This window comes from Rhea pennata, chromosome 7, assembly GCF_028389875.1.
Source record: "Rhea pennata isolate bPtePen1 chromosome 7, bPtePen1.pri, whole genome shotgun sequence".
In the NCBI taxonomy this organism is placed as follows: Eukaryota; Metazoa; Chordata; class Aves; order Rheiformes; family Rheidae; genus Rhea; species Rhea pennata.
In genome coordinates, this window is record NC_084669.1 from 21,728,345 (window position 1) to 21,800,433 (window position 72,089).

Sequence of the window (72,089 nt, forward strand, 5' to 3'; positions counted from 1 at the left end):
GATCATTCTTCTATCTTCGTGTACAGCCTTTTGTGTACTAAGGTGCATACATGAGTTTTTATCTAAAATACTCTATTTTTTCTCCTTCTTTTCTCATTTTTATTATTATTTTTTTTTACCACCAAGTAAAAAGATTGCGTTGGTAGGGGGGTTATTTTGTTCCTCCCTTCTTTCTTTATAACTTGAAGACACTTTCCTAGGTTCAGAGGGGGAAAGCAAGGGGAAAAATAAGAAGTCTTTTTTGTTCTGCTTTTTCAAACTCCCTCACTTAAAGAATATTTGTAGTGTGACTAAAAGAAATAAGAAAAGTTAAATAGGAAGCAGCCAGTGGAGGACAGACAGCATTTACTGCAACATAATCAGCACTCGGCATGAATCAGAGAAACATCGTCTGGTACTTTCCCATAAGCTCTGGTTTGTGAACTAGATAACTTTTCAATATTTCTAATCTCAAACTGAAAAAAAAAAACTTCAAAAGTTGATAAAACAAGGAAGGAAAACTGAAGAGGAGCCTTTCCTCATTGAAAAGTGTTTCATATGGCAATTTTTTATCCATTCAGAGCAGAAACACTTGGAAATTGGAGTGACAGTGGTAACCTTTCACTTCTATTTGCTAATGGGGAAGTTTCTCTAAATTTTGCAGCAGCTATCTTTTCCTGTAGAATGCTATGTAGCCAAAACATTCCTGCCTGGCTTCCACAGAAACACTGGGTCCATGTGGACAAGCATTTTGAACATAGCATGCTCCCTGCAGGCAGGTATGGAGCAGCTCCCATAAGAAGGGATGGCAGCCGACCTTCCTGCTCCTGCTCACCTCTGAGGAAAGGCCTTTAACTGATCCATGTCCCTGAAGAGTGGCGGAGCCGCTTTTTGTCAGGAGGGGTACCTGCTAGCCCTGTGCAGACCTCTGAAGGCATCGCTGCTTTTACAGAGGCTCTGGTTTCAGCTTTGGCCACTTCATGCCGAGTGATGGAGAGGTGAGGGCGAGAAGCAGAGGCATGGCAGACAGAGGAGAAAAATAAAGAAAGGAGAGCAAGTGGAAGAAAAGAACAACTGGAGGGCAAGAGTGAAAAAGAAGAAAAGAACAAAGGAAGGAAGGAATGCGGCAGTCAAGAGTGAAAAAGTGAGGTTTTATGTGCAAATACAGCTGAGATGGAGGGCTTTAGTTCTTTTCCACTTGGGCCTGAAGTCTAGTGTTTTGAAAAAGGTCAGTGCAGCTGATAACTATTTGCACTTCTATGAATGTACAAGGCAATAGCTCAGACTATCACCTGGATTAAACCTTCTCCTTTTGCTGATGGTTTTATTCTAACTGAAGCTGAGGGATTCTGGTAGACACCGTTGCTTCTAGCCAATTAAGTCAGATCAGCTATTTTGACTAGTGAATGCTGCGAATTGCCATGAGAAATGTGATAAAAACAGTACTTTCTCTTGATAGTGTTGAAATTATTATCTTCCTGTGAAAATCCTTTTGCCTCACCCTATACCATCTTTCTCACAAAAACAAGAAAACACAAAGAAAATGAGTAAATTTTTGAGGATTTAGAAATTTACAGCAGACAAATTCACTTTTTATGAAAGACCTCAACAATAATTTTAAGAAAACTATTGGGTTTCCTTTGCAAATCTCACCAAGTACCAAATAGATGGAGTTGTGGGGAAAGGTGGATAGCTGAATGAGTTTTTAAGTGACTTTTCAAAGGGCTGTGGGAAGTGGTTGGGCAGACTTGGGTATGTGGTAGACGTGTGTGGGCAGAGAGATGGATAGGTGTGTGATATGCTTGTGGAGGAATGGCTGAACACACAGGTGACAGAAATACGCACTTGTGTGACTGGCCTGACAGGCAGGAAGAATGCTTTAGAAGTTCAGGAGACCTCTGGTTCAGCTCGTTGTTCTCTCGTCACCTTTCAGGTGGCCTTGGGTAAATCACTCACTCCTTTTGCACTTCAGTTACTTTTTTATATGCTAGAGATAAGAGTGCTGCAATGTCTCACTGGAAACTGTGGGGAGTTAATCCTTCAGAGGCTGTGAAATGCTCATATTCTGCAGTAGCAGGGATCAAGCAAGTACCTCAGAGAGAATACAGCCACTTCTGGTGATCAGGACATTGCTGAAATTCCCTGCAGCAACATTAATTCCCCTCAAAGTCTGCTATCTCACCAGTCATTCTGGTGATCCTCAACAGAGACAAGTCTCAAAACAGCTCTCTGCAATGTGCAGGAGCATCTTTATGCTTTGTAAGCTTCAGCCCTGCTATTGCCCCTCTTTCTTCTGTTCTGTAAAAATGATTCAAAACACTTAGTGAGATAACTGGTCAAATGATTTGAATTCAGATTAAGAGAGAGGAGTCCAAAGATAGAGTAGCTCCGAATTGCTTTATCTGAGGGGAGTATACAGACAAGCTTTCCACACCTGTGTCAGAACGAAAGTGTCTCTGCAGAGAACCAGTGGGATGAATAGCAAACCATCTGCACCTTCACTCACTAATGGTCCAAATGACGCTGGGAGAATTCAGCATGTCTTTTAGTCTACGGAGATTGATAAACGTTTTCAATTTCAGTCTACCGACAAAGTGCAGGTTTAGCTGTATCTCTCAGTGGCATCTGGACGATGAGCAGAGCCATAAAAACGGGGCATTTGAATGATCTTGCAAGAACATCCTGCTGGTTCAGCAAAGCTCCAAGGAATTTTCTCAAGCGACACCACTCCCAGTTGGAGTATATTTACGTTATTGTGAAAAAGACTTCTGCTCCCGATGATTACTGTAGTTGATTCTAAAACAAGGTAACACAGAACCAGTCAGATAATGCAGCATTAAGCATGTTATAAACACCAAAGACAGAGTAGATCAAAAATCTATTGGTGCTGGGCATGGCCCAGGGCCCCCTGAAATTGGTGGGGACTGTTCTCACTGAGTTTCATTTGTCTGATGAGTCTGTCTGGCATTACTGGTGCTGGACCTTTGATGGCCAGAATGTATCAGCAGGGGCTTCCATTTGGGTTGGGCAATGTGCTAGGTGCTCACCTTTGTGGCTTGCGAGGCTGACACTTCCCAACAGAGGGGATGTTCATCCTATGAACACTGGTCATCCAACACCTGCAGTTATGCACAATCCACGCATACTCTGGCTGGCTCTTTCCAGCTTTGTCAGAATACATGAAGACACCGATTTCTAGGCCCAGTCTGAATGTGTATGCCCCCATTTCGATCTGGTTGCCTCCCCCCTTCTTTCCTCAGTGGGTCCTTCCAAAATCCCTCCCCAATTCTGAATCCAAAAGAATAATGGCTTTATGTAGCTTGTAAAATTCTATTATCTCTGTATTCAAAACTCAACAACTGGGAAATGGTGGTAATAAGCGTGTTATTAAGCGTGTAAATACACTTTAACTTCAGACCTCCAAAGGAAGTCTCTTGCTGTCTTCCTCTCTTTCCCCTCCATGTTTTTGCCGTGCGGTTGGGTTTCATGGAAGTATGTATTTTTTCTCCTCTCCCTGGCTGGTGTGCTGTCCCACCTGACTCTGTTAAAGATGCTGCTCCCCTCCACTGAGCCTGCCATGGAGTCTCCTGGAGTACTTGGAGTCTTTGAGAGATGATGGGTATGTGGTGAGCATAGGGGGTTTGGGGAAGGGGGGAGGAGGGCTTGGGTGGGGAGGGGAGGAAAACATTAAAAAAAAGAAAGAAGCCAAGTGCATTCTTTCTGCAACACTCAGGAAAAAGAATGTTTCACAGGGGATTGGAAAGGCGAAATTTTTTCACATCCAAATGGATTGCAATTTCCCTCCATTTAGCACCTGAAGGTAATTAGCTCGAAGAGACTGTCGGCTGAGAAACACGTTCATGGAACATTAACTCTCATACATTCTCCAGTTGCAGGGAATTAATAGGAAAGATTAAAGTTTAAAGAGAGCAAAATGCCATTACCTCGCAAGCCACCTCTCTCAGCGGCAGTAACTAGCCCTCACTAACCTAAAAGCACCATTGGAGTCCCTGGCTCCTGCTTCAGGCAACGGCAGATGAGAAGGGCCCCGGTGCTGCCCCTTGCTGCCCATCGTGGGCTACGGCGACCCGTCTGCGGGGAGGACCAGGCTGTACTTGCAGCTCAAGCAGAGACACGTGGGTCCACTGCTGTTCAAGCGTGCACATGCATGTCACCTTGCGATCAACACACATGTGCAAACATGTCCCCACACATATGGCTGCTCAGGTGCCAGACAGTGTATTTCCAGGGAGACACAAGCAGCGGGTATCTTTTCACAGCGGAGATGCGGACGGACGTGCGAGGCAGCAATTCACAGCATGCTCCCCCCCAGTGCCGCATACTGGCACGTGGGGTGCATGGAGAGGGGCCCCATGCACCCCTGCTCTCCACGGTAGCCCCGGCGTCCGCCACTTCGCATTAGCCCAGCACACCGGGGCCCACGCGGAAATGCCAACAGCGTGCTGGGTTGACGCGAAGTCCAAAATGCCACACTGCAACACAAAAAAGGCCTCACAGCTGAACCGACTCTGTAAATGATACCAAATCTCTCCTGACGGAGGGCTTATGCCTCCTTCTCAGATAAAAGACAGAAAAAGCATTAAAGGATGGGGACCCAATTTGGGGGCTTGGGGGGGGGGGTAAAGTTTATATAAGCTTCTGCACTTTAAAGATTTCCATGTTGCTTTAGCATTTCAGGGAGAGAGCACAAGAGAGAGAGAGAGAGCGGGAGAGAGAGAGAGCGAGAGCGAGATGAAATTGAGACATGGAAGAATTTATTGCCCAGAAAATTCCATTCTGCTATCTGATTCGAAAAGTCCAGTCCCCCCAGCTTCGGAAAATCTATTTTCCACATTTTAATACCCTGCAGAACAGTCCTCATAACTCATCCGAGTGTGTTAAGCACAGTTTTATTAGATCTGAAACAAATTTTGGTGGGGAGATACTATAGGTCATTAACCATGGAGTAATTTTATCCTTGTTTCCCTAATGATGCCATAATGGCGAGCGAATTTCTTAACTAAAGACCAAAGAACATTTTGAAGGTCAGTTTCATCTGTGAGCTCCTTCAAGCGCTTCTCGGAGAAGATTGGAAAACTCGCCGATTTTTTGAAGAGTCATTAATAATGTGAAAGCTGAAAGAGCTCTCTCCCATTTGCGTTCCTGCTTTTTACCTTTTAATTTTATATCGCTTTAGTCCCTTTCTTTTTCTCTCTCACTCTCTCTCTCTTTTTAACTCTCTTCTGGAGTGGCCCCTCGTGCAGCTGAAAAATGAAATGGCCCGTTCATGAGGGTATCCCAAGCTGAGATGAGATGGGGCAAAGATCCAGGAGGGGGAAAGGGTCAGACCGGCAGCAGGCGCCCGCCGCCGGGGCTGGGCACCCGTTGCGCTAAATGGCACGGGAGCGTCCTCCCGGCAGCCCCGGGTGCCGGCTGTGCCAAGGGGGGAATCTGCTCCCCTGAGGCTGGTGTAAATCTGGAGTGGGGCCACTGGAGCCTGTGGTACTGCATCCGGGTAAAAGCCAGGAGAGGAATCATGCTGGTGCCCCTCCTTTCCTAACCGTGCGCATGTGATTTTAGCCTCTCTGAAAGAGCTCTTGCCTGCATCACGGAGGCCTGCGTGTGCACAAAGTGAGCGGCGTGCTAGATATGAATGTGCATGCATGTGCATGTGTATGCTGTAAGGTACATGTGATGGTGGCCACAAGACAGTTACAGAGGTGATGTGAAACACTGAGAAATGCCTGTGTGTGAATTTACATTTGTATGCATATATGTCACGAATGGCCATATATTGTATTAAAAAAATAACGAAATGCTATATAAAGCATATGTAGCCAGATATCTGCCTACATCCGTATGCCGGGATGGTGGGTGTTTTAGGGGGGTGAGAGGGCATTGGGTAGGGATGATCGTGTGCAGTATTTACTTTGCCTTGACCACTGTGCTCAAGTTTAGAGTGTGTATGTATGTTCTACGCATGCACATGGGGGGCTCTTCGACTGGATGCTGATTTATAACCCTCTGCATCCGTGTGCATAGCGAATAGATAGCAAGCTTGTACGTGTTTTGTGTGGACTGTGTCTGTACGTACGCGTGTGTGGCATTTTTTCTGGCTATGCCACAGAGGTCAGCAGGCAGGCGGACTCTTCCAGCACGTGTGTGGTGCACTGGAGCCTCAGTGGCATGTGTGTGCATGTGTGCAGGGGGCGCGTGCCCCAGAGGAGGGCTTATCTGCGTGCTCATCAGAAAGCGCCTGGCAGAGAGCAGGCCTCTGTGCTTATGTGTTTTCCTCTCCCTGGGTGTGCATGCTTCAGGCGCTTGCATGTGTTGCATTTGCAAGATGCCATGGGCCAGATCCTCAGCTAGCATAAGCCGGCACTGGAGTCCACACGGCAATCTGCACTGGCTGCGACTCCAGCCCAGCCCCAGGCTGCAGGTGGGTGGGGATGGGGGTGTGGATTGAGGAGCTGTCCCAGACCATGGGAATAGGCAACTTCCAACCAGGAATGAGACCCTCTCCCATCCCCTCTGCCCCCTTTCACAAGCCCGTTGTTCACATTGGAGGTGAGAACGATGTGGGGACGAGGTGTGCATGTCTGTTTGGGGAGGGAGCGCTTCAAGGGGGAGGGGGGCAGTGTGGTGACACACTCTGCTCCCAGATGTGATACCAGCGATAATTTCAATTTTATGCCTTTGTTATGGCTTTAATCACTTTCTTTATGCGTTTTGTTCCAGCGATCAGGGAGAGACACCTGATAGGCAAAAAGGATATCAGGGGAACAATTTTTATTTGGAATGTGGTGAGAAGTCTAATTAGAATTTGAATTCTGCTGAGCCTTGAAATGGTCGGTACTTTATCCTGATCGCCTTAGATATTGTTTCGAGTCAATCATCTGTCATAGTGCGGCACGCTGGAGAGAAAGGCTCTCCATCCAGCCTGGTCTTTCTGCCAGGCTGGGGGCTGCTGGTGGGGAAAGGGAGGGTGACAGGAGGGAGGGCAGTGGACTTTGCTTTGCCAAATAGGCTCCTCGGGAGCAAATGCAAAGGGAGAAAACCATTGGCACGGAGGTTTCCCTTGACGTGTGCTCAAAGCCTTGCCATGGGGCACTGCCTGCTGGCCTCTTTCTTACAGTTGCAGGGCTGACCCCTTCAAACAGTGAGGAGAGGGAGAGGAGGAGCGTGGATGAAGAGCAGTGTCCCACTGCTGTTACCTTGGAGAGGAGCATCCCTCTAAGATACCCATGTGACAGAGAGACTCAAGTCAGCAAAGAGGGGGAGGTTGGTGCCACTGTCCTTGCTGTGACGACTAGAGGGTCAGACAGACAGCTAGAGGTAGATGGACGGATGGATGGAGGGACAGACGGATGGACAGGTGTGGATGAGAATGGCCCTCCAGATGGGTTTGTATGGGACAGAGGTAGAGATAATTGGATCCAGTGAGGTACAGGGGTGCATGGGGCTTTTAAGAAAGGTGGAAGTAGGGCTGGACATGTTTCTGGCTGGGACGTAGCGGGAATAATTTGAGGGTAATAAACACAGCCAGGACCAGATTTCTGTTCAGGCTGTCTGCAGACTTAGGCTAATGTTACTTCATTTGTATGACCAGAGACTTGGGAACATGAGAACAAGGCACTCAGTAGCTTTCAAAATCCAAGCATTTCTCTTTTCAGCTTTAAATTCTGTTCTTACCAGTTTAATAAAATACAAACCCAATACAAGCCCTAGTTTTTCAAAGCTAAATGCCACTCCAAAGCTCCGTAGGATACCTGCCTTCCGTCTCCAGTCCACACTGCCTCCCCCTGGTGAGACATCAGCCTCCAGTCCTGAGCAAGCCGCTACAGCACAGCGTTTGAACTGAGCTGTGCAGTGGTGTGATCCATGCTGCTGAGGAAAAGGAGGCACACAGGCAGGACTGCAGCATGATCTGTATGCCAGGAGAGATGAGCTGAACTGGAGAGAAACATGAAAAATAGAATCATTCCAAGATTCCTAAACTTATTGAATTTGATGGTAAAGTCTTTATTCTGTGCTGTCCCTATGCCTTGAAATAGTGCCTCATTTTGAATGAAACATACATGTCTGTAACATGAAAGATATGGGGTTGATTTGGCTTTTGAAGAAAAGACAGTTGAATATTTTGCCTTGTTGAGAGAAGCAGAAAGCAACTTGGGACTGGGGGCTAATTAAATAACTTGCAGACATCTGCAAAAATCTGCAGCTAGGAAAGCCATTTGAGTATTTATTTTTAAAGCGTCAGCATCAGATTTCAGAGATGACATACAGACAGGTGTAGGCAGCTCATGCCTTTCCAAGTTACTGTTCCAGGCTGTCTGCAGACTCAAGCAGACATTACTGTACTTGTTTATGTTTGGTTCCTCTCTTTAAGAATTCATTAGGGCAATATCTTCTTTCTTTCTTCTTTTCTTCTTCTTCTTCTTCTTCCTAATCTTTTTTTTCTCTTTTTCTTTTTCTTTTTTTTTTTTATTTCAGCATTATGATGTGCTGCCGTTGCAAGTATATTTGAAGACTTTGGCCCTAAAACTACAATTAAGGTAAAGCAGCAGTTTCCTAAATGAAATTCCTAAATGAAAACTCAATCCTACAACACAGGCTGGACAGTCCAAACACTAAAGCTACATTTTCATGTTAGGAAGAGAATTGCTGGCCCCCCAAATATCTTTGTTCTTAGTCTGCCCGGTCATTGGATCGTACTGAGCACCATGGGGCTGAAGTGCCATCAGCTAAGACCACAGTAGGTGACTGTGCCCTGTAGATCCAGGCTGCTCCTGGATCTACAAATTTGATGTACACCACTGCTTGCATTGCTCCTGGGGACGTAAGTGTTTGTGTGTGTGTGCAGGGCAGCAGGTGAGTTCGGCTCCTTGCCCAGCTCAAGGTTAAGGGAATCAAGAATAAAATTAATCATGTTGTGTATTCTGGTGGCTGAACTGAAACAAGAGTCTCCCAGTTCCTCATACACGCTGGGGTCCTCATCCTTCATATCAGAACTGGTGGGGGAAAGAGGAAGCCAAGACCCTTAAGGCCATGCAGAACTCTGCAGGCTCAGGGGAGATTTGTAGGGAGGCTGGATCTGGGACAGCCTGCAGGACAGGGGTCTCTGCTGCAATGCTGAGAGGCAGAGTATCAATTCAGGAATGGTTCGAGCAGGCTGCAGAACACTGAGGAAGAGGAATTCAGTTTAGCTTATGCTCCAAAACTGTTGTGCAAGTGGAAAAAACACTTTGCTGTGGAAACATTAAAACTTTCCAGAGATCTCAAGGGAAACTGGTAGCCTGTTCTGCAAGAATTACAGATAGAAAGGTACCTTAGTGCATCATCAGGGCATTTTTCAAGTTTTCAAGTTAAAAAAAAAAAAAAATCTTTTGGGCCACAGTCATTCTGCAAGTCCCTTCTACCTCATGGACCACATTACTGCCCTCTCAGTGCTTATGCTAGTTGCTGATCTAGGCTGCAGGAATACATCTTATTATTGCTGACTTCATGGAAACTGCCTTGAACACCTTCCCTCCCACCGAAGCTTTGGATATCATTGAACTCTGGCCTAGGGGAATACTTCAGTGTGCTGAAGGGATCCTTATGCATCATACACCTTTTTAAAGCTTTTTTCATGACCAAATGTCAGCTGATGGTTGTTGAATAGACCTGTGATTTCTGTAGCCTGCTTTATAGTCCACATAGCAACAGGGAAAGGCCAAGAACTGGAACAAATGAAGGCCACGTGCAGAGGGCTGCTGCAAGCACTGCTGGGCCAGTGGGAAAGGGTTCCCCTGTGTGGAAGGATACAAGCAAAATTCAAAGCTGTTCCTGGAAGGATTAAAGTTTTCTGTTAACCTGTAATTCCTGAAACTGCTCAATAACTGGCATCCAGTTAGCAGGGGTCAGGGAGAAGCATTCCCATATCAACATATATTCAGGAATTCTGTGTTTGCTTCTGAGGTGGCTGGTGTGACCACAGTCCCAGACAGCCTGTTAACCAGCCCCGGGGTACCACAGAGGTGATGCTTCCCCTGAATCTCACCTACTGAGATGGTGTCCAGCACCACAGCCTCTGGTACCTCCCAACCTTGGAATGTCTCTACCTTCAAAATCTATTCCTGTAAGAGCTTAGGGCTCTTATCCTCACTGTTCAGCAGGGGAAACTGAGGCAGAGAGCAAGACAACAATTTTCACAAAGACACAGAGGCTGTTTGTAACCAAGCAGGGACTGAACACTGGTTTCTTGCACCCTGCCAGTGCTCAGGTGCTGGCCTACTGTTTCTCAGCCTGTGTCCCACAGAGTGATGGTGAGTGAAAGGGCATGAGAAAGTATGAGAAACGTCTTCTAAACATATGGAAAAATTATGCATAACCCCCCCACACCTCATTACCAAAGACTACCCCTCTGCCAGGTATACAAATAAGGAAGCCCTTGAGAAGAGAGGGAAGCAGATGTGACGAGCCTTCTGAGCTCAGCCTCAGTTTTATTTCACCCAAGATGGAAACCACCATGTCAAGCCTGTGCAGGGCTTTCATTTCACAACTGAGAGCTGAAGAGCTGCTTATATTGAAGAGACATTTTTAATGCAAAACTAGTCCAAATATTGCCTAATTTAAATCTCAGTTGACCTTTCCTATTCTTTCATTGCAATAGTTTGAAAGATCAGTCCTTCTTTCTCTTCCCTGGCAGTGTGCTTAGGACAGAGAAATTCCAAACAGCTCAGTCAGTACTATCACTGCTGTTATTACTGTTATTATTATTACTTTCTGCCTCCCAGCACCTCAAAGAACAAAGGCCTCGTTGTGCTGGGCACTGTACAAATGCACAGGGAGAGTCAGTTCTTGTGCAAACCAGACAAAGACACAGTGACATGCCTGAGTTTTCACAGCAACTCAGAGCCAGAGCCTCTGAGCGTCAGAGCCAGAAAGAAACTGAACATCCAGGTTGCTCTTGCTAACCCAGCAACGGCCAATGTATGGCTTCAAGCACTTTAAGTAGGGTTTTCAAGCCATGGCCACATCATGGGACTGGCTGTGAGCCTGTGCAAACCAAAGACTGCTGGCTAATCCTACACCATCAGTAATAGGAAGGAATGATTTTATTGGTTCTTCTTGGGATCCTGCTGCAGTCTCAGCCCACCTCCAGCTGTGGCATCCATGTGAAATGCTCCCAGAGTTCCCATCCTTCCATCTTTCTTGTGGCTTTGGCCAAGCAGAGATTTTGGTGTGTTTCCTGCTGGCTCAGGAAGTTTGGGTAACCCTGCAAAATCTGTTTCCATCAACCGGAGCCAAGAGTTTGTCTTCAAACAGTATTTATCTGATCTTCTCACTCTTCCTTTCCCTTTGTTCCTGTGTCTCTTCCTTGATACAAGTGAATTGTTGAATTTTTCACAGCTCTAGTCTCCACCTCATTTTTTTTCTGTCCTTATTTTTTCCGCAGAAATTGTTTTCTTCTCACAACTCCTGAACACTTAAGTCCATGTTCCCACCTAATTTGCTACCTCTGACTGGGGTAGGTTGTGGCAAAATGATCATAGCCTTTTCAGAAGGCAAAGCTGAGATGAAGAACTGCATCCAGCTGCCCTCCAAGGTAGAGGGTGAAGTTTGCCACCTCCCAGGACCTTTGTCAGTCCCACCAGCCCAGCAGAGGGGGCCTGATCCCTGGGCTCAGTCAATAGCAAGAGAGCTTCTTACAGGAGATTGTCATAGAACTGTCTTCTAGGAGGAAAACTGAGATAAAAGCAGCTGGATTGTATCACTTGCAGGTTCTTTGGGGGCTGTGGCATGAATCCACACTTCAACACTACTGCTGGCTGCTGGGCAGTTTGGGCCCAGAGGAAGGCTCAGGGAACTGAGAGCCAGCATGTTCCTCTTCCCCTTCCCTGCAAGTGGCAGCCTCATATCTGTGGCTCAGCCCCTGCCTTCCTTGCTGCTCAGCAATCATCCCCAGGGCCCCAGAATCTTTTCCCTAATAAGCCCATTTCCTTTGGCTTGGTCCTGGGAGGACACAGAGCTCACAGGCTCTGAGGTGTCTCTATCATTGGCTGTCAGGTGAGGCCCTTCCTAAATACTCCAGCAAGCCTTTCTTTATTTATTTTTAAAATTCCCCAGAGCCTAGGAAGGGCGTTTGAACAAATTGGAGCTGACAGACATTAACTTGGAAAAAAGCCCATTGCGCCATGATAAACTCCACTTAAAGGGAAGCAAAAGTGCAGGGCAAGGAAGGAACAAACGATGAAAGATTTGTCACTGTTGCCATCATCTTAGGAGGTGAGACTGTCAGCTTTTGCCGCACCTTCTCCCATTATGCATTATCATATATGCCAGAGCTGCTGTTTCCACTGCAGCAGCTCCTATCGGTCATCAGCATGCTGGGCCATTGCACAAGGCCACAGGGACAACCATTCTCAGCACCAAAGAGACCATGCAGGCAAAACAAATTGATGAGGCATCTCCTCCCAGTGCAGAGGAGAGGCAACTGAAATCCAGAGACAAGGTAACTCACCTGATGTTGCACAGAGAAACACTGGCTGAGTTCAGACTAACCTCAGACCATGGGTTTCCTTCACCCAAGCTATAATCCTTGCATATGTTTTGCATCTGTCTGTATGTTCAAGTATCCATGCATCAGTGGGGAAACAAGTGTGTTTTTACACCTTTGCATACCCCAAACTGGGGAGTATGTCACAGCTCCATCGCTCTTCCCAAGTCTGCCTCCCTAAGCCTGCCCTCCTTTGTGGGTACAAAGCAGGAGGAGCCTTTGCCACCTGGAAATTGTTCCCTATGTTAAGGAAGCCACAGACCACAATGGAGTTGCCTTTCCTGCCTGCCTGTGCTGTTGGAGTTATGTGAAGGGAAGGAGAGGCTCTAGCCCTGAGATGCCAGCCCTTTCTGTGCCATGAGCCTGTGCCAGTGCGTTTATCACTGAGGTTTGTCCTTTGGGGACCTGAATGGCAGAGGTGTTCTCAGCAAGCCGCAGCCATTGACAGCTGTTCTGCAAGGGAGCTCTCAGGTGGGACCAGTACCAGTGATGCTACCTTACATTCAGCTGGCAGCTAGCAGAGCCACCCAAGGGACAGAGAAAGATGGGAGAGGGTGAAGTCAGGTGTATCCATCTTAGTCCATATGAGTGCTGATGAAACTTGTGCTCTCTCTGGAGATATTTCCTAATGACTCCCATTCAATTCACACATAGTTTCTTTATGATTTGGTTAGTGTCCTTGAAGCAAAGGCAATTGGTTTCTCCTCTCCTCTGGGCATCATGTGGGAACCAAGTACCTCCAGCCCCATGTGGACGTGCAGCAGACATCAATTTTTCTGGCAAGCCGGGACCAAAATGTGTGAACATCTTGGAAAGGAGCAGTCCTGGGCTTGTCATGCTCACCTGGCCAAGTTCAGGCCAGGACTCCCTCTACCTCACAGCCAGATGAGAAATGAATTGCTCTGACAGATCAGCAAGCTCGGAAGTGGCAAGTAGTGACTCGTATACTTTGCAAATAGGAACTGAGCTATGCTCTTCGTCTACCCACTTTGTCTTGGAGTCCTGCAAAAATCAGAAGCCTCTGTACCGTCAGAGCATTGTGGCAGCTCAGTCAAGGGTAGGGATCCAGTGCAGTGAGCCCAGACTCAGCACTGAAGGCCTTCTGCAATCAACTTAGTTGTAAGTGGTACCTGGCTATCCAGGCTGAGAAATAAAGTATGTCTTGACATGGACACTACAACAACTGTCACCACCTAGGCAAAACTGAAACCTGAATCTAACAGACAGCCCTCAAGATGAAGAGTAGCATAAAGTCAGCCTGGGAGGAGGGGTTAGGTTTAGCTCGGTTAGAGCATGATGCTAAAAATGCCAATGTCACGGGTTCGATCCCTGTATGGGCCACTCGCTTGAGAGCTGGACTAGATGATCTCCAGAGGTCCCTTCCAACATTACCAGTTCTATGATTCTGTATGCATTAATGAGCATACTTTGCTCTAAAGAGAAGACCTTATTTGGTGGCTGGGAGGAAAGTCCCTTGAATGCCCTTGAATGTACCCAGCTATGAAGAGCACCAGGAAGACCTCTGCTCCTCACCCCTGGCCCTGGGCTCAGCACAGATCTATGTTCAAAAGAGGGAAAGGAGGTTCTTCCTTGGGGTCCCACTCAGCACACAATTACATTTGAAGAGCCACTGTGAATTCACCACAAACTGAATGTGCTGTCCCTCAGTAGTATTGGCACAAACAGGATTGCCAATTTACTACGCATGAGAGATTTCCAGTCTTGGCTAGATATTACCAAGCCACACTGACCTTTGATCGAACTGTGAATGGTGCTAACCTTAACTTTCTGTGTTTGGGCTCCCTGCCCAGCTTTATGGTTAAGCTTTACAATAATGTCTTTCCTGCTGCCCAGTTTGTCCCTTGGAAACAAAGAGCAGATTTCTGCAATGCTGCAGTTAGACAAGTTTGACCTTTTCCTGTCATGTGGATGTCTGGACAAGCGAGAGAGGGCTTTGCAGAGATGGGCAATGTCCTCACACCACAGAGATAGCCAATCTAGATGCTTGCCTGCACAGTTCCACCTGCTACAACCAGTGCTCCTCCTCAACAACCCTAGCTTGCTCTCAGGCTGTGCCTACACCCATAGTTAAAGTCAATTTTATGATTGTTCTCAGTCTCATATTTGCTGACCATCCACACTGCAAACCCCGCTGCTCAACCCTGAATGACCGATTCAGCCAGCCCCTGGTGAACTCTGGCTGTGAGGCCTGGCTCACTCCATACTGACCTTTAGATCCACCTTTCTCCTCTTTGCTGTGTCTTTAGAAATCACTTGAGCATGAAAGCCCTGAGCACAGGAAGTCCACCAGGTCAGTCCTGTGTCAATACTCCCTGCTCCTGATCTCTTAGCCTTACTGCATCCCCTTTCCTCTGAATCATCCTGTTGCATTTATGCACCTCAGTCCTGCATAAAATTAAAAGTAGGTGTCCATTTCTCTTTGTTAGTCTGTGCCCTGCCTCTTGGATAATAGCACTGGTATTGTTTGTCATCACCTTTTGGGGTCAAGATCCATCTTTCACAGTATGTATGGGTGTGTATGTATGGGATGTGGAGTCCTGGTCTTGCTTAAGGCTGATGTTTCTGTTCTGTGTGTAAAATCAGTGGAAAAGAGTGGCTTTATTACTGCACCTAAAACTTAGCCATAAAACAGTCACAGTGGCAGGCAGAATTAGTCAAAGCATTGAGCAAATGTTGTTGTAGAAGTGTTTCAATTTCAATATAATTTCTATGTAGTAGGATTGCAGTGGGATTTCCTGCAGAATGTGGATGAGAATTAGAAGCTCTTTTTATAACAAATTCTTCAGTTTTTAAAGCCCATTTTTATCAGCATTATTTTTGAAGTGCTTTTTTGCCCCCACATAAAGCCTCTTCAGTCAACTTGCACTGCAGGCATGAGTTTTAAAACTGGGGTGAAATACAATAAAAAACAGAATATGCTTCTATTGATGGCAATTCTTCATGCAGATTTGGCCTTTGGGGGAAGAGGAAGGTTGTTTTGTAATCAAAAAATTCTCTTGCCAAAAAGTTGCCCTGGTAACTGAAGCTGTAGAGAGGAGATTGGATACTTCAGCTATCTGTTAAAGAGAACTTCTGCTCTGGAGAGCAAGGAATGGACCCTGGAGAGCCAGGTATGAAAAGGTGCTGGTGATGTGGGAGATGCCCATGTGGGGATGGAGAAGGGAAATAATGAGATGGAGAGGCCAAAGATAGTGAGAGTGAGTGGTCAGTGAGACCTACAGGGGCACAGGGGGGTTTGGAGCCTGATGCTGCAGTGGGAGCCAGAAAGAGGACCAGAGACAGAGAGGGTGCAGGAGGCAGTAAAACTGGCTAGTAGGGCTTGGCAGCACCAGTCACACATGGAGACTCTTCTACAACACCTTCCCCAAGAAGCAATATGTTTGTGGAGTAAAACCCCCAAGTCCTTTGTCCATTCTCCCCCTCTCTGCACCAAGGAGCAAAGACCATTTTCTCTGTGTCCCCTTCCCTCTGTCCATACCCCCTCCCACTCCACACCCCATACCAGCCCTCTGCCACCCCTCCTAGCCCCATGAGCCCCTGTCTCCCCAGGAAGGCAGGGGCTGTGTGGCTGCCTTCCCCACACTCCCTCACTTCCCTCTGGATCCCAGCAACAAGTTTAATTGGAAAAAAACAAGACTGACTTGGAGGCAAGGTAAGGAGGCAGGGAGAGCCTGTACCAGCTGACACCATGATCGATTACCTGGAACTCCACCTGACACTGAAATTAGGGTTTTTTAATGATAGGCCGACTCTCTCTGGATGTGAAATTCAAATGATCTCCAAAGCTTCCCTGCGACCATCACTCGCTGCACGCAGTGGTACACGCCACATGCAGGTACTTTGTCTCTGTCACTGCTGAAAGGACATTGTTATTACCAACAACTCTTTGTATTAACCAGTCTCCTACCTAATAGACAACACTTTACGTTCTGCACCGTTACCCAGTCAGGGATGCTGTGTGCCTGAGAGACACATGCTTCCCCCTGGCTCCTCTTGGGCAATGGAAAACCAGTGCTTCAAAGACACACCAAAATGGAGGATGTTCACACACCTTACTTCCCAAGTTCCTCTACCCACTGCCCCCCTGCTGTCCTTGTAGAGGGTGACTTTTCTTGGCACTGCCTATCTTTGGTGTAGACCTGAAGCACATACCAGGGTGGAGGTGTCTGTGCTGAGGTGCCTACCTGGGAGATAATCACCTAATTTTCCTTGTAATGAGGAAGGGGAGCTTTTCCTCTGTCAACATCTTTCCCATCCCAGTGTAAAATGGGGGGAGGCAATACTTCAGATGGGTTTCCCCACCTTTATCCTGCTCAATCTACCAACATCAAGCGCTTGCTAGGTTGGTATGCCCACATGGCCTGCAGACAGGATAAAAGAAAAGTGATCCCCTCCCATGGTTCACACTACCACTTTTGGTGCTGGTAGGGTTTGTCTCCCAAGATATTATCTCCAGCTTTCATCTACACTTTCTTGGCCACTTTTTTCCTGGGACTTGACCCATGAAAGGCAGAGAGGTAGTAGCCGGTGCAACTAGCAGAGGAGGTGGGTGATCATTCTGTAGTAGTTATCCAGGTAGACTGGCTGAACAGAAGGACCTTTTTTTTTTTTGGTCAGGGCAAGGAAGGAAAAAAAAAGGAGAGAGAAAAGAAATACTAGAAATAAATAGAGTAGAGATAGCAGGGTCTGTAAACTGCTATTCATTAAACAAGGTTTTCTATATCTCATCACTGTTCTGAATGAAGATTCAAAGACCCTCATGGAGGGAAGATTTCCCTGCATAGGTAGCTATATCACTTTAGCGGTAGTCCCCTAACAGCACTAGAAAGGCATCACTATGAAAGGGAGCCTGTGACACACATGGTCTCCTCCAGAAGACAGTGCCAAAAGGGAGGGGGCATGGGAGACAGAGAAAGGCCCTGCCCCCAAGAAAGCTCTCCGCAAATTCAGATTTCCTCCTGTGAGAGGCATTTTGAAGAGTTAGATGGGGACCCAGGCTGTTCAGATTGCTCTGAATTAAATGTCTGAGGGTCATATGGGTCTGGATGGGACTGCAGGAAGATGTAATCTAGACCTTCTGGTTTACTTCAGCAAGTGGAGCCCTGGCTAATGGCACTAGCATTTTTTGCAGTCTGACCACTGGAGCACTCATTTCTTCTGTTAATTAGGCACCAGCCCTGGTATCTGTAACAACATAATCCATGTAGTCACATTTTCCTCCTGGGTAAAGGGAATGCCTTTTGTATCTGAGATCACACAGAGATCTGATGAGGAAATGCTAAAAGAGTTGCTATGTCAGAGTTGCATATTCTATCTATGCCTCAACTTCCCCTCTCCATTTTGGGTCTCTTTCACCTATAGTGCTGAAGGAGGTCACCTCTCCCTGAGTGAAGGTCCAGCACCAAGTGCCACACAGCTGCAGCTTCAGCTGTACTCTCTGGCCATTCCCCAGGGCATGTATTCAAGCAACTCTGGCATTTCTGCCCTTTGCCACCCCCATCCAGTTTGGTGAAGCTATTGGTGCCCTCGGCAGCCTGTGCCAGTTGTACTTGGAGCTAGGTCCCTGCAGGAACTGAGAAGAATGGGGACGCATGCAGACAATGTTCCCTGCTTTCCTCCATTGCCCGGTGAGCAGCCCCTAATCTGAGGGGCGTGCCGGTATTAATGCCTTTAATAACGACAGATCAGATTGTATGAAGAATTTTAATTGATGTCTATATCCCCGGAAACATAAAAACAGCCATGCAAACGTCTTACCACTATTATTTTATCAAAGGTTTTGACGTGGCTGCTGCATAGGAGATGTCAGGGAAAAAATTCATGTCTGCAAGGCACAAACAGGCGAAGTAATGGGATATAAATCAAAAACAGTGAAAGGGGAAAGTGGTTAGTCACAAGATCATAGAGTTTTCACTACAAGGGAGAGAAGTGAATTCTTGATACAAGCAACAGAATTCATTCATTCCCTGATGCCTCCAGCCCTTTCCCCCATCCTAGTCCCCAGCACACACACACACCCCTCTTTGCCCCCAGGACACACAGTTGTGGGCAAGAGCTGGCAGTCTTGGAAGTGCCTCCTCTGGTCACAGTTGGAACAAACTGTTTCTTTTGTCCCTTCCTACCTGTATAAATGCAAGGAAACTTAGCCCAAAAGGAGGGTTATAAATGGCACCTCCTTGTCTTTGGCTGATTGAGACCATAATTAACCCTTTACAGTATCTGCTTAGCTTGCATGACTTAAGTGATCTGCCCACATACTCATAATTTCCGATATAGATGGAACAAACTGAAATTGGAAGAAGAAAGGGAATAATAGGTCTACTCCAGGCTGATGGCTAAGAAAAGGAAAGAAGTCATGAGCTCAGTTTGTCCTTCTGTTGCCCTGGCATGACTTTGGGACACTGCTATGCAAAGCCAGCAGGGGATCAGTGTCAGACCTGCTACTTCTTGATGGCTAGGTCTAACCTTTAGGTCTCATAGCTGAGGTCCTTGATAATGAATGGTTCATGGCATCATATGACTGCTTTCCCTGAACCACAACATGCAGAGCTCAGCCAGACAGTCACTTGTGAGTGGCCCATGAGTCGTATTCTCTACTTGAAAACATATCATTGCTGCTGCCAGCAGACTTCTGTGGGGTGTTGCTCTGTGGTAGGAAGATGTTCAAACTGGCCAACAGCTGCGAAGGCACATGCACTGTGTGAGAAATGACTATTTTCCAGGGCACTGCTGAGAGGAAGCTTGCAGCATGGCTTCCTTCCCAGTTGCTCAGGTTGCGAACATAAAATTCTGGAGAGTGGGGTGAGGTGGCAAGAGGGGTGGAGAGGATGAAAAGGAGGAAAAACTGGTGGATAAAAAGAAATCTGAAAAAAAAAGTAAGTGAAATATTCAAACTGGAAAGTGATATTATAGAAAACTGCAGGGAGCACGCTCGAGTGCATTCAAATTTATTCAAACTCTGCGTCTGACATTGATGAATGCAACAGCTTTTTCCACAATATGTAGAGCGCACAGGGCATTTAGGATTGCAGCATCCCTTTTACTGCAGCTGTCTCGGGGCCTATTCTGAACACTGTGGAGACCTCTATTCTGGGCCCTGGCATGCCCCCCTAAAGAAGAAACTAGAAAGCCATTTGGGAAGGAAGAGAAAAACAAACGAAAGAGAAAGATTTCAGCAAAAGATCAGGGAGAAGAGATTTCTAGACTGACCCACTATGCTGTGTGTGAGGTCTTTATCCTTGTGGTGGGACCCAGTTTCTCCTCCAGAAGTGGTGGAACATTCTTCCCAACATGCATGCATCCACAGGAGGAGAGCTGTTTGGGGATGCACGGACAAGTCATTGCACTCTGTGGGTCCTATAAAAACATTACCTTCCTTCCTGACAGCCAGCCTCAGTGCAAATCTGCTTTGCCAACAAGGACTGCAAATTCCTGTTCTCTCTAGCTTCACGAGTAAAAGTATCTTGCGGCTGTGGCCCAATATATGACCATTCACCTTTCATCTCTCTGCAGAGCACTCTTGCACCCTCTTTGCACTCATCAGAGGCAGGCTGGCACCCCAAGCAATGACTAGCACTTTCCTCTTATTTGCCCTCCCATTGCCTGGGAAGTGTAGCGGCTTCTAGGAATAAAAGGGTGCAGAAGAGCTCCACTGTTTATCCGTAGATTTCATGCTGGTAGCTTTTTGGGGAGAGGATGGCTGGAGCTGTCTTTCCCAAAGACACTCATGGAAAGAGGTGCAAACCCACTGGTGTGCCAAGTAGATGCAAAACTCGAACTTTCTCTTTCTCTGCTGCATCTGGACAGGGCACTTTAATGCATATTGATAGCAAAGCCAGAAGGATTTCCTTGGGTAGGCTGTGTGGTGCTGATGCTGGTGTCACTGCTCCCTCTCACCTTTCAGAGCCTTGCCCACCCCAATTCACAGAGAAGTGCTGACTCACTTCAGCTCTTCTTTCCAAGTACTCCTGCCCTGTGTGGTCTGCAGAAAGCCAGGAGGCAGCTGGGGCATCCTGGCACCCTTAGCCAGCTCCGTCCCCTGTGGGAAGGGTGGAATTCCCTGGTTTGTGCTCGATACCAAAGAAGTCTGTATTTGAACCTATTTTTCTCAAGGCTAGGTTTGCTTTCACCCTAGTGAAAGTGAGGGGTGAAAGTGAGGACAATTTCTAGGTTTTTAGGAAGACCTTTTGTAGCTGTTCAAGGAGGTCACAGCAAGCGACTTAGGCCAAGACTGAACAATTAGAGGAGAATAGGTTTGACTGACAAACAAGAAACAAGAAAGTCTGCAGCATCCGATCAGTGGGAGATACTTGCAGCATCTCTCTCAGCTGTGCCTTGGGAAACACCCATGCTGCCTGTCCATGTGTGTCCTGGAAAGGAGCAGGATCAAAGAGGTCACTTTCCCCTCATCTCAGCAACTGAGCTGTCTTCAGGTAGGCTTGGGAACCAGCTGCTGGCCTTGTGCCGTCTGCAAGTCTGGGAGGCAGCGTGCTCATGAGGTCCAATATGCGGTTTGGGGAGGATGTGTGTGCAGTGGCCTGACAGAGGAACCAAGAGCTTCTCTTTCTCCCTCTCTCAGTCTCTCTCTCTCTCTCTCTCTCTCTTTTTCTCTTTAGATCGTCGTCATGGTGTAAACAAACAAGCTAAACTCTATGAGATTTACAGTGCCCAGCTTCGGTGGCTTCCAGTGCGGCGCAGTGAGATATTTCTGTACAGGCAGGCTAAGCACTTTCCATTTTATACCTCAGCGGCTTTATAGCATCTTAAGGATTTCTGTGCATGCCTGGCTTCACTCAGAGGGAAAAAAATCAAGCTTGTAAATAAATACTAAATATATATGAACAAAAAAGACAGAAGGGAAGAGAGAGGGACACACACACACAGACACACACACACACACGCACTGGCAGAAGGAAGCAGAGAGGGGCTGGAGAGATAGAAAGGACTGAATGAGAGATGGAGAGAAGGGAGATAAAAAAGACAGAGCCAGCTGAGCAGTAAGCTGAGGACAGACTCTCCTCCACTACAGCCAGATGGAAAGAAAATAAGCCAGAGCTAGCAGCTCTCCAGCAATTTGGGGAATATTAATTTCCCATCGGGTCAGGTTAATGGCCATACCTGAGGTTAAACTGAAAGGGCAGGGGAACAGCTCTGCTCAATTATGGCCCCCTCAGACAAAACTCAAACACCCTCACTGGGCTGTTATCTGTGTACTTTCCCCCCTCCTCATTCTGCCTCTATTATTTGATAAATACTTGTTGGAGCCAGGTCTTTCCCGAAAAGAGCAGGCACAGAGGCTGCGCCTCTGCTCTGCGCAGCCCCCACACCAGCAGCTCTAGCCCAAGTGACACCGCTGCACGGTCCTGCCCTTGCTATAAAGGCCAAGTTTGGCATGAACTGGAGTGGCAAAATTTTCTTCCCTCCCTTACCTCACTCTTGGGAGTAATGGGGTTTTCTCTCTTCATATTCCCCTACTTCTCCTATCAGTGACAGGTGGACAGAAATATAGTTCGAAGCAGAAATCACAGCGACAATTTGTTATCTCTGGTATGAGCAACCTTTTCCTCTCTCTTGTCCCCAGTAGACTGTTACTTCACAGCGAGCTCTTAAAAAGTGAGCTGCAAAGAAAGCTTTTTTTATGCTGTGTGGGGTTTTTTAATGTTAACAAAATGTTTAATCCATAATCAGGATCTTACCTTTGCATCTTTAATACGGAAAACAAGCCTGAGGTTTGGCTGTGGGTGGACGTCCTCAGCAGAAGGGCACATTTCCCATAAGAGCCTTCCTCACCCCCTACTCTTGCCAGTCAACTCTAAGGCTCTGATAAACATGATGTTAAATCTCCTCAGTGCTTTCCAGTGAAAGATATTGGTGCATTTTCTGTCCCACTGCTAAGGATGGGGCAAGGAAAGGAAAAAGTGACTTGACAGCGGTGATGAAAGAAATCAGTGCCAGAGATGGAAGCCAAACCATCTCTTGATTTTTGCAGACCTGCTAATCTGTCATTCAGGGGGACTATACCATGCAGTGCCTGTGAAGCACAAACCGGCAGCTAGCAGGTTTAATAGAGTCATTGCAGTTATATGTGGCAAAATGGTATCCTGCATCCAGATCCAGATCTGTCATCCTCGCAACCTGTCTGAAGAGCTGAGCTGGAGAAGTCCCTGGAATAAGGCCTGTGGATCATTTTTTTTTTCTTGCAGACAAATCCAGTACGGAAATAATGTGTCTTTGCCATGGCTTTCCCTTCACCTGTCTTAAATGCATGTATTTCCCACCCTTTAATCCTGGCACACACTGACCTAATGGGACTGGGCTGACTTATTACAGCAGAAGGTTTAGACACCTTAACTTCTAACCCAGCTGCTGGCAAAATGAGCGTGCAATACAGCGCAGACTCACATAGCTCCTCAGTGCTGGCTCTTCGGCCACTGGCTCCTGCCCAGCCCCATGGGGAGCTGGGACGGGACAAAGGCAGCGTCACCCCTTGGGTCTCTGGCAATTTCTCACCATTCTCTCCATGCCCAAGACTTGCTTCCCCTTCTCAGATATTAAGTATTCAAACCTCATTTACATCCTTATTTTTCAATTTGCTGCCACAGTAGTTTAATTTATTCTATATAATTTCTTTTTCTGAGGGGACATTAATCATTGCCCTGTGCTTTTTGGCGCCTGTGGGATATGTGTGTGTGGTTTTTTTTTAAATCAATAAAATAAAGCAACCTTCCTTCCCTCTACCCACCCCCACTCTCCTTCCCACCCCCAACATGCCCCTTTGCCGGAGGAGAGAAATATCATTTCTCTCACCATTTTTTCCCTCCATTGTTTCCTCCATTTGCAGCCCAAACAGATTAACTTGTCTTTTTATTTCTGATGAAATGCTGAGTAAATAGCGTGGCTGGGAGGGGACAGCTCCTGTCTGGGGCTGTCCGCTGTGTCACTCAAAGGGTGGGTTTAGGATGACGTCCCTGCTGAACTGCTGAAGTCTTGAGCCACTGGAAGGGGAAACTTGACATAGAGAAAGAAAGGGAAAGCCAGGCCTTGGAGAGAAGGAGGCCACTTGTGGCGCAGGGGAGGCTGGTGGGCTGGGAAGGACATGAGAGCAGCTGACACGATGGCCTATGAACATGAGTCATGAAGACAGGTCCATGTTTACCCCGAAAACTCAAAAAGGAGGAATGGAGAAAATAATGGGGGAAGAAAGAAGAAGGGGAAAGTGTGCAGGAGAGAGGGAAAGAAAAGTGAAAAGGAATAAGGAAAGAGAAAATAATTGAGGAAAAAGAAGAGGACCTAAGTGCCACAGAGCTTAATGGCTTTTCCATTTGACCCAGTTGAATATTTGAACACAACAAAATAGTTTTGGCGTTGTTGTGTGTTTAGTCCTTTGGCCAGTTCTCAAGGCTCAGGCTGCTCCCCTGTGGGGTGTGCGGGGCAGTCGGGCAGCAGAGCGGGTGCGCGGGGCTGGGGGCTGCTGGGCTGCTCCCGCACCACGATCACGCAGGGCTCGGCGTCACCGGCTGCTGTGCCACAGGCTCCAGGTTTTTTGCTTGTTATAGCCTCTTTCTTTTGTTGTTATGTAATCACTGATAATGAAAGTCCAGTTCTGAGAGGATGCTTAATGTGGTATTAGTCAGTTGAAATATAAGTGTAAATTGCATGCCTGCAGCTAGAAAAAAATGGTTACAGCAGAAAACATCCCTCTTTAGTGGAGTACTATAATCAAGAGAGCTGATCAAAAAAAGAATTTTGATGGACCAGTTTTCCACTGGAAAATGCAGAATCCTCCAGATTGAACCATTTCGTGGAAATGTATAAATGTTGACTGGAATTTTTGGAAGTGATTCACATTGTCCCAATAGATTATTTGGTTTTGCCTTTCTCATTGTATTTGTAAGTCATCTTGGATTTCAACAGTATCAAAGCATAAACTTTAACATGATTTTCATGCTTCTGCATTGAATTTGTTTCAGAATTAACATTCTGTTCTTCCCTATCCTGTCCATTCCATTTTGCATTTCACTTCATGATAAAAATAAATGTAGAAATAACAGAACTTCCTTTAGGCTGGAATTTCTATTTTCTAACCATTTCTAGAGATCAGCAAAACTAGTTGACAAGGCAACATTTTTTCCAACATTATGATAAGACAGAGGATGTTAACTGGAAAATATTTATCTCAATCAAAAAGTTTCTGGTTATTGTAGAAAAGATAAAATTCTCAGCCTTTCGTAACAAAATAGGGTTGAGTCTGGGGCGTTGTGCCTGTGTAGAGGTCCATCCATGCAGTGAAGGGAACTGCTATGCAATTGTATGGCCCCAACAACATCATCTGGCAAGTTACATCCCATGACGCCGATGGAAGGAGGTGAGTGGCTGCAGCCCTCACCCTTCACCGCAGTAGGCTTTGCTAACTAAAATGCACGTATTTCTGGGAATTGTGTCTGCATTATTGGTTTGTTGTTAGCATTGGCCTCAGCCTAAGGTCACAGTATTTCAATCTCTGAAGAAATTCTGGAAGAACTGTGGTGCAGAGGGCAGAGGACTTGGCCCAGCTCTCCTGCACCCTTCTGTGTACCTAGAAGTGTGACTGCTTCTGCCTGTGTGCCTTGAACTTGTAAACTCTTTCTTAGTCTTCAGACACCCCATGTGCCACAGCATGGCTGGGCCAGCACGGCTGCAGAGTCCATCCATTTGTCCATGCAAGGACCAAGGTCCAAGGCCACAGCGTGTGCTGGAAGTGTGCTGCTGGAGTTCAGCACTTGCCTCTGTGTCGCAAGCATTGTGTGTGCATTTGGAGCTGTGCTTATGTTTCTCACAGATGCCTCAGGGAGCACTCTGTGGAGCTGAAATAATGTAAGATCTGTTCTGCTCAGGGTGTTTCACTCCCTGGCTGGTAGGAATACCACCAGAAGACCAGATCTTGCAGTATTTCAGCCCCATAAGTGGCTCCTTGAGGCAAAAAAAGACCCATGAAGAAGAAACACAAACACAAATACCAAGTTATTTGGTTTCCCAGTGTGATCTTCCATCCTCTTCTGCCGTTCATAAACTCACTAGTACCCATGCAAAAATAGAAAAAAAAATCCACTCCAGTTACAAAACAGCTATATGTGAAATGGATACTACCGAGTACAGTATCTGGATGTTATAAAAATACATTAACTTACATATACAGTACAGCACAAATGGGCTAAAATAAATATCTGCATCTTTAACAAAATTTGTCCATGACTGTGCCATAACATATGTGCAAACTGGGTCCTAAATACATGATCTCATAGACAAAATGCATCCACATGTATGTTCATCCACAGAACCATTATAAAACACATCAGTGTGTGTCATGAAATGCAACCATGAGCAGGACAAAATCAGAATGAAGTAATCCCAAAACCTAGGAGTCTTTTACACAAAAATGTTGGCATGTGCCTTACAAGACATGGTCAGGGGCATAGCAAAATGTGCAGCAATCGTGATATATAGGACATATATGTGTCAGAGATCATATGTCCACATGTGTGCTGCTGAGCGGAGGAGGGAGCAGCCAGCAGGGGTGCTGGAGGCCAAGATTTGCAAAGCTAGTTGATGCTGAGTTCAGAATTTGCAACTTTTAACAACAACAACAACAACAAAGCCTCCTGTTTTTCTCTGGAGCTGTGTGTGACAGCTCAGCTGAATTTGGTACAGTAATATTAATCAACACGGGTTTCCTTTTGTTTTCTCTAGCAACTGAATTTGTGTGGTTGTCAGGGCACTGCAGGGTCTCCATAGCTGCCATTCAAACGGCTACTTTTTGCATTCGGTAGGAGCTCAGTAAGGGTCCAGGTGAGATCGAGGCCTGGGCTGTGCCAGAGCCCCAAGGAGGAAGAAGAACAGTCGCAGCCTCAGAGTGCTTGTGACCTTCAAAGGGGAGACACGTGAGACTGCAGGAAGGCAGTGAGATTAGCCCAGGGTTAACCAGCAGCACAGCGTCAGAGGCAGGACCACGCTCTATGCCCTCCCTGGGTCTCATGCTAATCCAGCTCCTGGTGGGTTCCCAGAGCTGTGGCCCACAGGCTCGTCTGTGATCTTAAGCCGGTCCCCTCACCAGAAAGTTGACTGTACCCTTGAGAGCAGATGGTCCGGGAGGGCAAGGGGGGCCAGTATGCTAATTGCTGGGCATAGTGTAATCCCAAGTCAGAAATATTCTCAAGGTCCTTTCTTTTTCTGGAGCTTGTTTCCATTTACTCAGCCAGAGAGAGCAAAGCACAAGGGGAATTTCGGAGTGGACAGGAGTCCACACCAGTGGACAGTCAAGATTTGAGCTTATGTCTGGAAAATGGTTCTTTCACAGACATGGCTGTGAGGCTGCAAGAGAGCAAGTGCTTGTTCAGGGGATGGAAGGGACTAGACTTTCAATGAAAAGAAAAAGAATGATGGAAAGTCTTGGGAAAAATGGACACTTTTCTTTGGGAAAAAAAACACATTTTTCATCCAAAGCTCCTGTTTTAAGGGATGATTTTTTAATCATTATTATTTTTTATTTGTTGTATACTGATTTGAGATAGAAAAGCTGTTATGAGTTGTGTACCATTTTCCAGCCAGGTCCATTCTTCACTCTGCTTCACTTTCATTTGTTCTTTGTCATTTGTTCTTCTCCTCTTTGAAACATTTTAATTGCCTAATCATTTTGCAGACTCAGCAATGTGTGACGTAGCAATCTCTTTCACACGTACACAACCCTTCCTTCCCAAATATGCAACAGCAAGTGATTGAAGTGAACAACAGGCATCTAGACTAAGTCAACGTGGCAAAAAGCAGAGCACAGTGGTCAGAAAAGTCAGTAACATCCTTCCACTCGTCAGACAAGTTACAGCTCTGGCATACCCGGATTGTGGAGCTGATTCATGAGAAGGAAGCGGGGACATCTAACAGTTGGGCGTGGCTGTCCTTGGTGGCCATGGGGAGCAGGGCAACCTGTGTGGGGAGCTGGACCCCTTCTGAGCAGGGCTGAATAACATACCCTGGGCATCTTGGTGCCTCCTTACAGCTGAGATAGGTAATGTAGGAATATAGCTGCCCTTCTAGAGGATGTTAGTGGGGCTCTGATGGAGAAGCCCCATGTCCATTTGTGGTGGGGGTCTGGGCATCCTAGGATGGCATATCAGTGGGGCATAGCCTGGTTCAAGCAGTGCTGGATGCTGCAGGCAGTGATGTGAGTTTCTGCTGTCCAGAGACAACCCTGGAAATTTCCTGGAATTCCAGGGCCGGAGCCAGCCCCTGCTTTCAGGAAGGAGAATACTGCGTCTCAGTCCATAAAGTCCCCAGAATGAGAGGAAGGGGCGAGAGACACACAAAGTCAGTAGTAAAAAGAAATGAAAGTCGGCAGCTTGCCACAGCTGAGTGCAGACTCTGCAGAGCTGCCTCGTTTATTGGCGCCCAGACTGGAGGGAGGTTTATGCTCTCAAACAAGCCAAATTGGAAATGGAGCGCCAGCCTGAGCCCTCCATGAGGCTGCCATGAGAGAGCCCCTGGTGTCGGGAAGAGTGTGCCGCTACTGTGGGATCTGCTGCTTTCTCCTCCGGCCATCATCCTTTCCATCCCTCTCTCACTGCCTCCCCTTCACCTCTCAATACCTTCCCCTCCCCGTAGCTGGAGCTCTTCCCCTAATGCTGGCTTCCCCACCACAGTTCCAGCCATCAGCTAATACTGGGAAGCCCCTCTTGGTGGTGGGAATGGTCCAGCTTGCTCAAGTGCAGCCAGTCAGGGTGGTCCATGGATGAATGAAGGTGAGAGAAGGTACCCATTGCCCTTTCTTTCTACTGCTTTTCTGCTGAGCACAGGGGAGTAATTCACATTAAAGTGACAATGTGCTGTGGGCTTGTACTCAGGTTTGTGCCATCTTGCTATTAGGAGGGGGGAGGGGGAAGCATAGCAGAAATGGAAGAAACAGAGCAAACAGCAAACATGAAGGTGATTGCATAGAGAGGTGACTGATCAAACCTAGGGGCCAAGCAGAGGGTACTCACTCTCCCAGGACAGCTGGGAGAGGGGGTAACGCATGGGGTCTGTGGTATCCACCACAGAGTGAACCTTTAATGTTGTGATCAACAGCCAGCAAGTGAGCTGGTGAGATCTGGGAGTTGCATATAGCCCACAGGCACGACTCCAGAAGCAGCATGCATGTTCAGACAGCCTGCCAAACAGCTTGCCCACACAACCACACAGCCATACTAGCCATAGCAGGCAAGGCGCATAACTGGGACACATCACTGACATGACACATGCATGGTACCTGAGGGTTTTGCATACCAGGAGAGGACAGAGCATCCCCTTCCAGAGTGAGGTGCAACCCCAAAGACCATGGGGTTGGCACCTGAGCACATGGACACAGGCAGCCTGTGGCTGGAGCACACGGCGCGGGCATGGCCTGAATGCTCAGCCTCTTCCTCGTCCTATCCCTGAGTGTTACTCACCAAAGATCCTGCACAGGCATTTGGGTCCTGAGTCCACTGACATGGGAGTATTGCTTTCCTCCATGCAGGCCTTGGTGCCTGTCTTTTGACTTGTTTGTCTTCCAGTATACTCAATTTCTCTCTTTTTCTCTCTTCTTCCATCCTCACTTCATCTGTAAGGCTTTCTCTCTTCATGGGACCTGGCACATAACTTGGCATAACTAGTGTTAGGTAACAGCTGAGTGCCAGAGATGTCATGAAAGTTATTTGCCCATTAATGCAAAACTTAAAGCCATAAAGGCATGGGATGGAGAGAGGAGAAAACACAAAGCACTCGGATTGGATCTGCTATTAGGAATTTGCTCACTAATAAAATGATAACCAAATGAACATGTTAGCTGAGTATTCATTCCTCAGCAAGTTCTCCAAGCCCATGGAGAGCAGGGCCTGGAGACCCGTGCAATGCATTACAATCCTATTCAGATATGCTGAGTTAGTGCAGTGACATCAAGGAGTGTCAGTAGCAGAGCACAGCCGTGACTTCTTACAGAGGCTGGAGGTGAGAGGTTAGTCACCAAATACTCTAGGGACCTAGGCTCTCTTCTTCTCTCCAGCTTTTTTTTTCCATGTCATTTCATCTATCCAATGCCTCAGCTTGCTGCCTGCAAAAAGCCCAAAGGGATTATGACATCTGTTGTCGGATTAGAACATGGTCTTGACTATGAGGAGGTCAGGTACCATGGTGAGAGCTATTACTAAACACTGGTGTCCTCCCACATGCTGCTTTACAGTAGTGTTTTTCTGACGGGGGAAGATCCTACCAGAATCAGCTCAGTACTCATGGAGTGTCTTACGGCCAACATGCAGGAAATTTGTCAGTTCTCTATCTTTCCTCCAGTTTTGGCTGTTGAAGCAAAAACACATGATGCAGTAAAGAGGATTTTAATGACAATCTACTGGCATGCTTAATATTCCACATTGCAGACTGATCCAGCTACGTACCAGAGCCAAGGTAAAGGATCTAATTAAATCCAGCAGATACTGAGTCAGTGTCTTTGCAAATATAAGAAAGGCTCACTGAGGACAGGGGCTGTCTGCCTACCAACAACATGCAAAAAGAAAAGTCACTTTGATGGCTGAACGCTCAGCTTTAGATTTGGGGCTTGCTGTCAGTGTGTCATATAGGTCCATGATTCATAGAGCAACTGGGAGCTCTGCATAGCTTTAACAAGTATTTGTTTTCCTGAAATGTTTGTAAGTTCCTACTGTACTTGGGGAAAGGTGCAGAAAGCTTTTTGCAAAGAACTTTGCAAAAGTTCTTTCTCTATACAAATTCAAGTCTGTGAGGGGGATCTGGAGGTATGCGTCTGCTGCACTTTGTAGCTTAGTGTATTACCACATCTAGTGGATTTTCAGTCCTTAAATGGCTCTGTCATCCAGCAATCCTTTGCACACACAAAAGTGTTCAGACACCTCTCATTTTTTTCAGAAGCAGACTAGCCTGTGTGGCTCCACTGACATTACCTACTCTGCAAGGCAGGTGGCTGCAGAGAAAAAGGCTTATTTATACAATGCGTTGGAATGCCAGGAGGTGATTCTTGATAGCAAAGATTCTTGAGACCTGTGGACATGAGGACCAGTTGCTCTTTTCAGCCTCAATTGGCAGTGGAATCTAGACTGTTTCTGTTGTCAAATCAACAACACTTCTGTCAGGAGCAGACTTAGATTTCAGGATGACTGGGAAATGAGTCCAGGGGATGTGCAGGGGTTCCAGTGGTTCCAAATTCAGGGGCTGAAATAGCATTTTCAGATTAAAGAGAAAGGGTTAGGATAACAATATAGAGCACACTTCTTGCAGAAGTGGCTGGTAGAACTGAACTGGAGACCTCTGACAGTTGAGAACTTATTGGCTGTTGTTTATTTCTCAGCATTTGGGGGAACAGGATTTGGGCAACTTCGTGCAGTAAATCAGCTGGAGTCTCATTCTAATGGAAACAGGCCTGCAAGGACAGGCACAAAGTGGTAGCACTGTCTATGATTCTGCATGGGTGCACAGCCAGGTAAATGCCAGGCTGGAGAGAGAACAGATCAGGTGGAGGGCAACTTCAGGTGAATGTCTGCTGTCTTTGTAAACTTGAGTCAGAGCCAACAGCATCCAAGAAGGTAGAAAGAAAGAGTCTAGCTTGTGATTTCGGTGAATTCCCTGTGTTTTGGGGAACCCTGTCTCCCACTGTAAGACAAAGCTGAGCATCTACTTTTCACCAGATGTTTACATCGGCCTCTGCTCTCTGCATTGCAGGACGCTGTTGATCTGATGTAAATCACCATGGCCTCACTCCCTTCAGTGGATCTTACATTCTGTGCCCAGGGTGCAGCCCAGAAACCCTTACTGAGAAGCAAAGCTCCTTTCTCTCCTAATTGACTAGGTAGTAGCAACCTGGTATTTCAGGCATGCTACCTCCGTTCCCAACCACAGCTGAATTCGTGATGCAGGAAGACTTTATAAGGCCCACGAGAGATGCCGAAAGCTGACCCTTTCTGTCATTGGGAGCCAGGAACTTTCTGGTTACCTCAGAGCAAAAGGACAAAGCTTTATATCATACATCTAATAAAACAAAACACCCCCCCCCCAAAAAAAAAAAAAAAAGAAAGAAAAGAGGCCAGTGCACAGGAAGGTAATGTGTTCATTTGAATAATGGGCAAAATCAAATTAATTCTACATTAAATAGTTCTGAATAAAGGGTTTAAGTCAGCAGTTTCAAACTTGTTTTCCTTAATTACTTTCCGTGTTTAATGTCATTAAGAAGATTAAAAATTCATTAACAAGAGTAGTAAAGTGGCAAATCAGTAAAGCTATCACTCCAGGTTAAAAACTACGCTGAGGTTGACACTTTGTACACTTCCACAGGCGTTATGTGGAATGCTCCTGGGGAGCTGGAGGCGGCTAGGAGGAGACTCGCCAGCCCCCTCCCTGCCAGGCAAGGGGGAAAGTAGCCAAAGAGCCAGTCCTGGTGGGATGTGGCAACCACTTTGACCATTAACTAAGCAAGACAGAAGGCAGCACTTAACAGAAGGGCAGCGCAGACCATGGAAAGCGTGGCAGTATAACCGTCGAATATGGCAAGCATCAGAAACAGACTCAACCATGGAGAATGGCAGGTATTATAAAGCACTAAGGCGTGTTAAGGCAATCCAATTGCTTGATTGGCCGCATGTCCCGAGCCCTCTTAGTCTGAAGACTCAGAGGACACCAAGCACCAGGGATCCTCTGACCTGCACCGTGCCTATCCATGAGGATGAGGCAGGGTGGGGAAGAGAGATTTTTTTTTTCTCTCCTTTAGCTTTGAAGAATGCAAATATCCCTGGCCTGCAAGAACAGTCACATAGTTTAAAAGCAGAACAAGGCTGCTCATCCAGACAGCACGATCAAAGCACACAACTTTGTTAGCCTTTAGAAACCTGCACCTTGCTGGACTCACAAAAAGCCTTGTGGTCCTGGTTTACCCCATGCTCCCACTGCAGTGGATCCCAGGCAAGCACATGGTGAAACATCATCTCCACCCACAGAGTCTATGATGTAGCCAGGCAACGAAAGTGAAAGGAAGCCCTTGGAGGGCTTCTGAGGTTTCTATCTTGTCCAGTATGATAGTCAGCTGGTGTCACCCCTCAGCCACATTGCAAAATTGGCAATGCCAGCTTTGCAAAACAGCCTCCGGGAGTCACAGCATCAGCTGTTCTAAATGAATCTCCTTGTATCATTTTTTTTCCTGTTTCTGGAGCATTTAAAGAGACTTTACGTATCTTGGTTTTAACAGAGCTCCATTCCATTAGAGAGAAGCCTCTAGCCCCACACTTGGACTGTGGTGGCTCCACAGTCACTTATGTTGTATCTCTGCAACAGGTCGCATGCAGTGCAGAGGCCTTGGTCCTTTGGGTCTTGAGGTACAAAAGTGTGAGCCTCGAAGCTCTGGCTAGGAACAGCAGAAAGAATCAAAAAGCAACAGAGATAAAGTGACATACGGCAGAGAGCAGCATCCGTTCTGCCTTGACCTCTGGTAAAGCACACAAGTGACACGAGTGCTGTGCACATTGTTAGTGCCTGTCAGCAAGGAGCTGGGTACTTGTCTCAGGTTTTATACATGAGATTTCTCGGACCCACAGAGTACATTATCCCCACTTAGTCGGTGGAGAAATTGAGGCACAGGAAAGTGACTGACAGACTTTGTTCAAGGAGGTGGGGAAATCATGTTTCAGATGTGGGAGTAAAACCTTTACACCCTGGATTTCATGATCCTGATACTAGACCAGGCTTCAACAGGAATCCTCTTCAGCAGGGAAAAGCAGAGGAAAGACACAAAATTACAGAAAGACATAATGTTAGGTCTGATTCTCTGAGAAGTAATAGAGGCAATAGCTGGAGAAAAAAAAAAAACAGATAAATCCTTGGGAACATAAAGAGCTGAGAAAGGTGTAGTTTGCCTGAAAGTCTTGTTCTGTGGATGTGTTATTTTCTTGTCATTAGACTCACCAAAACCAGAGAAGCCCATGACTGAAAGTCCTGGGATATGCAGCAGACAGGAATCTCCTCTCTCTGCCTGAGAAGGGAGTCGCCTCTTCTGAAGGCCATGGTGAGCCTTCCCACGCCCTCACCTCCCTTCAGCTTGCTCCTGCTGAGCCATTTCCTGTTCCTTGCCCAGCTCCTCCATCCTCTCCTGCCCCTCCATTGGTGGCCTCTGTGCCGCTGCTGCCAAGGGATATTGCACACCAACAGCAGGCCAAGCCATCTGGAGCCTCCTGAGATGGGCACCATACCTCTCTGAGGAGAGCCCAACAGTGCCTGCAGCAGCAAGGAGGGACTTGAAGCTCCATGGATGGGGGCTGAGCATGAACAGTGGCACCATTTGGTCCACTCAGGGCTCCCTCCTGGCAATGCTTGCTGAGTGGACTGGCACATCAGGCTTTGCACAAGCTGAGATCAGCACAGGAGCACAGCAGCCAGTGAGCACACTCCTTGCGCAGCCTCATCTGCCATGATGCATCTCTAAATCCTGTTGCTAGCCCTGAGGCCCAGAGGCTACGTACTCCTGTGCACTGGCACTTAATCCCTTCTTGGGTACAGGAATTAATTTAGGGAAGGGAAAGATTTGTGTTTTAACTGGAAATTTAGGCATTCTCCAGGGCAACTCCACCTCCCTGTTCCTCCACCCCAGAGGCACCAGGGACTCCATATACTCCTACCTACCTGTGTGGGTATTATTCATGCTGTGGCCTGGAGATTTCCACAAGGAAGGGCCTTGGTTGTTTTCTCTGAGGGTCCTGCAGGTGCCCATCCAAGGCTGTGAGAAGGCCCAGCCAAACCTGTGTAGATTAACATCCTCTTATGAGCTCTTTTCTGGGGAACTCTCTGCCTCCACTGGCCAGAGGAGGAGGGAGAGAGAGGCACACACGTTTTCACAAGTGCTGGTCATGAAAAATCATTTCTGACAAAGAAAAGCACCACGCTCCGTGACTGCTGGTCCTCTGGAAGAAGGAACTGAATTCACTTCACCTCACCTTCAGCTGGAGGGAAAACAAGCCAGGATTTTTTTTTTTTTTTTTTTTTTTTTTTTTTGACATGAAGAGCAGAAGGTCATGCTTCTTTTAAAGAAAGAATGTGCTAGATTTACGTTATTATTTTCATAAGAGGCTCTGATCAGCCAAATCAAGAAGAGCCTGTGGATTGGTCAGTGGCTGGATTCCACCCCCGCTTTATTTCACTTTGGAGGAAACCCAGGGGTTGGATTTCTTTCTGATCAGGTTTGGAATAGAAACGTTTTTGTCTCCAGTTGCCTAATTTCCCTCTGATCAGGAGGTAAGAGTCCTGCTCTGATGAGCACTAAAACAGAAAGACATGTTTCCCCTCTATTTTTCCCTGGCTTTGATGAGGGACTCCCATCTGCAGGGCCACACGTTCATCCTGCTGCTCCCTCCCAGCCACTGCGGGGATCAAGCAAAAGCCTCCAAGCGGCCCATTCTCACCACAGCCCTTTGTTCCCGGGAAGCTACAGCAGCCCTGTTTTGGGAGCAGGTGGGAGGAGGGAAAACCCTTTTTATTTATTTTTTTTAACCCTCCCCTTTTATTCTTTTGCAAGCTTTAATTATCGAAGGACTGAATTTGAGCTGTTCCTGTCTTCTCCTTCCTTCCCATCATTTCCCGGACAGCATTTCTAACAAAGGCCTGTGGTTTGGGTTTGAGTTTTTTTTTTTCTTTTTCTTTTCCCCTCCAGAGATCTAAGGCCTGTAATGAGATACCAACACCCTCTCCTTCCTACAGCCCCCAGCCCAAACCCTCCACCACGCCAGCCCCTCCTCCTGCTGAGGCACCCCATCACCAGCCGGGTCCAGCCACAGCCCTCCAAGGAAGGCCAGCTCTCTGGGGAGAGAGCGCACCCGATATCCGTGCCTGGCCCCCGTGCTCCGTCCTGGGAGGTGAACGTGATAGAGTTACAAGGGAGAGCAGCTTGCAAACTGCCTCTGCTTTGATGAAGCTACATTTAATTATCTCCCTCTCCCAAAAGTCCTCCCCCAGTGAAAAAGATCTCCTATTGTCTAGGCTAATTTGTCTCTTTTGCTTAATTCCCTAACCTGTGTGCTAAACCCTGGGTTCACGTTACTCCATCACCAACCTCTCCTGCTCCTCTCTGCCAGGCTCCTGCTCTCCCGGTGCTGGGAAATGCAATGCAAGAGTTTCTGTATTGCCTCCTTGCACACTCTGGACCCTGGAGAAAATCCCGATTGGCCACACTGTGATCTGATGCTCTAGAGACATGCAAGGAGCTCAGTCTTGTAGTACCTGCAGCCCTCATAGCGGCAGCAGTCAAGGGGGAAAGGTGCCCCCAAACCTTCAGAGGTTTGGCTCCCGCTGCCCAGGCCTGCTTGGCCCACAGACAGTTACATCAGTTTCCACCAGTGGAGGAGGAGGACAGAGGCGAGCAGGATCTGGCCCTCAGGCCACCACTGTGTGCTGCTCTCTCAAAGTCAACCACCTGCAGTTTTGCACCTGGAGGGATTTTGTTGCTGTTGAAATCCTATTTTAGCTTCGGATTGGGAACAGAAACCTGTGAGCTGTTTTATTTGGATTTTTTCCTCGTAGCAGAGGAGCAGTGCTCCATGCCAGCTGGCTGTGCAGTCAAGGGCACTGGGCAGGAGCTGCACCCCATGCCCCACTGCGGGCTGGTCCATGAGCTGTCTTATCTCCAGCATTGCCTGTTTCAGCTGTCAGCACCAAGATGGTAGGACCCAAGGACTTGGTCCAAGCAGTGCAGACGCTAGTGCTGGGGCAGGAAGAAGCACCTCTGCTCTGACTCAGCACCCAAGGAATAACCATGCTGTTCAGTAGCCAAGTTTTCTCCTGGGCAGAAGTGACTAGCCCTGGGCTTATGTGCCCAGTGCAACCTCTTGGATGCTGCTGGCCCAGACATGTTAACTCTGCTATCTCATGCCAAAGTCTGTCCCAGACACCTTCTCTTTTTTGGTTACATTCAGTCATTTATCAAATTAGACAGCCGAGCTGCCTCTTCTGCTCTCTCAGTGCTTTTTGCCACCTCTTGTGTGGCCACACAACTCTCCCACCTCTCCCCTTCTCTAGTCTGGCACCTTCACCCTGGATGCAGGCACTTCACCCCTGGGAGCAGAAGCCTAGACAGACTTGCTGGGGGAGGGAGAGGACTGGGAGCTGGGGATCAAAGAGGGTGGTCTGGCTTAGCCAGCACAAGCCCTGGCTCTGGCCAGGCACAGGGCCAGGGCTTCTGCACCTGACACAAGTGATTTGCCTCGGCTCAACACAGTGCTGCTACGTGTTGCAGAGTGTGGGCACAGCCACAGAGGAGAGATGGGACCTCAGCAATCTGCTGGGCTTCCTTTGCTGTCCCACAGGGCTGCCTGAGGCTGCCTTGGGCCGGGGACCTGGGGATAGAGTCCCACCAAAGACTCTGGGCCTTTCCCCATACCTTTTTTCAGAAGGAGGAGGGCAGCGTAAAAAGGCACGGAGGGAGGAGCTGAAGCACAGAGAGGATGGGCTGAAGGAAAGGAGCCGAGGGGGAGGAGCGCAAAGCGGTTGCCAGATTGACTCGAGCCAGAGCCTTTTTATGGGGGGGCAAGGGGCAGGGAACATGGAGGATCAACATTGTCTTCTCCAAAGAGGAGAAGAAAAGAGAAGGAGAATGTAGAAGGAAGACAAAGAAACAGGACTTGTTGGGGGGAAGAGGGGGACGCTCAGGGAATGAAGCAGGCTGGGGTCCAACTTAATAAGAAGCGAACCAAAACAAAACCCAAACAAAAAGTGACTCAAGTTGGCTGTGGGCACCCCCTCCCCCACGCAGCCATCCCCAGAAGGCAGCGAAGCTGCGTTTTCAAACAGCCGCCTCACAATAAATTCATGGCAGCCAGGGCCGGGAAACAGGCTGCTGCAATTTAAAGGAAGCGTGGATTTGCATATTGAATTAAAATTAAGAGCTAATTATGCAAATAAATTATGACATTTGGCAGGAGAATTTGCTTCAAGATCATTTATTACGTTCTTTTTATAACAGTGCGAGCGTTTAACGGTCAAAGACAATATTTTAAAGGAAAATTAACGCAAGATTATTAACCTAAAAACAATTCCACATTAATGAGATGTATTTCTCTTCAACTTCTCACACCTGGCTGCCTATTGATGCCCAGCCAGGACTGTCTCTCAATAATTGGCATTTTTTTTGCAGGCAAATATTGAATGAGGTGGTGAACGTTGCTTTGGACAAACTCACTCAGGAAAATTCCTTCAGGGTTTTAGCTTGCTGGTCTGTAAAGGAAAGTTGTGAAGGTCAAACATGCTTCATATTGTTCTTCAGTGTGCTTGGACTGACCAAGTCCGTATGCACTTAGGAGAGGACACAGAGCTGGCTACCCCATCCGCATGAGAATAAAAACTCCCCTGCTAAAATGTGCATGATTGCTTTTTGGAAGAGATATAAGATGAAGGTCTTAGCCGTTTGTGGTCATTAAAGATCTTGTGGCATATTTTTGCAAGATTAGGGTTGTTAACCCTGGTGTCTTGGCTACCCTCCAGCTCAGGTAATTGCATTTTGCCTGCCTGCCCTGTGCTGGGACTCACAGGTAGAGCAGGCGTTGCCCTCCCTCTCCTAGGATGGGCATGCCCAGAGCTGTGCCATCATGCTAGTGGTCATGATCCCTCCTCAGGAAGGAGGGCTGCAGCAAGGCTCTGTGTTCAGCTTTGGATTGGTAAGGCTTGCTAGGACTCAGAGGGATGCAAATGGCTCTGGGGTCCAAAAGCAGCCTGTTCCCAACCACTCTATGAAGGGCCCCTGGCCCAGGTTCACCACACAGAGCTTGCAGTGAACCCAGCCTGCAGCCAGGAGTGCAGCTGTGTTTCTAGTGGCTCGGCTCTTGTTCAAATAGGAAAGAGGTCAGGCCATCTGATTCTTGGTACAAGAGTGTCTAGAAAAAGAGTTTTCCCACAGAAAACAGAAGGTGCTTGCTCTTGTACTTCCGTTTTGCCTCTCTCTGTGCTGTCACCAGAATGGATACTAGAACACTGGAAGGCTACATTTGCAGCCAGGTTGCAGGAGATGCTGAGTATTATGAGGGAGTTGTGGCCAGGAATGATTGGAGAGGAACAGACTATACCAAAATGAAGTGAGAAAGAATCTTCCTCAAAGGTGGTCCTCGCAGTTTTGCCAAGGAAAACCAGAGTAATGCAGCATTGTCCCTTCAGCCATCCTCACTTCTCCTGCTCTGCCTCCAGCCCGGGCTCTTGTCCACCACAGCCTGCATATCTCTAGGGCAGGACAGGAGGTCAGGACTTGCGTTGGCTTGGTTCTGGGTGTTCCTTTTGCTGCATTTCTTTACCTCTGCATCTTCCTCACAGAGCCATCTGCCTTTTTTATAACTAGGATTTCCTGAATTTCTCCACATCACTGTCATACTTTGAAAGGATTTTATCCAGAGCTCAATGGGTATTTCACTTCTGAGGCAGTTGGAACTTTGTCTTTCATGATTCTTCCATCTCCTTTCTCAAGGGATTTTCTCCCTCTCAGTTTCAAGGTGGAGAGGACATTCCCTGCTAAATCAGTCCTGGCGCGCAGTGCACAATGGTGTATAGAGCCAACCATAAGTAACAAATCGAGTTGCAATAAATGAAGGGTTTGGAGCCAGACAAAATGTGTGACATTCGAAGTTCTCAGCTCTCCTCCCTCAGAAAGGCAATCTGTGACTTCTGGACCCTCCTTAATGACCCAAAGCCGGATGGAAAATAATATTAATAATAATAAAAGAAACAAAGAAGGGGCTGGTGCATTTTTTAAATAAAGAAATTTCCCTCATCTTGCGGTTAATTTAAAAGGTTTATTTCTTGAAATGAATCCTCTTCATCAAATCTCCGATCCTTGAAAATCAGTGCAACCTGCCTCTGTGGATAATGAATTGATTTGTAATGTAAATTATATAAAACACCCTCCCCGCCAGCATTTGTGTGTGAGTGTGTTTAATCTAAAGCGTTTAAGTCTGAAAATGAGCTTCTCCATCAAAAGTCTCGATTCCATTTACATTTCTTGCATACGAGTCAATTTGTGCCTGACCCAGTCTATAAATCACTGCCAAGGAGTGCTGTGTCTGTACCTCTCCTCTTTCCCCCACCCCTCCTCCCATCCTCGCACATGCTATATTCAAAAAGGCATTTTCGGATACTGCCTATAAACAGCTCCCTGTTCTCCAGTCAAGCATCCTCTTGCAGCGGAGGGACCCTGGGCTCTGGCAGAGGAGCAATTGCAGCACAGGCAGTTAGTGGGCAGGCAGGAGCTCTCTCTTGGCTTCTCCAGGCTGCTTGGGAAGGGTCCCTGGGAATGGTGTCCTTTCTGTTGGTGGCTCTCGTCCAACACATGATTCCTTGACTAGTGAAGGAGCCCTCAGCTTAGGAGCAGCAAAGGCTGAGACCGGGTCTTTTACTGGTATAAATCAACAAGGTCTTGTAAAATCCATGAAGTGGAAATGATTTACACCACAGGAGGCTTTGGCCTGGTCTTTCATTCCCCAGTTCTCTGTTCATGCTAACTCAGGTGAGCTGAGATGACTTGGGTCATGCCTTCTCAGTTTGTCTCCTAGATGCTGAAACCAGTAGGAGTTAGCAACTATGTCCAGGGATTAGGGACTCCCCTTGCTGGTCAGGCCTATGTATGGCAAGTGCCTGAAGCCTTTGGGGAGAGCAGGGAAATGAAAAGGGTGGTTTCTTCACACAGAAGGTCTGGTGACCCATCTGGGTACTGGCTATTCCCCAAATTAGATATGCTTTGGTACAGATGCATCTGAAGCCCAGCAGGCCAGGAGGCTAATCACTGTCTCTGCTCTCCTTAGTGAAACATCGGCAGTGGCTGAGCAACATGGAGCTTTTCAGAGTGGTGTTTCGTGGCTAAATATAGGATATGAATGAGATTATCAGCCCATCATGCGAACTGGCGGGGAATTTTGTGACACACTTTTTTTTCTTTCTCTCTTTTTTTTTTCATTCAGGAAAGACACAATGTAAACAGATTTCTAATGCTAAGCAAAAAAATGAAATCAAGTTTGGGACCATCTCATCCATCCAAAAATGAAAAATTCCAGGACACTGGTGGTGAAACAATTTATCCTTCTATTTGTAGTACAATAGCAATAATGAGACAGTTGAATTCAAAAAAAAAAATATCTTGTAATTAGTCAAAACATACTGCTGAGTGGGCCTGAACTGTATTTTCTGGGTTTGTTTTAATTTTGGGGGGGGGCTGGTTGGATAAATGGGTTTCTCATGGCTAAGTTACAAAAAACATTCAAGACTCAAAATGGAAAATATTTTTCATTTCTAAAAATTTATTCATTCTAGGAAACAGTTTGCCACCCAGATTGTACTCATTCCCTCTACCAGTACTAATTTTGTTTTAGAATACAAATTAAGAAACTCCAAAACAGGGGCCAGAATCATGTCTTATTGGCAGATTGAGAATATATGCTATGGTAGAGCAAGATTCTTACTGAGTTTGACAGAGATTTACTTCGACAGCGTTGCAGACTTCTTATGCAGATGAACACTAGTGTGGTTCACTCATTACCAGGCCAGTTTCACCCTTTGTCATTCCACAGTGAGACCAAGAAATGCAACTGGAATTAGAAATTTCAGAGTTACATCAGTTCAAAACAATAGGACAAATGTTAGAATAGCCCTTGGAGAAACATCCAAACTTCCTGTGTTTATTTGTTTGTGAAGATTTACCAAATAAAATTAACAAGTCCTTCATGGATGTTCTTGCTCTTTCATTTCTGAAAGAAGAGAGATGCCTGAAAGTATTAAGAAATAAATGTCCAGGTCTCCAGAAGAGCATGAGATGAACACCTGGACCAGGGGTCACCCACCCCACCCACAGCCCATTGGTGTCCTCCCTCTGCAAAATCTGACCTATCCTAACCCCACTGTCCATGTTCTCCCCCTTGGTCCCATCAGAAGCAAGCACCATGTATTGCCATCTTGCTAGTCAGTTGTTTCCCAAAATGTGAAAAAGCTGACATCCAACTAAGAAAGGTGAGAATTCAGCTTGAGTAGGAGAAGTCAAATTGAGGTGGCAATCTTCTTGGTTTGTAGACTTACTGCTGGCAAGATGTTTCCTTTTTGTGCTTTGGTTGCTCATCTTTGAAATAGCAGTTAGTACTTCCTTTCCCCCAGTTTTTCTCAATTTAAATATAAGGCCCTTAGAGCTTGTTGTGGGCTGTATGTTGCTGTATGAATGTACAGCCCTGAGTGCAATGTCTGACCTCGGTGGAGTCTGTAAGTGCTGCTGTAACACAAATAGCAGGAAGAGTTTTTCTCAAGATTACCCAAGAGGTTTGAGGTCAGACCTTCAATGAAAGAAAACACAAACCTATTACCAGTTTCTGTGGGGACTAATACAATTTGCACTTCGTTAGAGGAATTCAGAGTGATTTGTACTCATTAATTACTCCTTGCAGCATCCCAGCTGGATAAATATTATTACCTTCATTTTATAGAAAGGGTAACTAAGATGTAGAGAAGTTCATTTGTTTGACTACAACTGTACAGCATGCCAATGGCAAAAGATAGGAATAAAAAGTAAGACAGCTGATTGCCAGTCCCCGCTCATGCTGAACCTGTGAGACCCATACATTTTTTGCTTTTTTGCCATCACAAGCAAAGGAAGTGGCTGCACCTCCTAGCTGGGCTATGTACCACTTTGAAGTGGTTTGTGTACTAGGAACATGTAACCTAGCCTAGGAACCACTGCTATAAACTCTAGCCTACAAAGCCTTCCAGAGATAGGAGGAGGAAATCAAAGTGCAATTAGCTGGAAACAAATGAAGTCATGTTGCATGTATTTCCCAAGCTGATGGATTGGCGAATGAACCACTCCTTATTCCATGAAGCAGCATCTTTAAGGATCTGCAGAATAACACAGAAAAACCATAGTATTTCTGTTTTAGAATATTTGGCAACATTTATGAATATGGTCTGTTCCAGTTTCAGATACTGCTATATTTCCATTTTTTTTTCGTGAAAAGGAAATTCTGAAGAATATTTGTAGTTGCTGAAACTTTTCACCTTGAATTTTCCAGTGTTTCACAAAACAGGATCACATTGTCAGTGGAAACTCGGCATACGGCGCACTGAAATAAAATATTTTGTGCCTTAAATTTCAAACTTTCTTAATGTTTTTCTTGTACTAGACCAGTTGAAAAAAAGATAATGCTCCCTTCTCTACCAGAAATGTCTGACCATAGTAAAAGAGGTGAAAAACAGAAAGAAAACACAAAGCAGAACAAAAAATATGGAACAAATGGAATAGAATAAATGGTCTGAGTTTCTTTGAGTTTGTCCAATAGTTTCTTGTTATGGCAGTTCAAGAAAGGGCACTTTTAAAGTAAAAATCCCTTTTTTTTTTCTACAATGGCAAAAAATATGTCCAGAAATTTTTCAACCATTTGTAATCTATCTCATTCCTCTATGTGGTGAACGGAGGTACTTGATAGTTCTTCGGTGAAGCAGATAGACTCAGAGGAAGAGACTAGAATGATGAAGTCTCTGTGTGAGCTTCCCAGAGGTGGTAAAATGGATTCTCCAGGTAAGATGGATCTGAGAGTATTAAAATAACAATAGTAAGTTCCCCCCATTAATTATTCTTAGTTACGTTTGAATTGGCATTCTGTAGGATGGTATTTTTCAGTCTATGCTCTGCAGATTCCTGGGAGAACATGGACTTGTTCTGAGGAGCCTAGAAAAAGCAATTTTGCCGATGCTATCCAGCAAGTCGGGGTGTGAGAGTTTTCAATGGGGGTGCTAAACCTTCATTAGAGATTTTCTAGGGTTCCACAAATCAAAGCAAGTTGAAAACCACTGCTGCTGGATAATGTTATATTGATTGCTTTGTTTTTGCAGGGGAGAGATTTTGTTTAATCTTCCCCTCCCTTACATTGTTTGACATCATTAGTTTTATCTTCATTGATATCAAATATATAAAAAAAAATCACTGCAGAAGAGGCTTTCTCATGTCGTTTGTCTGATTTTCTGGTGGAGAGGGTATTCAGAGGGAGTATTTTGGGGTGCATGCTAGCACTTTGAAACAAGTCTTGGGCTTGTTTAAAAAAAGAAATCAGGTAGTGGAGAAAAGCATGGATTTGGTGGGGAAGAGTCAAGGGCTGCTTCTGCGGTTCTTATTCGGTGTGTTTTAGAAGCCAGGGTTCTTCTGCATCTTATCCAAAACGGACTGAAAGGCGAGAAACTAACAGGAAGTGCCAGAGGGTTGGACACGGGGAGGCAGAGCGTCCCTCCTGGCTTTGAAAGCCCGTCGACTTACCCGTGCCAGCATAACGGGGCAGCACCGCAGCGAGGCGAGTGTCACGAGGAGCTCCCCACGCCACGAGCGTTTGGTCGCTGCGGGGGATGCGGTACGGAGCAGCGCTTCGCCTGCCTGGGCTGAGGCATGGCCTTCGGGGCTGAGCTTTGGCGAGGGGGCGCTGCCCCCCGCAGCCCCCTGCGTCCCCACGTCCTCCCGCGCGCGTGGGCTGCTTTGCCCGTCCGCGCCCTCTGCTCCGGCCTGGGGAGCCGACTCGTCCCTCCTCCTCCGTCCTTCACAAATTCCTGGTGCCTGCCGCCCCGCTGGCTGCTCCGAGGGGTTTAATAAAAAGGGAAACCGACAGCTTACGTGCGCACAGTAGGAAGAGGAGCGGCAGCGCGGAGGGAGGGGGCCTGCTCGGCGGAGGCCAGACAATGTCCCCATATGGAGAACAGAAGGATGCCGGAGCGGCGGCATTCAGCGCGCCGGCCCTCTGTTCTCCGCGCGCCGCGCGGGCTCCGCTCGGGGCCGCGGCTCTTAACATAACAAGCGAGCGAGGGGGAGGCCAGCCCCGCTCTCACGCAGCCGGATTCCTGCGCCCCGGCGCCCCGTCTCCCGGCTACTGATCCCAGGCGGGACGAGGCAGCGTCCCGGCGGCCCGTCCGCCCTCACGGCTTACCCAGCAGCGCTATTGTCTCCCGGCCATTTCAATGTGAAAAGGTGCCGCTGGGTCCCTTTCCGGTAAAGACCAATAAAACCTTAAAAAAAAAAAAAAAAAGAAAAATAAATAATATGTATATGCTTAAATATATATAAAATAAATCAAACAAGCCTTTCAGGCAATCTGAGCCCTGCCTATTGCTGGGGACGAGGACTTTCCTCCCTCCCCTCCACCCGCTAATGAAATCCCCCGCCCCAGGGTTACTCACATGGGCATGGTCTCACGGACTTTGTTTCCTATAGCCATAGCAGCGTAGGTGGTGACGATGGGGAAATCTTTTATTTGTCAAGGGTATTGGTGACAGAGGCTTAGCCCTAAAGCCCTTCAGAGTCTCTTCAAAGCCCTTGTCTCCTCCTTTCTGTGCCAGACATTTGATCGGGGCATCCTCCTACCCACCTTCACCATCAAACCTGCCCCCTGCCTCCCCCCACAGCCCTGCCACAGCTTGCACACACCAAGCTTGGCCAGAGCTGGAGCAAAGAAGATCCAAAATTGTTGGCTTCTCTCTTGAAATGACCCCAAATTCCTCTGAGAGCCCAGATCCCAGCCACAGGGTCGTCTGCCTGCACACACTTCCATCCCTCGGACTGAGCTGCTCCAGCCCAAGACACACACGGCTGCAATAGGGCAACCCTTCTATCTCTCCAGTTGCCAGTGCAAGGTGCCCCTAGGACCATTTCTGGCTCCTCTGCTGGCCTGCAGGTGACACTGGGCAGTTTTAGAGCCCCTCCTGTAATACCCAAGCTGCTCCAGGGAGGTGGGCCAGGAAGCAGGGACACCGAAAAAAAATGATGAAAACATATTCCTCTGCACATCTTCCCTGAGCAGCTCTGTACAGACAGTCCGGTTCCTTCCTGACTCCTCCACAAAACAGAAAATCAAGTTTGGGGAAGGAATTCATGACAGGCCAAAAAGCCTTTCCACAGGAAGACCCATGGCCCATGCATATGGATGACAGCTGTAGCACTCAGACTGTGTAGCGCTCAGAGGCTGTAGCACTTTGCCTTGGCTTCCTCAGCTGCACATTGGGACAATGCTACTGCACTTCATCAAGTGCTTGAGAATCGGCAAGCAAAATATGCCATATAAGATGTTGTTATCCTATACTGTATTAGTAAAAAGGCTGGAAAAGGCCCCAATGCACCACGATTCTCTTGACTCAGCCTCAGTTCTTTCAGGACAGTCTGGTGCGTTGTGACTTGTTCAACTGGGAACTGATCACATCTCAAGGAGCAGAAGAGCAATACCCTAACTGTTCAGGCCAGCTTGAGGAGCAGCGAACATCTCTGCACTGGGGAGCGCTGAAGGCAAGACAGGCAGTGCCATGGGAGAAAGGGTGGCCCAGGCATCTGGAGCTGCACCGATCCGAAGGTCACAAGCCTCAGGTGCAGGCGAGGTGCTCTGTCCATGCCTGTGGGCAGGGAGCTTCCCCTCCATTCCCTGCGTGAAAACCAATTTCTTTACATAGAGATGGCAAGTTCCCCTCCTCTGGTGTCTATGTCTTTTTGCCTCCCGTTGCACACGGAAATGCTGACGGATTTCCCTGATCACTAGCCATGCTGGCTAGTGGCTAAAGCAGTTCATTTCAAACCCTGCACAGGTATTTCTTACCATATATTATAGTGAATAATGTATTCCCAGCCATGCAGCACAAGGCTTATAAGGCTATCTCAGTATTCTGGTGACAGCTTTAAACCACTCGACCATTGACCATTCAGGTCTCATGGTTTATAGAGTCACCAGCACACCTTGACAGGGTTATAGCCTACTTATTGGTATAAAGCATGGTTAGGGATACATTATTATAGCACGTTGCTTCTGAAACAGGACCATGGGCCACTGATGGCCTAGAGAGCCCTTGCTGGTGATCTGCAAAGAGCTGCATGATGTGGGCAGCCCATTTTACATCCACCTGCTAAATTGCAATGAGCAATTGTTGAGTGGCCTGAGAGACAGCGCTCACTCGCAGACCCAGGAGGGCAGGACAGACAGCTCCGATGAGAAAGGGGCTCCAAAGAGCATCCTTCTGTGAAAATGGGCACCTGGCTGTGCTGAAGGCTTCTCTTTTATATTGATGATCCAAAGTTTTACAGCAGTGTTGGTCTTTCTACCATCTGCCAGTCACCTTGCAGGTTGCCACAAGGTTAAGAGACACTCTGAAGGGTGCTGCTTCCAGTATAAGTGGCTTGCATCCACCTTTTCTGGGCCACTGCTGGTTGGATGCAACCTGACTGTCTTACTTACGTACAAATGCCAGTTTGGTTTGGCTCACTCTAAATGCACATTAACAATTATTAGAGTTAAGGTAGTTAATCACTAGTGCTAAGGTTGGAACCTGATGTTTCTTCTAATTCCAAGTCCCAGCTTTGCAAGTTTTTCCTGCCTCTCTCAGAAAGGTTTCTTCCTGACTGGCATTTCCAGCCTTCTTCTCCAGAGTGGTGATTTTATTATAAAGTTCCTGAGGATAGCTTAAATTACCTTTGAATCCAACATGCATTTGTTCTAGTTGTTATTGCAGAGCTGGGACAATTTAACAAACAACTCAGGTTAAAAATGTTAACCTTACGTTGCTTCCTGATTTCACTTGATTTGTTAAATATTGAGCCAAATTTGGAGAAAAATTAGCTTGTTACTTCAAAAGCTCTCAGAACTGGAACTCAGCAATAATGCATCTGTGCTTTAAAATTTCTCTCCCTGCACTCCTCCTTTAAGTGCTATTAAAGGAAATATTTGTTAAGGATATTTCAGTTACAGGACTAGTTAAATGGATCCATTACGGAATTACTACATGCCAGTGTTCAGAACGCTTCTGAAACAAATGGACTCATTTTCTCAAATGTTATGTTTAAGTCTCAGTGAGCTCTCGACCACAGCCCCGTTTGACATATGCCTCTTCAGCGTCTTCTTTTAATTTTCTCCATAGCCTTGATCCTGCAGAGATTTATGCTTGTGATTAACTTCAAGCATGTAAATAGTCCCTATGAGTTCAACGGGATGCTTACAGTTAACTGTCCTGGCTGGACTGAGGCCTACCCCAGCTGTGCTCCCACAGACTCCGCTGCCAGATGTGCACGCTTCAGGATCAGTAAGGTGTACGAATCGGACCTGGGTCAGGCATCCTTGCAGGATCACATCTTACCAAGTTACCCAGAGCTCAGGCTGTACAGCTTTTGTGCCAGCTTCAATTTTATTCCTGCTTTCTGCAAGCTACAGGGGGATGACAGGTGATATTTTAAGGTGTAAAGTCAGAGTCACAGACAAATAATACTGCATGCACATTGAGTCTGCCAGGAGGAAGTTAATCTGCCAGCATTTCCCAAAAGGATCTGAATTAGCAGATCACCCTCACGTCAGATCAGGGTTGGTGTCATGTGGCCAAAGCATTTCTGACCCAGTACTAGAAGCCCTAAATCTGGACTTACTCTCCTATTGAATCCAGGCCTCAGTGATTTATGACAGTGGAGCGATCACTTATTTGTGCACAGTAAGTTCTGCCAGTGAAAGGCTCTAATAGGTTTTTTTACAAAAGGAGGACAAAATCCTACAATGAGTAGCTGTGAGTCTGTAAGTCTTCCCATTGTCTTTTTCAGTGAAGAAGAAGAAAGTTCAAGGTACTCAGGACAAAGTCAAATAAGAAAACAAGCTGTTGCAGGTATACATTTTTACTGTTGTTTCATAGCTTGTACAATATGGTACACATCGAAAGAGAGAGGGAGAGGGAAAATATTACTGCAAGTACGTTTAACAGCATAAAATTCTTTCCAAACCCCATCTGTAAGCAGCACATACATGATATTGCAGGCTGTGAGATAGCATTGATGGTACAGTTGTACTGAGACATGTTTGGAACAACTTGCTTGCTCTGCATTCAGCTTCTCAGCTCAGGTTTCCTTCTCAAGTACAATGAATCCCTGAGTCCCTGATCACATCTCTACTTCTCTAAACACAAACCTCCTCACCAGGTCCTGATGTCCTTCTACTTGGCCAAGTCAAGCTTAACACTTAGGAAGCAAGTGGAGTCACACTAGTATTGAACTGGGAGAGCAAAGAGAAGAACCAGACATCTCTGAGTCAAAGGACAGATAGATCATCGTGCTAGTTGGAACAACCGAGAGATACACAACTAATTATATGCATAAGTGTGGGGTATTTATTACTGCAAAATGCTCTCACAAAATTCAGAGGCACCTAAGACTTACGATGGCATTAACTGCTGCTGCTGCAGAATTAATGGGCAGCCTTTTCCGCGTGCTAAAGCAGACAACAGAGGGGGATACTCTGTCATCCAGGGGTGAGAGCGGGGAATGAATGCATATACAGTACTCCCCTCTAATGCTAATGGACCCTAGCACCGAGATTAGATTTACACCCTCCCTTGAAACGTACACCAGGGGAAGGCAGCTCCCCCGGGCAGCCTGCTGAATGGCGGGTGTTGCAAACACTGCTCTCCGTTCACCCTTCCTCACTCACCACATGCCTCTGCGCCAGCCAGCAGATGCTGTCCCATTCCCCACCTCTGCCATGCCCAGCTACACAGGGAAGGACCACTGCCCCATGGCAATAGGGAGCAGAGCAGCTCTTCCCCTTGTCTGCCCAGCACAACCCCATCCTGGTCCTCAGTGTCAGAAATCCACTCTTGGGCATGTCCTCCACAAGCCACTATGAGTGCTGGGCAGTGACTGGCTTTTCAGTTCTCACCAGTACAGAGCACCCCACCAAACCACGTAGCATTTTATAGTCCCTATGCTCTCCAAAGAGGCAGAGGCTTGCAGAAATTATCCTTCCTTCTTCCCTCCCATCATCTTTGCTTTGAGATCGAAACGCAATTCTGATTCAAAGAATAATAGAACTAATAATGGGGGATGTGTGACTATTTATCTGCCATTTGCAGAAGATCTAGGCTCAAGATACTCAAGAAGACAAGGCCTAACCATTAGGACATTTCTCATAGATAGCATTTTTCATATGTAGCTCCATGTGTGGTCTAAGTCCCTAGAGTAAGCCCCGAGCTAGTCCCCAGCCCTGGCCCAACAACGAGATAGAGCTCAGGAGGCATAGCCCTGAGGGACTGCAGCAAGGCACTGGGGTCCACACACCTCCCACTGATAAAGCCAGAAGCACAGGCCTCTTTCCCAGCCAGAGAGCAAGGACACCCAGGGCCGGCTGGAAAGCCCTGGTTTCAAGAGCAGCCTTTCCTTCCTCTTCAGTGGGGGCTGCTCCTGGCAGCATTACAATTCTTGCCACAAGGAGAGAGTGACCACAGGCCTGCTAAAGAACTCCCTGCAAATAATTCACACCAACTTGTTTAAAGGAGCAAATGGGTTTAATTATTAGTTACAATCTTGTCAATAATTATCACCCCATCTGTGGGTAATAAATGGCAGCTTCGCACAGACTGCATCATTAGAGTTTAAGGACACCAATGGGGTGCATTAAAATGCTGAGGAAAGCATTGATCTGGTGTAAAAATGCTCTTTACAAATTACAGGCATGGGTCAAGCCCACCAGTGAGTCCTCTCTCTTTCCACCCAATGCCAGCCTGTCCTCTCCTCGTGCAGCTCACCCTCCCAGTGTTCCCAGTCCATGGCAGTGGACAGACATACACTCCAGTCTGCAGATTGCAGGGGGTCTGGACCTTTCATGGAACTTGGGATTTATATGGTAAGGAGTGTGAAGGAAGGTGCTGGTGTAAAGCACCACTGGTCCATCATAGTCAGTCATGCTACTTTATTCCCACAGAGGAGCTGGCCTGGACATCTTCACAGCAATTTTTATCCAATGGGCAGGACAAGGAGGAGCATGGAGGCAACATTTCCCAAAATACAGCTACTTCTGGGGTGGCAAAGCATCACTCATCACACAGCAGGACTCCTCGGAGGAGAAATGATAACTCTTTTTTTTTTTTTTCTTTCTTTTTCTATTTGAACTGCAGGCTGGAATATAGGCCGGCAGAATGTAATTATCCAGGCTGGAATTTGGCCAAGATGCTGGGGCTAACAGCCCTACTGTTTCAAAATATGCCACAGTACCCTAAATGATCACATCTTGCAGGATTTGATTTTGCATCTCATCCAAAACAATGTTAGGGAGGAAAGTCGATGAGTAGGATAAGCATAAAGCAGCCCCGTATATTTCCATGTCTGCTGAAAGTTCAGCCCAGAATGGCTCCCAAAAAATTGTTCTTCTTTTCTGTGCAAAACATTGAAAGAAGTGAGTGTTTTTATTCCCTTTGAAAATTCTCTCAAAGCAGTACCATTTTTCAATGAAAAAAAATCAGCTTTCAGAAGGGGGAACAAGACATTTCCATTTGAAAAACTAAAAAAAATATATAGATAAAAAAAAAGGGGAGAGAGGCCTTTTTTTCCTGTACAGCAACATTTTAGATGGGCTTTTTTTTTTTTTTTTTTTTTTTTTTTTTTTTGATTTGATTTGATTCAGCCTGTTAAGACAGTCAGAGGATTAAGATAGCTAATGGACAGTCTATACTGGCAAACAAAAGTAACAGTAAGTGATTTCTTTGCATGTACAAGTGGTAAACTCTCCATTAAAGAGAGCTACATTGACAGAGGCGGGTTGGAGTACAACTGAGCCACAGTGTAAATAAAGCTCTGCCAGGGTGCATACAGAGCTATGTCAAGCACCATGCCTCTGCTGCTTACAACCAACCCTTCCCATTATTAAACAGCTCCAAATGGTCTCTACTGTTTTGAATGCTATGCAAATATTGGCAGAATGATGCACACTCTGTCTTCGAGGTATCTCAGATAAAACAACAACCAAACTCTTCGGAAAGCATCATCGGGACTAGCTGTTTCTTTTTACTTCAGTGGATAAAGTTTATTTGCAGAATAAACTGTGCTTTTAGCTGACTCGGGCTGTTTGCTAGCTCATGCTGAATTTGGCCAATCATCCCCCACAACGGAAAAATGAAAAGTGAAAAGGTAATTTTGAAAAGTCAAAATGTTACATTTTATATTTTGGAAAAAATATAATTGATTTTTCATGTTGAAATGGTCTTCTCATTATGAAACATAACTGCTTTTTTAACAGGGACAATGGCCATCTGTAAACAATGCATCTCATCCAGATGGGAAAAATTGTGGTAGCTTTCCATTTTACTGAAATATCTAGAAAAAAAAAATACATTTTAGGTGAACCTGGGAAAAACAAAACCGCTTGAATGTTCGATGGACAAATGAATGAAAATAACGATTCATGTAGCCTTAATAAAACAACCTAAGCGTTGTGTGCGCTCAGCAGCTCACCCAGACACTTGTGACAGCTGACTGCTGCCACAAGCCTTGCTTTACACGGACTCCCCACAACTTTCCTCCCCGCCGCAGCAGTGCTACCGCACGCGCTGCGGGTGGGACAGAGGCTGCCCCCGACCAGCCCAGAGCCAGCAGTGCCCCTGCCGCCCGAAAAGCCTCGTCCCGCCTGCGACTCGCACAGTGGAGGCTGTCCGCTCCGGGCACGCCAGCTCCCGCCCCGGCACCCGCAGCATGGAAAGGGCGCGCGGGAGCGATTTCAGACGCCCCCGCTGCCGGGAGCGCCGGGAGGGGGGAGCAGGAGCGCTCCCTCTGCGAGCGGCGGCTCTGCAGCCTTGCGCCCGACAGCTGCCCAGCCTCCCTCCTCTCCGCACTTGTTGAAAATCTCAACCTCTCGCTTCGTCTCGCATTCGTGAAATGGGCTTTCATGGACTGCCCCGTTCTGAAACTGTCCAGCCCTGGTTTCCATCGCATCCTTCTCTGGCACTGTGGGGAACGTAAAAAAAGGAAACTAAACTGAAATGCGGAAAACACCAATTCAATTAGTTATTTTTAGCCATTTGTGCTCTACTTTATTCCTGAATATGTTTGCTTTCTTGAAAATGTAAACGAATCCTAAAAAACAGCATGATTTTTGTAAAGACTATACCTCTGCTAATCTGCACTGGAAAGAAATTATTCCCCTCTAATAGTGCATAATGCATAATGAAGTCTACATCAGAGTTGGAGCTGGCCACCGCACAAATGCAGATCAGTGAAGACCAGTGAAGCTTCCAGTCTCATTCACAGTACCTACTCTTTAATCTTTTTCTTTTTTCAAAAAATACCCCATCACTAATTCACCAATTCCTTGCCACAAACAGGTTGAAAACACACTTGTTTGAACAAGATACACCCTGGCTGATTTGGAAAATCCCTAAGCAGTGCATTTAAAATAAATCAGAACTGATTCATGACCAACTGAGTAAATACAGGGAACAGAGGGCCTAGCCCAGGAACACAAGCAGTAACGATAATGTGCTGAGTTCACTCCAATTAATTTTGCACCTTCTTCCATTTCAGCTCTTGTAAATTCATAGCAGATCACTTTACTGTGAGGGATGTGCAGCAAACCAGTATGTACCAAACAAACATGGGAGAAAATTCACAAAAAGCACATTTGTAAAATTTCCCAGGCAAATGTTTGCATTAGAGACTGGACCCCAAGAATCACTCTAGCCAGTCAAGGATCAGAAACATTACTGGTCCCTTGAAAACAGAGGCAGCTGGAACCGGGCGAGCTGGAGTCTGAGCATGCAGCTCTGGAGAATCAGCGGATCTTCACCAGCGTTGGGGAGCTGTGTCTTTCCCTTGAGGCTGAGGATCCTAACTTGGTGTATGCAAGTATGTGCATGCATGTTTACATATTTAATACACCCACACACAATCTTTAAGTGTGTGTGTATGTAGTCCTGTATCCACAATGAACTGTTTATGACCAAGCTATTACGAAAGAGTTTTCACAGAAATTATTCAGTGAGTGACTTCAAACAATGAATATATTGCAGGAAATGGCGATTGGCTCCACAGCAATCCACAAGCAGAAAAGAAGGCAAAAGCAGCTGAATAAACGGGTAGCTATGAACTACTCATTTAGCCGCGTAATCTTATTGTGGTCCCAATTCAGCAAATGCCTAAATACCCGCTTCCCATTAGAGGATGAATAGTCCCATTGATTCAGGAGGGTTATTTTCTCTGGCCTCCATGGGGCAACTCAAACACTTAAATTTAAGCAAGTGCTTAAAGCGCTTTGCTGAATCAGGAGGTATGTCCACACTGTATATACCTGTGTTATACAGAAGGTCAGATTAGCTGATCAAAGAGTCCTTTATGGTCTTAAGATCTATAAATCTATGAATATAACCAGCCTTTGCTGGAATTGCTTCTCCATAACCTTCCTGAGCTCTGAAATTCATCCACACCCCAAAAATATTAATAAAACACTCTGTACTTAACTCTTTTCATATTATACTAAGTGTGCCACTAAATAAACCTCTTAATATTCCAGTATATTTTGCAATGAACATTTTCCTGGTACGCTAGAGCGATTCCTCCTTTTGTGCTATCCAGAACACAATCCCCATGAAATACTGCAGTAAACATTTCTCTGAGTACTACAGCAAACACTACTAGCATTAGCAGATTAACCATTCCACTGAGCGCCATATTAAGCACACGTTTAAATACTGAGAAAAGACGTATAGCCTCCTCTTTCTACTGCGCCTCGTTACCCTGCCGAGATCCATATTTTTCTGTGTGCGTAGTTGACTAGCCCTGTGTATACCTGCCCTTATTCCCTTCCCTCCTAACACCTCTCCCACTCTCTTTCTCCCCCTGGTTTTGTTCATCCTGAAAGGATTCTTCTGGCTTGGAAAATTTTTCATGGGGGAGAAAGAGGGATAAGAGGAGGGCAGAGAATTTGGCATATCGTTCAACTACAAAATCAACAACAAATCTATACTGTTTCTCTCTCTCTCTCTCAGCTTTGCTGAGGTTTTTTGATGGAGAAAAATAGGTTAACTGCGTGTTCCCCCTCCCTGGACCAAAAGAAATAAGCAATGCCTTGAAGTAGCAGGTCTTGACTCGTGTAATTTGGAGTTATAAAGCATTGTTTAGGTTTTACAGGTATACTTTAATGTCAGGGAAATTACTGTACTCAAAGCCTTCAATGGATTCATCTTTAGCAAGTGTTTAAGAGCCATTGACTCGTCTCTTGTTGCTGACAAACCATCTAGATTCAACCCATGGTTCTGTTCAGCTTTTCTCCTTTCCCTCCTCTCTCTCTCTTTCTCTCTCTTTTTTCCTCTCTCTCTCTTTTTTTCTTTTTTTTTTTTTTTTTTTTTTTTACTAGCAATTTGATGTTTGATCATTTGAGGCAATGAGGCGGAGGGTAATTTACGTTATCAGGGAGGTATGAGGGGTGCTGGGAACCCAGACGCAAGGCCCATTCGCCTGCTAAAGCGCCATCGTAATGTAATGAGACTCCAGTCAAGTGCAGCTAGTAATGGAGAGGAACATTTCCCATTCATCTGCCTACCTGAGACTCCACAGAATACGACAATAACTTTTACATAGGAGGAGTAGGGGGGACACTGCGAAGGGGGGCTGGAGCCTCCTCAGCATGACTACCTCTCTCGCACAGGGAAGCTGGGAAGGCCTGTCCTTCAGGCTGTTCAGGGAAACAAATTAACACCTCTGAGGAAGCCACAAAACAGGTTGTTGAAAGTGCTTAACTTTTCCTGGGTCAGGTCCTTTCCTTTCAGACCAACATGTGGTCAGCAGGTAGCCCCAGCCTTCCATACTGGGGGTCCAGCAAATGCCACCAACAGGGAACAGAAAATAGTTGAGGTCTACAAGTGACTCTTCTCCACGGTCTCTCAGCTACAACATCCTAGAGGGGAACACCAGACTCTTGTGCAGATGCAGTTTTGACAGGATGGGATGCACCAGACTGGGCCACACCGAAGGTGCCTGGATATTGCCTAGTAGAAGTTGAAAGAAAGGAAGAAAACATTTTTTCCTAAAATGTTCCAAGGCCATTCACTCCAACAGCATTCTCAAAACAAGCATTTTTCCCTTGATCCTCCCCTAGTTGATTCTCTCACTTATTTGCAAGTGCTGCTTCTTATTACAAAACCAGAGTTTTGAGAAACACCTTCCATTTATTTTCAAGTGTGGCAAACAGAACATTTGGGTTGTACAATAATTTATTTTAAGATCACTTTTTAATATCACTTGTAAAAACACAGATAAGCAAAAAATCAATAATTCTTCCCTCAAATATTCACACCACCAGTGTGGCATTTAATTTCACATTTCCATTTTATGGTGGTCCCCTTCCTGCCATACATTCTGCCATTTGCAAAGCACAGAAGGAGCAGGCACTAACTCAGCTCTATGAAGGATGAGCATATTTACATCACCATGACTGATAGGGAAACCGAGGCACAGAACAGTGCCCAGTGCCATGCAGTGATTCGGGAATAAAATCCAATGCCTTGATTCTTTTTTTCAGAGAACATGAGTAAATCTCAAGTGCTCTGGGAGTCGTTTCTGTCCTCCACACACCTCAAGCTCTACTCCTTAGTCTTGGTCATTACATATAAGACCCCACACGGCTGCAGATTCACTTTCTGTTCTGTTTGTATAGCACAATGAGGCTATGGCAGGGTCTCCTAACAGCACAGTAATAATAATAATACCCACAAATATAATAACAATGATACACATATTCAAGTTTTCACAGGCAACCCAGCTATTCTGCACACTTTGTTTGCAAGCTGAGGGTAATTATAGCTTGAAGGAACCTCCCAGAGGCAAATAGATCTCCTGGAACTAAGACCCCCATGTATGTCAAGAGGTGTAGGTGGCAGGGGCAAGATGCAGGGACAGGAGAGATTAATTTCTTCATCAACCCATCCTGAGCTTTCTATTTGTCCCCGGAACTCAGCCTGAGAAAGGACGAGGGAAAAAAGGCGAGAGAGAGACAGAGAGAGAGGAAAAAAGAGTGAGAGACCTCAGCTCCCCCCTCCCCACCCTTACCAAATTCCTGCCACATGGACCCTTCCAATTATATCCACGTTTGAAAGGCTGCTGTCAGGATGAAAGGCACAGAGCAGTAATGAACTGACGATTAATTTGCAGTTGGCTCACCCAGCGCGTGAGTGTCTCTCAGGCTCGCTGCATGCGGGTGCTAAATATGACGATGTCAGCAATTGTCAGCCAGAGCCAGGGTTACCCTTAATAAAGTTCTGTCTCTGCTGCCTGCTTGCCCACTGTTCACTTTCGGGGGCTCCAGTCCCACTCCCCATCTTCCCAAAGGCAAGGGGAGTTCTGCACCAATCCAGCAGCTGTCACAGCAGCAAGAGGAAGGGGAAAGAAATGACCCACTCCCTGGGCCAGGCAGCAGAAGACCGGCTCTGCCCATGCCAGCTTTGATTTAGGAGAGTTGCCGCTTTTGCTGGCACCAAAATACTCAGGGTATGACTGAGCATGTGAGCACCAGCCGTGCCTGGGCTGGGGATGACCGTGGGATCCTTCACTGTTCCAAAACTCAAAGGCAAATCCACAGGCCCTTAATCCATACTTAAAATAACTCTCATCCTCAGTGCTCAAGTCAGAATCACCATTTTGAGGAGGCTGTAATGGCTGAGGAGTGGGACTGACCCTGAGTTTCAAGTGATAACCTTTGCAGAGAAACATCATTCCCAAGCACAAGGCATAAACAGGTTGCCAGCAATTGCTATTCAGGTAATACATTAAAGGTCAGCAAAGCCTGACAGGGTCTATGCATATTCCCTCTCCTCTTCAAGCATCCCTGCCAGCCCAGGTAGCGAGGCAAGAGGCATGCACTTAGCAGGCAGTAAATACCCTGCAGTATGGCTAAGAACTGCCTGTGTCTGTATTTTGGTGAATATTACTAGAGGGCCTGATTAGTACCTCTCATATGTGAATGCTATTAATGTCCTTGCAAACACACAGAGCTGGCACGTATAAAACAGCATGGACTGCAACATGACAATGATTATTATCTGTATAAGTATGGCATATAAGGACTCCAACCACAACTGAGGCCCTGGTGCTGTGCGGTGTGTGAGAGCACACTGAGCGATCGGCCCTGCCCTGAAGAGTTTCCAGGCTAAACAGCCAAGATGCGCAACGGTTTGGGGAGAAGTAGCCGAGACAGCAGAACTGACAGGGCTGGGAATGCAACCTGCATTTTCTGCAGTAAGGGGCCTGTCATCAGGCCACGAGGGAACACTGCTTTGCAGAAGGAAGCACAACACCTGCTCAGAAGACACAAATATTCAAAGTAAGGAATAGTCCCTCAGCATCACACACAGACACCTCCTGCACTCTGCTAGGGAATTCAGAGTGTGCACAGTGGAGCTCCTCACACATACATATTCCCTCCACACTTCAATATCAACCCACCAAATCTGACCTCTTCATCTTCTTTCCTTATTCTCACAAAAGGGGTGAGATCCAGGCCTGAGCCATTAGCAGTTACAAACTTGGGATGATTAACCTTAAGAAGATCTTTTCTTTAACTGACCCAAAGGGCACCTAGTATCACTGGGTACTTTTGAGACTCTGGGTTCAGGAGGGTTGTGATTAATTCTGCTGCCAAGCAGGAGAGAAGGGCCTATGGCAAGGCAATGTTCTTTGATGGATGAGTATCCAATGTGTGGGGCATTCCAGGTGTGCATATCACAGCTTCTCTTTGGATTGCCTGAAGACCTGTAGCATATATTTCACATCTCTCATTCATAAGATGGCCATCTGGGTTGTTAGACCTGGCTTCCAATTATTATAGTGGGATGAGAAATACTGGTGCATTGATTTCATCTTGGGCATAAACTTCTAGAGCTTCAAAGGGCTGATCAGCAGAACATGAAAATCAGCTGCAAATGATGGAAAAGTCTCTACCCGGACTTACAAACCAAGTACTGTACTTTCCTGCTGCAAACATTTTCTCTCATTGGTATATATTCCAGAATTTGCATAAAATCCCCAACATTGCCATTATCATTGTGGCATCCTGTGCAGCCGGTGCATTCTAGCATCCAGTCGTTGTTACCCCTTTTTAGTATATATGTTACACAAAGCTTCCTTCTGTTTGTCGAAGCTCTTATACCACCAGACTCAAATGATGCTCCCAAGGCTCTATCACTAATATTGGCTTTATTATCATAAGACTCTTGTGCATGGCCAAGCCAATTGCTGTTAATGGACCTGGGATGAGGTCCATGATGCAACTCCTGCAGCAGCTGTCATTCATTGCTCACGCTCCATATTACAGCCCAGAAAATTGCATCTAGCAGGACTTCTTGGCCCCACAAAGTCAGGCCTGCCTACATCAGGACATGCAGCACAAGAAGGAGGCAGAAGTCCTACCCAGTAGCACCAGTTGCTTACCCAGTCTCCCTCCTGGTGGTGGAAACAGGAGGCCCAGGCGTGACCTGTCAGGTCTTTCCCTCACCCAGCTGCTGCCAGGTGAGAGGAGAGCACACAGGTTTAAGGCCGGATGCGCAGCACAGAGGCCCACCGCTGCCATTGCACACCTGTGGTCCGATTTTTATGGAGTCCTTTTCCCAGTCATTACTGGAACTCACCTTTTTTACAGAGAAGGGACAAGACAGCTAAGAGATACTTTTCCTTGGGACACTTCACTGAAAACTGAACATCTGAACATCTGAGCTGTCTGGAACATCTTGTGATGTGGAACATCTTCCTGGCATTTTCAGCAGCTAGTGTTGCTCAAAAAAAAAAAAAAAAAAACACCTTAGAAAAAATTAATTCCCCCAAGTTAGTCACCTTCTCTTTTAACACATTCAAAAAAGCCCCCTCATCTTTGGATTCAGAATGTCATCTCTCTAAGTTCATTTGGATGCTATTATACAATGTTTACAAAGCACAGCCTCCAAAGAAAGCATTCATCTTCACATTGAACAAGACATTTCATTTCATTTGAATGAGGATTTTCTTTCTCCCCCAACTTCTTGTTTTACAAGAAATGTTTCAGGGGAACCAAAACTAGGTTATGGTCCTGTATGTGTGTCTTTGAAACTGCTTATGACTACTAAATCTGTTCTTTTCACAGTTACAGCATGAGCATAACTTTATTTTATCACTGCAGTTTTGGGACACTCATACAAATTACTAGTTGGTTTCCAAGCAGGAAATCACATTCCTGTTTGGAGAATCCTGCAGAATAGAGAGACACAAAAGGATATACGGAGATGGGATCCACTTAGGCAGCCGCTCAGGTGGTCCGAGGTCCATCTTAGCAAATTTGGCTTATTACTATTGTCATAACTCCTCAGGTACCTTGCTACTGTTTTATCCCAGGTCTGTCCCACCAGGATGAGGGAGGGGATGAGGGCACAGAGCCTGTATCAGCCCTTGTCCTGCACATATCTCACAGAGTCTTTCATTTCAAGCAGTGGAGGTATACATACCTTACTCACAAACAAATTTTTACCATGTAGCCACTGTCATCAGAGCATGGGATTTCAGGCAACTACAAGGTGCCTTCAGCATTGCCCTCACTCCGTCCCTCATCACTTTTCTGGTCAGCTGTGCAGTGTTTCTTGCTAGTGGATGACTGTCCAGGTCCAGCTCACGCATGATTTTTTTAGAAACGGCCTCAGTGAGAGCTTTCCGAGGAGGCTGCCTTCTCAGCCACTTTTCCTGCCTGCGGAGGCCGCGTGGGCCTGCCTATCTCACAGAACAGCGCTCTGGCTCTCCACGTCCCTTCCCGTACTGCCACTGAACATGAGTCTTGTCTGATGCCCCTTAGGAGCTCTTCCTAATGAAGTCCCGAGCCAGCTCAGAGGGGTTTGCCGTGGCTTAGCACAGAGCGGGGCAATAATAGCATCACGGCATTAACTCCACTTGGCAGGCGATCCTAATTACATTGTGTCCACATGAAACCCAAATGCAGCCTTCAGAAAGCCGAGGGCTCCTTTGCAAAGGAGACCTGAGCCCTTTAAGGAGGAGAGAAGAGCAGAAATCAATTGTCTGTTCGCCTTCCTCCCCGGGCCCCCCTCTCCCCCTCCTCCATCACCACCACCACCACACACGCACCCTATTCACCCTGCTGGAAGGTGACATTTGCTATTAACCTTATATTGGGCCATTTTGTAAATCAATGTCACTTACATTTAATAACAAGTGTAATCAAAGGAATTATGCAAATTTAATTTGATGCTTCTTGAATTATGCAAATCTGCACCACATATAATGGCTTCTGACATGTGCCCAGTTGGAGAACGTTCCATTACCTCCTCTCTTATTACCCCTATTATTATTTTTATTTTTTTATCCTGTGGTGGGGGGGAGGGAGAAGCGAGGGAGCAGCGGTTAGGCTTGGAGGCAGGGGGGACAAGTGAGAGCAGGGGGAAGAGAAGGGAAAGAAGAGGGGTTGTGGAGGAAAGCACTCCTTTGCCTGCATTTTGAGTAGAAAAGCCTCCTGAAGGCATTTCTGTTATTGTTATTGCAGAGCAAGGAGAGCGGGCAGGGGGGAGGAATGGGGATGGGGGGAATCATTTCCCATGAATGGCTTTGCAGGCAATAATACTATAAGCCTCTGATTCTAAATTACTGCCCTTCCAGTCCTATCTCCAGCGCAGTATTACTCTCCTTGGCCTCCTCTTCCTGAATTACCAGGCGAGCTAGGGGGAGGGTGAGTGAAGAGGGGAGTAGGACCCATGGAGTGGAAAAAACAGAACGGATGGATGCAAAAGGGTTTTGTTATTCTACGGCCAACCCTGGTCCTTTGGAGCCCTCCTTGTTCCTCCAGCCAGGCCTCGGGAAAATGACTGCTCTTTCCCCCTGGGTTTTCCCATGGTTTTCTTGTTTCTTTGCCTGTGACCCTGATTCTGGGAAAAGATTGCCACAGCATGGATACGCTACAACTTGCTATATCATCTCAGAAACCTTGGGCATCTACACACAGCAGCACACCAGGTTTCTCCCCTTCCAAGGATTTCACTATCTGTGGCACCAGAAGTGACTTGGGACATGCCTCCTTCTCCACTGCTTTTGCTTGTCAAAAAGATGGCAAGGGAATCTGATGAGTGAGAGTGAATCTGAAAGACAGTGCAGTGATGGTGATTCACTATTATACTGGACCACATTTTCTTCTGTTGGACTATGCACAACAACAGAAGAGTGATCCTTGCTATGATAAATTATATAGTGCAACCTTGAGCAAATCAGTCCCATCTCTAAGTCCTGGTATCCTCACATTTGTACAAGCCCAATAAAAAAATTGATCTGTCTTTTGGAAGAAGGTGAAAGAGGGGAGAAAAAAAGCATTTGTGAAGATCTGTGTGCTCCTCTATATATACACAGTATAAAGGCCAAATACCAACATGGCTCCATCATTTACAGAAGGCAGTAAGTAACTAGTACCAGAAGTCTCCCTGCTCTAAATTCGACAAGTAAAATGTAGGGCAGGATTTCTACAGTTCCCAGTCTGAAGTTTCAACCCCTGAATGAGACAAACATAGTCTATATACTGTGAACTACTAACGCCGAGTTTTGGAATTTACTCTTGACATGTTTCTTCCCAAAATTTTCCAAGAAAACTGATTTTTTTTTCCGCTGTAAGCTAAATATTTCAGTTTTATTACAAAGCCCTAGAAAACTGCAGTTCCTTCTAATGGAAAATCAGTTTTCAGAAGCATACTCTTCATTTGGATTTAAAACATAATAAATGACAAAGTATTTCAAGTTGATTTTTTTCTGGCCTATCAAAAGCTCAAATTCTTTTTAAAACAAGAAAGGGTTTTTGTTGTTTTAATGGAAGGAGTGATTTTTTATCTTTTATATCAAAAATATACTTTCACAGAAATTTTGGTCAGAAGAGATTGTCCCCACAGCCTGAATTGAAAAATCTTTGAGGTTCCTTGTAGAAAATGCTACTTTTCAGTCAGACTTCTATAATATGTCTTTCACTGGTGACGGAGTGAGAAGAATGTGCTTACCCATCTCAGAATTATCATTTGCTGAGCAAGGGAAAGGCGCACGTAACTCACCCAGGGGCTACTCTCTGGCATGTTACCTTTTACACTGCAGTGGTATCTGGCAGTCCAGCCAGCACCTCTCTGGTACCAGCGGTTCTCTCCCCATGCTGCCTGTTGTCTGTGGAGCCCATCTGGAAGAGAAGGGGGAACTTCAGCCCAAGAGTTGTGGCAGGCAGGTAGAGATCCTGCTGGGAAGCCTCAGGCCAACACCTTCTCCAGCCCTTTGCCACAGAGCCCAGCCCAGCACTCTGCAGTGCCTGGCAGGAAGGTGTCAGTGGGGATGTCAACACCAATGTCTGTCTGTTTCTTACCACTGACTGAGGCTGTTGATTCACTGCCCAGAGACAGTGTCTGTCATTAGGAGGCTTAAGAAAAGAATGAAGCTCATTTCAGAGTTAGATACATCAATAACTTCTGAGGTCCTCCTCAGACCCATGCATCTAGACTACAGAGAGACAGAGAACTTGCTTTGCCTTGCCCTTGCCTTGCCTTCCCTCCCCAAAAAGGCAGCAAAGGTGGTGGATCCCACCAAAGGAGCTCATTGCAGACCACTCATATCGTTCTTGTGGACATAGGAGTGACTGGGAGCCACCCTGGCCTCTGATACTAGGTGCTGTGCAGACAGATCAATAAGATGGTGCCCATCACAAAGCATTGCAGTCAAGACCTGTTGTGGCAGGTGCCTCATGTAGCCCTTAGTCCAGAAAATACTTCTGGGAAAACAGGTTAATAAGCATACAGAATTGAAGTTATCATCTCTGGTGTTAAGCCTGCTGAGGTCAACGGAGGTACCAAGCAGCCCGTAGGGTCCTATTCCTGGATTCAAGAGGTATGTAGCAGATGGAAGTGCCTCTCCTGCAGAAAGATCTCTGCACACAACATGCTCTCTCATCACTGGTGGTTTTGAATTTATTTCTGCATGGAGCTGTTCAGGGAGACATCTCTCCAAACAACTCTGAGTGTGGATATTCCAGGATAGAAGTGTGCACCTTGGAGTGCTTTGAGAATAGATGTCCCAAATGGCCCAGCATGGGGGGAAATGTCCTGGCATCTACACTACAGCCAGAGCCAGGCACAGAGCTGCAGGACAGCGCATCTGTGACTGCTGCCATCTGAGCATTTGTAACATTGGCCAGCTGCGCAAGCTGAAGTGTGAGAGCCACTCAGGTATTTACTGGCCAGCTCACTGCTGCACGGAGGTAAGGCAGCAGTTCCATGGTAGCGGAACTTGTTCACATTCCTCTTACCCGATGCACTGATGTGGCATGACACTAAACCAGAAACCCAGCTATTTCTTCTCTGTGTGCCTTACTCCCTTCCCTTGCTCCAGCATGCTGAATACACAACCTTGAGACTCATTGCCACATGAAACAACCTGGAGGTTTATCCAGCTTTAATACAGGCTACTTTGCTCACAATTTGCTAGTCACCGCTCTGTGAGTTTCTCTAAGCCACTCCAAGGAATGTAAGGATTATTCATTGCTTATGTTAGGCTCTGCTCTGAGAGGGAGAACAGCTTCCAATGAACCCCACACAAGTTGCTGACAATGGATACAGCAGTTTGGGCCTCATGGACATCCTATAGCTGTGAGTTCTTCAGGGAATGGCTAACTGCATGAAAAAGTTGTCTGAAATGGTATAGTCCAATTCCTTTTCTGACACACTTTTTCTTTTTCCTGTCTGTTTCTTTCCTGTTACCCTCTGGAGAAAGCAGCTCAGATTTTCCTTCTCCCTGTCCCAAATCACCACTAAGATGCAGGTGCCATGTCCACAGTATCACAGCCAGGGAGGCACAGGAAGATCTGTGTGCCAGCTGAAGAGTTACCATCCATCCTTGCTCCAGGGTTTTATCATGTGCTCCTTGGTGCAAATATCACAGGACACCAACGTGAACCAGCACTCACTGCTCCCAGTGCAGTCCTCTGCTCCTTTGTATCAGAGTCCCAGCTGGAGGATGCCATATAAAACAGTGGCCAGAGGGGCCTGAAAGTGACTGTTCCGTCTGGGAACCTGTTTTCTAGACTTAGGTACTGATACTGTAGATTGATTCTAAAATGGGCTGAATAAAGTTGCCAAATCTGGGCTGAAAACTCCTTTCCCATTGCTAGGACAGGAGATCTGCTCGGCCTGGAATCCGGTGGGGCCATGCCGGGGTTCCCCAGGGTAAATAAATAGAGTGGGGAAGTGCCTTTAGTTACCATAATTGACACAAGGGCTCTAAAATGGACCTTTCCCAGCGGGAGGCCACACTGCTTGAAGTTTCCTTGTTTTCCCCTTCCTTGGAAATCACAGGTCATCGTCTGTAGCCTCCTCCTCCCCACTAAAACTGTAATCAGTTAAGAGGCCATAAAAACACTGAAGACTGAAGCTCAGAAAGGCTGGGAAACTGATCTCATGAGAAAGGAAACACACTGACAAAACGACCATGAAATGCCCTAGGAAATAGTTCATAGGGAGCAGGCTGGGAAGGTGGCAAGAGAAGAGCTCCTGGAGGAAGATGGTGAGGGCTTCCCATCCATTTTCTCAGGCAGACACTGCACTTCATTTGTGGAGCTCTGCCCACAGTACAACTACCCCTGTCTGCTGGAATAAACACATTTCTGCAGTGCAGGCTGGCTCGGGGTTGTGCCTCTGTGGTGGTTCTAAAGCCAAACAGATGAAGTGGTCACTGGGAGTAAATCAAGACTTCAGCTTACACACTGAGCACCCAGGTGACGCCCTGGACTCTCTGCAGCGCTTTTCTTTCTTTCTTTCTTTCTTTCTTTTTTCTTTTTTTTTCTTTTTTTTTCTTTTTTTTTTTTTGTTCCCCGATAGAGTAGTGCAGCTCAGGAATATGCTTTATACAGAGAACTGCACTTTCCAAGGCTCTCTCAAGAGCCAGCAAGTGGATGCTGTGTCATGGTGAGGAGCTTGTGACAGGTACAGAAGGCCAAGAAACAGAAATGACAACAGAATCAACCTGCCCTGATTTTCCCTGGTTGATAAACCCAGGGACACTCATCTCACCAGTGTCTCATAACAAGGGGACCCATGTTTCAATGCCCCAGAAAACTGTGGGCGCATCGATTGCCTCCTAGAAGTGCATCTCTGATCAGAAATCTCTAATGTCCTGGACACTTTGCACAATGCCCAGGGCAGCATTTCCTGTACTTCCTGGCCAGAGCAACTGACATGTTTGTTTGTTTATTTGCTTTTTTTTTCATAAAAAGAAATATTTAAACAAGGACTGAAAAGGACATGAAATTATGGACAGTTGATTTGAATGACTTGAGGTCTTTTTTTCTGACTAGAACGCCAGGTGTTGCTACCTTTGCTGGTGATGGCCAGGAAGTAAGGGAGCTAATGAGTGTTAGACTCCTTCTGTGCCTCAGTTTCCTCATGTGCAAGACAGAGACCACAGAACCTCATTCTGTCGGGCTGGCGCATTACCCACCAGTGACTCTTTTGCAGTGTCACTCCAGTGGCATCAGTGGAGGGCACCCCTTGCGTAGGAAAGAACAGAGGGGTGCTGAGGGTGTTTGCAGGAAGGGAGATGTTCAAATTTACCCTTATCCTGGCAATGCCAGAGCACAGGGAGGTAGTTTCACTGGGAAGGCAGCAAAGTTCCTTCTTTCTTTCAGGGCAGATGAGAGGAGTCCACAGTTGGGTTTGGTGTGTGCAGAGCAGCTGCTGCCGTGCTGAGTGGGTCTTAACTCTAGCATGCAGGAGCAAGACAGAAAAGCTAGACAAGAAAAAGGTAAATGCCACATAGGAAACTACAAGGATAGCTCAGCTGATCTTTTATGATAAGCTAATTATGCATTTTGTTATTATGCTTTTAGTGGCTTTTAGGCTATGACTTACAAATTTTAATTACTGCAAACAGCTACAGCAGAGAGAGAAAAGTTCCTCATTTGGAAAAACCTAGTTTGAGGATGAATATTGTCTTCCTGTAAGTGAGACTGGGATTTGCATGCATAGAGTCTCCCAATGCTCATTTTAAGCTGGCAGGCAACTGATTAAATGCAGAAGCAGCAAAGAAAAGTGGAGATCAGAGGGAGTCAGTCTCTTTCGGAGCTCCTTCCTCCCAACACCCCAAAAGGTTTGGCAGATCCTGCTGGAGTGAAACTCTGCAGTCTGCCTTCCATGTTGAGCTGGGAAAAGCCCTGACACATGGGTTAATGACAGCAAGAATGTCTGATTTTTTTTTTCCTCACACCATCTGTTAGATAGGGAAAAAATGGAGTGGCCCCATGGAGAACTCTCTCTCTGCTGATGCTCTTGCTGTAAGGTCCACTTCCCACGGACCTCTCCAAAACTCAGAGAGTCACCCTGCTCCAACCCCTTTTCACGTCCCTTCCCAGCCTGCCTTAGTTCAAACTGCAGTCCCGCATCTTTGCCACATGTATCCAGGCCCAGGGATGCTGAATGGCTGCAGGACCTCACCCAGGATCTGCCCTGAGTGCTGCCGCTAGAGCCCCTGCCTGGCTCTGAGCACTGCTTTCAGCCTGGCAGAGCGCAGGCCACGGTGCAATCCTGCAAGCATCCATGGAGCCACATACAGGGCAAACCCTGAGGCTCCGCCTCACTCCAGCACCGATCCTGCGTGCAGAGAGCACGGACATCTCTGCCCCTTTCCCTCATGCACATTTTTCATTCCTCCCATTCCTTCTTCCCAAATCCCTCGGCTCAGCCCTGCTCGCAGAAATCCCACGCAGGTATTCCTGCTTTATCCTGGGGCAGCTCAGCAGAGACAGTGATCCTCTGATCTCTCCTTTTACACCCTTTCCAAGAAGCTAGTTCTTGGCACGGCAGGGAGAGAGATTATTTGATCTTTATTAATTTATTGAAGGGAAGGAAGAGGGTGGAAATTGCAATGAAAGGGACAGCCAGCAAGATGGCAAGGAAAAGAGGTTAAAAATGAAGTTATCATCTAATTGGCCCGCAGTGAATTATTCACATGTATAATCTTTTTAAAAAAAAAATCAGCACAAGGCAATGCAAGTAAATGCTGTTCATGTTTAAAAGTCATTTCCATAAGTAAGTGCAATTTCTCTACTGTTTGCCCCTGTTTAATGAAGTGAAATCTTGTTTGCATTCCTCCCAATTTCCCAACGAAAGGCGCCCAAGCGTTTGCACCAAAATTACTCGGCCCAAATTAAAACCCTCCAACACTTAAAAAAAAAAAAAAAAAAAGAAAAAAAGGAGAAGAGGGGAAAAATCAGACTTATTTTTAAAATGCCTTAAGTGCATCCCAGCATCCTAATTTATTTTTAGACACTCGTTATTAAGAGTAGTAGTAAGTTTCCCCTCTCTCTCGCTCCCTCTCTTATTTAAATGAACTTAATGGCAATAGATGCAAATGTCTGGAAGAGGAAAATAGTTAACATTTATTTATTCTTACTGTTGTCTCTTCCCTGGCTGGTGTCATTAGAACAGTTCGTTGCATCCCATTCGCTCCCATTAGCTCTGCTATCAGAGCCACCCAGCACGACTCCAGCACGGCTCGAAGTGCTTTCTGCGGCCCACATAGGGACTACATCATCATCTCCGAGGCACTGGCTTAATGACAAGAAAAAAAATCAGAATATATTGCACAGCGATCTGGGGAAACAACAACAAAACCCACTGCCATCGCCACTGCTGGGGCCACCAAACGCCGTCCCCTCTTGACCCATGACGCGTGGCCCTCCTCTGGACAGGCAGGCAGACGGACAGACCGGCCGTGGTGCTGGGACAAACGTGCCTTCACAACTCATTGGTCTAGGCAATGTGCAGAGAAATACGCCGACGGGGACCCGGCGTGCTTTGAACGCACTCAGGAGGACCCAGTAAGGCTGGAAGGGATTCAAACAGCTGCTCGGTGCCACCAGAGTCATCTTCCTCTGATGCACGGCTGCCAGCAGCCTGGCCCCTGCTCCCGAGAGCTGGCGGGAAGTGGCCAGGGACATGCACCCCTTGTGGGACAAGCCCTGCTCCCCTTCACGCCTGTCCCACTGCCTCCCCAGTGCTGTCCTCTGCTTCCCAAGCAAAGCTACGCAGTCCTACTACCGCTAGAACTTGCCCCCCTGCACCAGAGACCATCCCTGGAGACCATCCCTGATGGCTCCAGCTCCTTCATTCCTGGCAACCAAAGTCACATCAGCAGAGTCACGTGGGAAATAGCTTCGCTTCACTCCCTCGTCCTTCTCCCCCCCGACAACATCCCAGCCTGCCTGAAGTCATACGCGTTTCATAAAATGAACAAGGGGAGCCGTTCCTCAGTCCACCCTCTGCAAGATGACATGTATGAATTATTGCCATACAGGCAGGCGGCTCTGCAAAGGTCAGGTCAGAGGCACTCAGGCCTTTTATTTATGTGTCCCCGGTCAGCATGGCCTGAGTGGCCAGCACCCCTTGATGGTGCACATCTTCTCAAGCCACTGTCCATCGCAGTGAAAATAACGGATTTAGCCCTGATGGCCCAGGGAAGCAGTGGCTGAGGGCCAACACTGGCGGCGGCAGCACGGAGATGCAGATGCTGTCTCAGCTGCTGCCCATTATGTTGGTGCCCAGGAGGGCAGTGGACAAAACCTGCCAGGCCCTAAGCCACAGTCCTCTCTGTCCCCTAGACATAGAGGTGGATCTTAGCTCACACCTTCTGCCTCCCTGGACATGGAGGTGGACCTCAGCCTATTCTTTCTCTGAGGACCCAGAGGGTAGAAGCCTTGTGGCGCGGAGGAGGGCAAACGTTGCTCCCCTCGACAGTGCTCCAGCAGGGTTGGGAAGGCCAGCTGTGGTTCCCTGAGCCCTTTGCACCCCACGGCATGGGAAGACAAGACTGGCAGCAAGCGAGGGAGAGAGACCCAGGGCTCTGTGACAGCACCAGCTGACAAAGCAGCATTTGGGAGGGAGGACATCAGCATCTGCAGAGCTGACACATAAAAGAGAGGCAGCAGCTATTGCAGGCAGGGATGGAGACATTTAAAGAGCCCTCCTCCCCTTCCATAAAGTTGACATTGTCTCCCATGATAACTTTTCTGCTGAGGTAGGAGACACTTTACTGCAGAGTTGCACACAGCAAGTCGCTGCTCTCCCCCCGCCCCTTCCCATCCTCTCCTTCTCTCTCTCTCTCTCTCCAGCATCATTTACATCCTTAATTAGCTGTAATTCTGCAGTGTTCATTAGGGAAGGACTGGAAAATATCAAGGAGCCCACAAGCAGGGGGCTTTGGGGGAGAGGGAGGAAGAGGGGGATGCAGACATCAGGCTGAGTGGGGATGCCCAAGGCTGGATTGTAGAGCCAGAAGCCAGAAGCTACTTGCTTAATTTGGGTGGGATGATTACACTAATTTGGGAGCACTGATCCAGAGATGGGGTTAAAGAGGCCATGCTGTCCCACCTAGAAATGCAGAAGGCTTGTCCAGAGAATAACAGCATTTGTCCAAAAGGACTTTTTCTTACCTCCTCACTCACAGATGGTGTCTTGCTGCTGGTTCATTCAGTGCCCCACACTCTTAGAGCCAATGGTCAGATGCAGGGAGGAGGGCAGACTTGCTTCATCTCCAATGTCAATGGTTACACAAACACGTCCTCTCCTATAGCCTCAAGAGGAATTATCCAGCAAGGAGTTTTCTCTGAGATATTGCAGCTGACTGGGCTATAGCACTTCTGCCAGACATGCCACTGCACTGAATTATTTTGGTTGGGGGAAGAAAAACCCCAAAGTGATCCAGAAGATAATCCAAATGAGTAGTTAGCTGTTGTTTGAAATGGATGCTCTCATGATTTGAAATGGAGGGGGAGAGTATTTTGAACATGACTTCAATGGCTTAAAAAGCAAACAAACGAGAAGTTAGGGCTTGAAACCAAAGACAAATGTTTCATTCTAGGTTGCTGAATGAAATATTTCTGCCATCTCAGAATTAACAAGGTATTTTTTCTTGGTTCATTTATTTGATATAGCTACTTTGAGGACTAACAGCAAGTCCAGGCAGTTCTGGACAACTGTGTACAAACACAGTGAGAGTCAAGCCCTCCCTGTTCACAGTCTCAAGGTACAGGGCCAATAAGAGGTATCATTGTCTCCTTGCCTTAGCTGGGGGACAGAAATACACAGTGATTAGGCAACTTGGTCAAGGACATAAAGAAAATCTGTAGCAGAGCCAGGAGGTGGCCTCAGATCTCCTACTCTCACTCTTTGGACTGTTAATTACCAGCCACCCTTCTTTATGCTATAGCACGTGACATGCAGGCTTACATGCACTTGCAGTTCTGGGAACATATATGGGTATTTTTGAACTCACTATGTCTTTGTTGGAGGTTAGACGTGCATAGAAAAGTGTGTCTGGGAATTAAGTGAAGTTGATGGGGATGGTCTTTGCAACCCTCCTACCTTTTGCTTGCTGGTCATAATGTGAGCCTACAGTACCTCTGGGCTGAGCTGTGGTGGTACGTCCCATCAAAGACTCAAAAATATATGTGAGACTAATAGATATTTACAGACGTATGGGAATGTACACAAACAGGCACTTGCATTTCTCAGTATCTTCCTCTGTACGATTTTTATTTTGATTTCATGAAGACTCTTATTAACAACTTCAAATTGCCACTAGTGTTTACATGAAACCTGTCATGACAGAGAATCAGAATAAACAAATTTGCCAGAACAACTCAAGTGAGAACCCTGGTTAAGAGGGTCTCTATAGGAGTGCCTAGGACCTTTTGCAAAACAGCATTTCAGTGACTCTTATCATTGGCTCTGATTTTTAATACAAGATAATTTCCTTCTCACTTACTCAAGACAATTTATTTACATCATTCAATCAAAGAGAAATCTGGCCCATCTGCCTGCATCAAAAACTGGCTTTTCCTGTAGTGTTCAGTCCACTGCTTTCAAAGATCATTAGGAAATACAATTTCCAGCTCTACTCTACATGAAATTCAGATTGCAAAGAATTAGAAACGGACCTAAGATCACCTGGATCCCTGTATAGTGCTCCCTCCACTGAACTCTACAACCAACTACCAGCCGGATTAACCAGCTAAAACCATTTAATACTGTGGTCGCCAAAATGCTGAGAACTTTGAAGAGCATCTCCTCTACATTCCCAGGAACCATACAATCAAAAAAACAGTCAACATCTTCTACACTGAACAATGACAACCTTCAGAATAGATCTTGTCCATTATCATAATAATGCTAGGAAGAAGGAAGAAAATCAGAGGGAGGAAAAATGCCAGATCCGCATCACTGTTAGAGATGTTCAGCTGGTACAAGGAAAGATGGTGCAGCACAGTCACCATTGGCTTGGTGTCTGCTCCATCTTAGCTCTGCCCACATGAGGAGGATGGCAGGATTATGAGGAGTGCAAAGATCAGTTCCCAGATATCCACAGATGAGCATGTAGACGTGGAAAGAGCTGCTTGTGCTTGTGCATGAAGCCATCTGCATATTCCCGCTCATGGCAGTTAGTGATTTCCTTTAAAATGGCCCAAATGTGTCCTTTGCAAATTGTTCCTCAACCAGTTCTTAAAAACCTAGAGTATCAATGAATTATGTCATTCCTGCAGCCTACTCACCACTGCTACATGCTCCTCTTTATACTTCATCTTTCTGTACAGAGGGCTGTACAGAGGATGAAGCCAAGGCAAAGTTGCATTGTATTCAGCTGTCAGAATTGGCCACACACCTGTATCAGGGATGGGCCGTAAGACCAAATGGAGACGAGTAAGGAAAAACATACTGA